The sequence below is a fragment of the Calidris pugnax genome, unplaced genomic scaffold, assembly GCF_001431845.1.
Source record: "Calidris pugnax isolate Ruff unplaced genomic scaffold, ASM143184v1 scaffold44, whole genome shotgun sequence".
Classification (NCBI taxonomy): Eukaryota; Metazoa; Chordata; class Aves; order Charadriiformes; family Scolopacidae; genus Calidris; species Calidris pugnax.
The window spans coordinates 47109350-47181438 of record NW_015094506.1 but is presented as its reverse complement, the minus strand read 5'-3'; positions in this window follow the sequence as shown (position 1 = coordinate 47181438).

Sequence of the window (72089 nt, the reverse complement as noted above, 5' to 3'; positions counted from 1 at the left end):
ATTACTAGCAAAATGTGGGTTTTGGAAAACATCTGGCTCAGTAATCCTCTGCTACAAGTCACAATGTACAAAGGTTCTGACACCTACTGTGCAGGGACCCTGCATTAACTGTATAGTAGCCCCAAGGGCTCATTGTTTAATAGGTTTGTGTATTTGCTTAGATGGGTGTCTTCATTTCAACAGTGTGAATACTCCTCTGTGTCTCCAACTTTGTACATGGAAAAGCTTCACAAAGCAAGAGGTATTCTTGGTTGTTTGAGTAAAATAACATGGACATCTCAAGAGAATTGACATGCTAGTGGTTATAATCACAAGATAATAAATTAATGTAGCCTAAGCATCAAAACTTAGTTGAGGGTGATCTGCAGTCTCTTACAGATTAGAATTATGTGTATTTTTACTGCATGCATTTCCAGAATTGAGTTTAAGATCTTAAAAATACAACGTAGATGACAGCCAGAAGAAAAAAGGAAAAGAAAGCTGTGTGTTGCTGTTTTCCATATCTTCCCATATGCTATACCAATGAACTCCTTAAAACATAAATTGCAACAAAACCTCCTGCTATTCTCATTGTAGCTTGCATACGCAGTAAACTGTATACAAGTCATAAAATAGTTCTTGATTCAATGGTCTAATGTTTTGGTATTTAGAAGGGGACATTTTCTAGGGGTAATGTTGCAGTACTTTGCTACATTAAAATATGAACCACTTTTATGAGGTTACACTACAGATCATTTGGATCTTTTTGTAAAACCTCTCCTGGCAAATACTTCCTATCATATTGATTTTTGAAGAATACTTGAGATTCTCTTGCTCTCATCATGGCTTATTAACATACAGTAATTCAAAAAATACATCTATTTTTGGACATTTTTTCAATCAATATTAATTAACTCCTGGCTCTGTTAGAATGATTGAGACAGAAGACAGTTGTATTTTACCTTTTTCTGGGAATCTTGCTCGCAAATTTTCAACCACATATGTGTGTTTTCATGAAGAGAAAAAAAATAATAAAAATTCTCCTGGGTTTCTGGGCTCAAAAATTCAGAAGAAGAAGGGAGAAGAAGGATGGCAAAAAAATCATTTATGTATGTAAACGCTGTCAGTCATTCTTATGTGCATAAAAAAAAAAAAGAAAAAGAAAAAACAAACCCAGTCAAATAGGCAAGGTGAAAGAAAGATTGGGAAACAGGAGTTTTTGCTGATTGCTTGTGAAGAGGGAACTCGTTCCTCTCTGTGCCCTTAAATACTGCTGCAAGACACTGTAATACCCAGTCCTCATTAGAAATCTACTGTCTGCAACAGCCTGAAGGCTTTTGCCCTTCAAGTTGTTGAAATGGAAAGCACAGAAGACACAATATAGTCAGCCCCCTCATGTCGGGCAGTTTGGAGCACACTGGATGCGCACAACTTTTAACAGCCAAGAAAAAAAGGGAAGTTTCTTAAAGAATTCACTTGTGTACAGTGTATTCACTGATCACAGCTGCTACAGTCATGATGAAGGGAAAACTCTTCTAAGGAATAATCTTGAAATTAAAGTTTAGACAGAAAATATAAAAGAAGCCACTAGAGATTAACTAATCCAATACTTTACGGTGCTCATGAATGAGTCCTTGTTTGATATGTTTTTAAGAGCTTGTAAAGAGATTTTGCAGCCACCTTCTATGACCCCAAATAGATCCCTTTCACAATGACTAGAAAGTGTTTCCTAATATTTAATTTAAATTCTCCTGTGCCAAAAGTTAATTCACTTTCCTACTTTAGGCACGTAGAAAAATAGCTTATTCTTCTCTACTATAACCTTTGACAAATCACAACACCATTATTATGATTTCCCTTTTATATCTCTCTTTCTTAGACCAAACAAAATTAATCCCGTTATGAATTTGGTTTTGACATTCTAATATTACTTTAATTACTGCTCTGGATAAAAGTGAGTCTCCTTATCAAATGCAATCATTAGTAATGGTAAGACTATTGTTTTTGTTTCACTTACATTCCCTTTTATAAAGCTTGGAAGATAAAAGTTTATTTGATGTCTAAATATTGAACAAAGAAGAGTGTTTCCAGATGGCCAGAACAGAACTGTTAAACTACCAAAAAAAAACTTTCTATCATATTGTCATGGATTTTTAAGAAGTTCCTTGGCATCTCCATTGCTGGTCTTAACATCTGAAAATGTTTCCGTTTACAGATGACCTGCAGCACATGTGAAATGTTGGAGTGCTGTGCTTAGAAAAAGATTTTGTTTCTCTTTTGGCATGAAAAGCAGAGAATCTGTTCATCAGTATTCTAAATATTTAATAAAGGCCCTTAAAATTAGACATATCCAACATCAAGCAATTGTTCATTCCAATCCCAAGGTCAAGCCCTTCCAGGGGACAACACACAGATTGAACTACCTCATTCTTCATTAAATCATGACATCGCTTAGAAAAAAATCCCTGGAAAAGCCTCTTGCAAACTACATCCTGTAAGGTAATGGTAATAATAATAAAAAAATAAAAAAGAAGGGGAAAAAAAGACCCAAACCCAACCAAACCGATCAAAATCTTTGCCTATAAGTGATATTTTGTCTTAACAAGCTTATCAACCTATCTTCTGTGGGGGCTGGACTTCATCAGAGGACCAGTTCACCTTGTTATCCATCATTTAGAAATACCATACATCTTGCCAACATGAATTTGTGCTAGAGCACAATTGGCTATTGCTATTGCTTCTTGTCTCTTTAATGTCTTAAAAACAATATGAGGGATTTAAATTCAGAGTGGTTTAGAAAAATCTGCCCATTGGTCACCATTTTAAGTTTCTCATGTCTATTGAGCTTTTACTTAAAAATAAAACCAGAAATTTGATGAAGGAAAGAAGCAGACCAAGTCATAAAGTTTCTGTGGACAATTTCACTCATTAGTTGAGAGTTTTGGCAACAGTTGATTTGTAAATCACTGTTCCCTTGGATTTTTCACAGGGAATGAAAAGTTCTCAAATCACTCTGAGGATAGTGGCTCTTTGTATTTGAATGTACAGTGCCTGATGCTAAAAGGAATATGATTTACTAATTAGAAAATTAAGGGTAAGAGGATGAGAATATTTGCATTCTTAGAGTGAATTAGTTCTGTCCAGAGTAACCTCCAGTGAGAAATGGTCGCCTGATAAGGAAAGGGACAGCTTATTTAGTCTTATTGTCAACCTTGTGTTGAAGGAAGACTTTCCCTCGCATTCCAAGTATTCAAGGCCCAGGGAGAGACCATGTGCAATTATTTACTGCTACTATTCATAGGATTCCCATCTTCTTTAAAAAAAAAAAGAGAGATTCAAGTTCAAAGTGGAGTAGAAACGCCCTCATGTCACCAGTGGATTGAATTGTTATAGTCAGTTCAACATTAAAGAGATTCTCAGAGGTGGACTTAAACTGAACACAAAGCACTCGCCAGTCAGAGGCACTATCTTCCACAAAACTAATATTTACAAGGCAACCAGAGATAGGGGAAGAGAATATGTGAAACCCACCAGCCCACCCATCCCAGTCAAATAAAACCAATTCCATGTCCCGGAGAGAAGTTGGCTTCATCCTTACAATACAGAATTGTTAGCAATAAAATTGCATCTGCATGAAAAGTAACATGATCCTATTGAGAATTTTAGGCTAATTTTCTGTAGTATTCTAAATTTCAAATGGGAGAAAAAAGTATTTTATATTAATTCATACATGTCAGGCAACAGTAGAAGAAACCTTATGATTATGTGAAAAAGATATTTATAAATGTTTCCATTTTGTTATTTTAAATTAGATTTGTGAACGTCTTATGGATTTTTGTATTTAATAGATAACATAGATTTGGCCATTATATTACAAAGTAAAAAAAAAGACTTCTTCCATCAGGGTTTATAACATCACTATTCACTATTTTGGGCTAGTGTTTGCTGTTGCTTTAATCAGACAATGTAATTTAGTCTATTCAGTCTATATAATGGCATTCAAAATCCCAACATTAAGGAAAAAACAATATGCAGCCTCGAGGGAAAATATGTTTACTTTATATGCCTTTAATATATGCTTTTGTATGCCAGCTTCTTTACTACGACTTAGCCTGAAGAAATTTTGCCTGTCATCTCATACACTGGGAGATGGAAGGATGATCTTTTCAAAGACTTAACTGTGTATTAGGGTCAAATTGCCTTTAAACACTTTCTCCAGGGTCCCAAAGAAAATCTATTCTACTGACCAAATCAATTGGTTGACAGACTTATGTATAGTACCTTTCAAGTACAAGTTACTGGGCATCTAGCAAGAATTCCTAGCAGAAATTTTATACATCATGTGCTACAGAAGAAATCAAACTACATGTTCATTATGTGTAATCTGTGCAAAAAATTTAAGAATCTGTGAGTGTACCTCAAAAGTGAAATTGAAATTCAGATAAATAAAAAATAACATGTAGAAAAAAGCAAGGCAAAAATTCATAAATTGAATATGTTTTAGGTTTGGTTTTAGTTTTGGGGGGGAATATACTACTTCTTCCTTTCTACGGAATAATAATTTTAATAGTACTTAATTTAAATAACTGATTTTATTTGTTTAAAATAAATAACACCCTATCTTTCATTGTTTAAACACCAGCATTTCCTGGAAAGAAAGTGGAAAAATTGAACATAAATGATGGACCAAAAGTCAAAAGATCCCTGGAAATTAATTGGCAGTGTGATGACCGTCAAAAATTTAAAAAAATAAAATTAGTGTCATAAAATATAAGTGGGCACGAAGCATTGATGTGGATTTTCACTTTACCTTGAAAACTAACAACAAAATTATTCAAAAATTACTTGAAATAAATTTGAAAAAAATAATCTGGAAATGTATGAAACAGTAGAATTCAGTAGACAAAACTGGTAAGTTTGAAACCATGAAGTATTCGAGTATCAGCCTATGAATCCAACTAAGCTGCAAAAGACTGAATTAATGATGGAACAGAGAGGAACCATTAAATCTAAAGGTCATAATTTTGGATCACAAGAGAGATGGTGTAGAATCTGTTCCAAATCTGAGTGCAAAAATATTTCCTATTAGGTATCTTGTAAAAATACAATACAGAGTTGTTACAGATTAATTCACTGATGGTCATATGGCCAACCCTGACCGAACTGCACAAATCCAGCTGGAGTGATGCAGACAAAGAGTCAGTGAATACCAAATCTTCACATCATCTGAATAAACTGGAAATATTCTACACTGTAAAAATAAAGGGACAAATTGGAAAAAGAAGGGCATTAGACTTAAAAATAACCTTCTATGGAGTGCAGTTGTTTACTGAAGCATAACTATGTAGCTTATTGCATTCAATTGGATGGCTGCAAACAGGAATTTCCTGTAATACATGAAAGGATATGATTCAGGATGGTGCTTTATAAACAAATGTTCCTAAAAATGCTGGATAAAACCCAGAATGCAGACCTGCAGACCATCAAAAGGGGTGCAAAGATCCAGGGACATAAGTACAATGCTTAAACTTGACTTCAGCATCAATAGGTCACTTGAGACATTGGTAGTTCTGCTACTACATTGTGCTTTAAAGCCACAGTAAATTTCCCTGTAAGAAAATTGCTACGTAAGTGAGCCTATCACTTCAATCACTTCAAAACCATCACACAACACAAATGGAAAGAGACTAGAAATAAATGCACAGCTCACAAAAGTCTTTAAAAGAATGATAGTAAAAGAAATTATATTTTCCATTCATCACTAAATTTTCTGGAAATCATCAATGAAGTTAGATAACATAAAAAAAAAAGTAAAGAATCTTCACAGGATGCAGATGACAGCAACTAATTTTTGGAAATACAAACTTGCACACTTATTTAACTTATTTTAACAATATTTAAATACAAAAAGTTTTACAGCTTCTACTGTTGTGTGCTCTCATCTTTATGCTGGTGTTTACCCACTTTTCTGGGGTTCTCTCAGTTATGTCTCTTTGTTTTATTCGAATTATTGGGTCCTGTGAGGCTGTGAAAAAAAGACTCTCGGCGAATTCTGTCAGAGAAGACAGAGTAGAAACATAGGCAATCATAATTCCATTTAAAAAAAGGTTTTGATGTCAAAGTCAAATAAATGAAAAAAAAATAAAATTGAAAAACAAAACAAAACAAAAAAATTGTTGGAAAGAAGGAATTCAGGTCATTCAGCCTGGAACTGCTCAAAGTCAAACGTGTTAAGACTATCCAAGAGAATACCTCTGTAGGAAAGGATTCCACATCTAACAGAACCTACAAAAATAGAAAGATGTTTTATTGAAACAGATGATTGACAAAGTAGTTATCAAAGGTTCATTGTGAAAATGAAAGGGTATATTGCATGGGGTTCTGAAAAAGTCTATTGTGGATTGAAACTAATTGATATTTTCAAGAATGACTTGAATGATGGAATTAGACATATTTTTTACATTTGCTAGTGACTCCACCCTGGATGGAAATGCAAGTACGTTCACCTAAAATTCAAACAGTCTTGATAACTCAGGAGACTGCCCGAAGAAGATAGCATAAGGACAGAATAAGCCTGTACTACAAATTAGGGCAGGAGTAATCAGCTACAAAAATACAAGAAAGGAACAACTGATTAGGGAACAGTCCTTCAGGGGTGTGTGGCTTAGAGAGGACTGAAAACTGAACCTGAATCAATTAAATGTCATTCCTGCAAAAAAATCAAATACCATCTAGGACCTACAAGCAGGAATACAGTTTCCAAAGTACTGGAAGCAATACCCCAGAAGCCTCAGCTGATGGATAAACTTGGCCTCAAGTATGGTAAGAATCAGTCATATAGAGTCTGGAGAAGGGTAATGAGACAAACCTGAAGTCATGCACACAGGTGCACCCTAGGGAAAAAAAAAAAAAAAAGGACTGGCTGGCCAGAGGAAGAAACAGCTGGAGGGCCATCTCAATAATTACTCAAAATTGCAAAAAGTTGCTGCAAAGAGGACAGAAACAACCTATTATTCATGTTATTGGTGAAAAATGCAAGCAGTAAACCATTTAAATTCAAACAAGAAACATTAAAGAGTAAAAAGCAGTTTGATAGAAATTATAATGAAATGCTGGACTTGAGGAAGTAGGATAACCTCTGTGACTGGAGATCTTTAAGCACAGGTTAGACAACCATGTTGCAGTGGTCTTGGTTTGGGGCAGGAAGATGAACTAAATGACCTCTCATGGTCCCTTTCAGCACTGTGCTTCTATATTTAAGGTGTCAGAAATAAAGTGATACTGTGATAAAGAGATACTTGTCTGAAGGAATGGTCAGGGAGATCTTGAAAAGGATTATAGGAAATAAGAACTAATAATAAAACAGAATGGGTTTTATCCATATAAATATAAAGACATAGAGGAAGAAAGAAATAGGGTGTAATATTAGAAAAAGAAATAGATTTTTAAAAAATAATATTGAACTAGAACAGGTATGTCAAATAAATGCTGGAAAGTCATTGAAAATCTAAGAGCAGGATGGCAAGTTTTTCATCTGATGTGAAAGTAAAAAGGTTTAGCATTTTAAAAGGACTGGGCAACCACCACTGCACAATGAATAAATAAATAAATAAAACTGGGCAAAATTCATGATGAAATATAAAATAATTTTGAGAAAATGTAAATGCCAGAAGTGTATCTCTAAGAATGATGAAAATAGAAACCATATGCCACAGAATAAAGAGATATCAATAGCTACAAAATAACTTTTTCTGACCTTAATATTATGCAACAATTTAGAATAAATTTTTGTAATAAAAAATAATTGAAAACACGCAGATAAATTAAAAATGGGATAAAACATAATCTACGTCAACTAAACAACAGATTGTCCAAGGCTTGCCTGAAATTATTTTTATAGGAAAATTTAAATATAGTAGGTCTTTTTCCTATCTGGTCTTCAAATATAGCACTTCAAATATAGAAAACAGATTGTAAAGCCTGACTGCGTGGGAATTAGTAAATGAATTCTGATGGGAAAAGGAAATGACTTTCGGAAAATGACACCTGGTCATACATGTGGGGGAAATACCAATCTGGATAGAGGTTACCATTCTCTACCATTATCTTTTGAAATGTTTTTCAACAACCTAAGCAGCAAGGCTAGGGTTATGCTGCTGAAATGTGACAGGGACAGCACAGAGAAGGATTGGGATGTCATAGGGAAAGCGCAAGAAAGCCATGGCTCATGAATAGTAGAAATGGGATAAAACTCAAGAGTGCAACATACAGCACAACGCATTTAGGGACAATAAACATAAATTTGCGATGCAAATTAGTAGAGAATGAGATAAAGAACAATAGCCTTGTAGATAATAAAAACTGGTTCTCCTCTTCTCTGTTTTTTGTCCCATCAAACAAGAATTTTGTACTCTTAGTTCATAAACTATGCTCAGAACTGCCACATGGTTTTCCTTTTCCTAGGAAGTCCAACAAAATGCCTCACACTGGCACATGGCTGGCCGAGCAGCTGGAAGAACTCAACTCGGAGGCTGTGGAAACAGGACACAAGAGTACTGGCTCCTGTTGAATGCAAGATATCTGATACAGCACAGTATTACACTCCAGCAACTTGGCTATGTAGGTCTCCCATGCTCTTTCCATGCCCTAAGGCTTCTTACATATATCTGTTCTGATTATTACACACATAGTTCAGAAAAACCACGAGCCTCAGCACCCCAGTTTAATTACTGGTAATTCCTCTCAGCACTTCCTCAGGTATGTTAATTTTATGACTATCTGTACAGCTTCCTTTTGTAAAGTGACATAATCATCTGCACAGCCTCACCTCTCCATCTTTAAGTCTTAGTATTTGGCATGGGTGCTCAGTTGTGTCTAATTAAACCCATCTCTACAGTGAAGAGAAGGACCTGGCCAGTCCAACCAATCGTGGGAACACTGTGCATTGTGGACCCAGTCCTGGCACATATGTGTTTTTTCTTGGGGAAAAATAATAAATCCCTGACACCATTGTAAGATAAGACAGGCATCAAGTGAAATTCTATATGATCTCATTGCCTGTATTGAAAGACCAGATGCAGAGATAAATTATTAAGCTTATTTGTTATTATGATGCTACTGTGCCTGCGTTAGCATTTAGTTGGGATCAGGAGTGCACTTTTGTAACTGATCTCATTACCCTCATTTACTGTCTTTGGGCTCACTTGCCAGAGGCTCTCAGAGCACTATTTTAAAACAGAAGTGGGCAATATCCAACTGGTGGGTGCTCAGTCCATGGAAGCAGAGCTGAGGTGGCATGAAGTGAAGCCAGAGGAGCAGACAGGTCGAGCATGCACTGGTGCTCTAACAAGAGTGTTACCAAGTGGAAGTGCCCCACTACACACATTCTATTTTGGCTTTGAAGGGTCGTGTTGGTGCTGCATATGATGAGAAGTTGCACTGCAGCCTGACACACACCGCACAGGTCAAACCCCTTGGATGCCCCGGTGTGTGAAGCCCATGTTGGGGGTATCACGGGAGCCTGCTCAGGCTCAGTGGCACAGAGATGGAGAGGGGCATCTCCTTGGGACATGACCTGCGAGCAGGGGAGCGTTAGGGTCACAGGAGGATGACTGGGATGCTGACTAGGTGCTGGCCTGAGGTTAAACTGAACAGCTGGACAAGCCTGGAAACTGCTGGACAAGGCATGAGAAAAATATTGGGTTTAACAAATAACAATGTGAGAAGTTGACAAAAGTAACAGCACCATGAGGAATAGCTAGATTTTTAGAAAGGTATAAGGAGGAGGTATATGAGAATCAGACTTCATAGATAATTGGTGAGGGAATAAGGGGGAGCTTCAGGAAGCAGAGATTTGCAAGACTTCCAGTGCCCGTTTTGTAACTGATCTCATTACCCTCATTTACAAGATTTGCAAGACTTCCAGTGCCCAAGACACATAGTGATACTATGTAAGGTTGCGACCTCGTTACCTGGGTAACTATCAGAAATGCTAAATATGGGTACAGATACAGTAAAAGTGGGAGCAATGGGGAAAGTGAGCAGAGGCAGGTTACACATGTTGGATGGCATAAGGGTGGTAAATGGGAAGAACAGTGAGGCAAAGAACAGAACAAGAATAGATAGAAAATGCCGACAGAAAATAAAAAGAAATTTTCCTTTTTCTTCTGAAGAAACAGAAGAAGGAGATTTGTTGACTGCTTTCTGAGAAAAGAAGAGGCAAAATTTTGAATTTGCAAAACTTTGATGGTATCCTTTCAAGAGCCCAGGTGAAATCTATCGGTGTAGTTCTGGGGCAACATCCTGACATTAATATTAGGAAAGGGAAAGGCTGACCTGGTGAGAATAAGTGGCAGAAGGAACTATAGAACTGAGAGTAAATAAAAGAAAATTGCTTTCACTTCCCAAAGGATTCCAACAGCCCTGAAGCTATGCAAATCAGCGTCTTCCCAACCTCAAGTAATCTAAAGCTATTCTGCACCTGTCCTTGCTTAAATTGTAAAACCAATACAACCTTGCAAGAAACCACTGCATGCTATAATAAGCAAGATCATTCAACTGCAGCCCAGTAATGGCAGTAATTAAAGACTTAAGTATTCAAAAAAGAGCTGTGTGCCAACTTGATCAAATTTGGGAAGAGTATGATCCAGATGAGCCCCACCTTTATACACATTATGGACAACTTGTCTCAGACTTAGGAACAGCTAATATATTTTTGCTGAACATGACAAGAGCTATATCTCTCTGCAATGGCAGAGATTTACAGTGGCTAATCAGAAAAAGTGTTACTGATACATCTCCTTGCTTTTTCAAAGAACCTGATAAGGAGACAACTCGTATCAGTATCCTAATCCAAATGGATCCATTTCTCACCAAACTGATTCATTCTACTCTAAGAGTCCAAATGGACACTAAAGTAAGAAATTAAGTTGAATTCCAATATTGTTATGGTCACAAAATTGATTAATGCATGTTTTCCAGCACTGGAGAACCTGAAATTCCCAAATGATCTGCAATAACATTTGCATTTTAAATGCCTAAACTGTGGCCACTGAACAATTTCCAGTTATCCTGGAGGCATCTGTTCAAGACAAAACCAAGCTCAACAGTCTAGCAGAGAAAACACTTAGGGAAAAAAAAAAAATTGCTTCTTATTTCAGCATTTGATCATTTCCAGATTAAGGCATTCATGAATGATGATGGTGGGGACAGAGTATAGTAGAGTAGGGCAGGATAGACAGACTAGAATAGAGTAGAACAGAACAGAAAGAATATATGCCCTTGTCAAAATATTCAGGTTGCACAAATGAAGCCAATTAGGAACTCAACTGAAAAGATGTCCTTTCCCAGGCAGGGAAATTCTTTCTACACATATAGCTTTATGTTCTCAACAGCTAGAGAAAATGAATTTACATTTCTAAAGAAAGTAATAGCAATGATTGTAGCAAAGTATGAAAGGTCCCTTGTTTTGTGAATCATCCATATTTTTAAGTGCTCACAATTATATGTTGAAAATTCCCATTTTCTGAAATTGTGCCCTAATTTGCCCTTAACCCGAAGAGAAGTGTTTTTAGACCCTTAAGCAAAATTGGCTGAGTTTACTATAAACATTTTAAATATGTAGGCACAGCTTGCTGATGTAATTTAGTAGAATGGTTTCCACAGCAAGAAAAAAACCTTAAACATAAAGTTTAAGTCTTGGTTTTTCTGTAGCTTTTATTGAGATATATGAAAAAAGGATAGCCACAACTTGAAAAGTTATGAATTTTTAAACACGCAGTTTGATACAGGCTTCTGAGGTTGCTGAAAAGAACATATGGATGACTGATTTATTTTGTCCTTTTATATATAAAAGTAGATATTACACGTTAGAGGTTTGGTTTGCCATGGGTTGTGAAGACTTCAACATTAGTGGCAACTCCCAGTTATCACATATGAAGCATACGGGCTTTGGGAGCAACACCTTTATACTTTTTTGTTTAAAACTAAGTGTGACATTTGAAGCTCAACTGATTCAGCTGCAATGCATAAAAGAAGAGAGATAGAATCACAGAATAGTTAGAGTTGGAAGGGATCTTAAAGATCGTCGAGTTCCAACCCCCCGGCCATGGGCAGGGACACCTCCCACTAGAGCAGGTTGCTCAAAGCCCCGTCCAGCCTGGCCTTGAACACTTCCAGGGATGAGTCAGTTCTGTTAAAAGATGCTAAAAAAATCTAGGAGTGAATTTCTGTATCTACTGAAATCAATGGTAAAACTTGTATTCACTTTAGTGGCACAGGCCTTAAATTTGCCTTATTTTTGCCTGCAATTCTCTCCTCCATCTGCCTCACCTGAAGTCATGCAGGTTTGGAAGAGAATTGTGATTCACTGATATTCTGCAGAAAGAAGGAAATGTTACACCTTCTGGAGTAACACCTCTAGGTGGCTTTGTTTCTAACTAGGTGAGTATAAGAGGAAGAAGAAGAACAGTAAATTGATCTTCTATTGCTCACCAGAAAGGTGGAAATTGCCGTGAATGTGAGAACTCCAGCTGGATGTTCACAATAGTCGTGCAACTGATGATAGGCAGCAAGCAACACTGAATAATGATGTTGCAGATACCTTTATATAAAACCCTCTGTGTTTAACAATGAGGAGATTAGTGCATATTAATTAATGCAGCCTCACTTCCAGGCAGCACTCTGTTCTTCAGCAGCAGAAGGGGTGACAGGTAACACGACAAAGCGTAGGAATGAGCTGTGCACATGCACCAATGTCTGCCTGTCGCTTGTACAATGTGAAAGTGTCTTGTGTCAATTTTTGTAAGTAGATCCTTTTTCTTGCATTGTAGGCCTCCTATTTAACATAACTTTAAGTTGAATATTGTCATTGACACAAACTGGATCTCCAAAATATTCTAGAGTGTGCACAATGCAGTCACAAATTCAAATAGACGTACTGAAGTATAATATTTGCAACAAAACCATGAAATTAAAGAGCAAGGAGGTCTCTCTCATGTGACAGGCATACCACAGAGGAAGGGTCTTGCTCTGGGATTGGCCAGAAAAGACGGCTAATGAATGACAGGAAAAAGGGCAAAACCAGTGGAAACATAGAACTAGGAAATGAGTGCGCCTTTAAAATCAAGAGCTGTAATTTTTAGTAGCTGCTGGATGCTTTCACTCCCTAAAATTTCCACTTGCTTTCACTCCCTAAATTTTCCACTTTGGTAGAAGTTTCAGATGGTTTGCTTTACTGATAGCTAGAAGGTAATAGCTAGAAGATCTCTGAGTAATTTGCACCAGATTCCTGGGTTGTGTGTGAAGTCACTGGCGGTGACTAATGAGGTGGATGATATAGCCTGTATTCCTAGAATAGCATGAGAGCAGCAAGAAGTGGTTTAAATATGCTTGGGTCAGCAAGGTGAATCTCAACTAAAAGAGTGCTGTGATGGATGAGCTCAGATGAAGGTTTCAGCAGAGGAGGTATCAGGAAACAGCAGTCATGGATAATGCCATGGTGCTCGTAGTAGGCTGATCAGCAGACTCAGGGAGGCAATAGGCTTCAACATATAGCTGACAACACTAGAACAAAATTTCCAGCAATCCTCCCCCATCAGAGATACACATCTGGCTCAGGTAAGGACGTCAGAGTGCAGCTGCTTTCTCAGTGGCTGCTAATGCTGCTCAGTGACTCCAGACTAATGCAAGAGCCTCCAGCCACACATTTGTCACCAAAGTTGTTCCCCGAGTCTACACGCCAAAACAGTCTCAACCAGAGTCCCTAAACAGAGGTAGCATCATTTATCAGACAGAACAGAACCTCACCAGTTGCTCATGGAGGAAACTGACGGTCTCTTTTTAGTCTCTGCAGCATAACAAATATTGGTGGGGAATTTCTGGTAGCTGCACACGGAGAACTCCTCTCGAGTTTTCGTGTCTCAGTGTACATCCTAATTTGGTAATTTAAATGGTCAAATTACAAGCTCTTTTAAACACAGCGGATCTCATTTTATTACCACTAGGATTATTTTGTCTCATAGGTAGCTCAGTGGATTTTGACTCTGTTTTCATTACACTGCAAGAAGAATTGGACTTCAGTAGGTAGAAAGCAGGATAAAATCTAACTGCAGTGCTGTTTTCCCCTGCAGAATTACAGACTCGGAGTAAAAGATGTATCCCTGGCAGGGAAAAAGCAGTCTGCAATGAACATCAATTCATAAATTTTGAAGGCCAAGAAAAGATTATTAAGATCATTTATGCCTTCCTGCATAGATCAGGTTACAGAATTTCCCACAAGTGATTCCAGTGTCAATTCCAATGATTCACAGCTGAACTAGAGTACATACCCGGAGAATGATGGGAGTTTTCCCATAATGATGATGCAGTGTAGCCCAGTGTGCTCTGCAACACTATACAGCAGCTCCCTTGCTAGAAAAGCATTGAGAAAATACAAATAACCTCACAATTTAAAAAACTTCGTTTAAAATAATTTTTCAGCATTCTTCCATATCCTGTTTTGAATATAGTTAGACAGAACTTGGTTTTCAAAAGCAAATACCTTGTTACAGTATTCACTGACCCCTGCTACGTGAGATGTTCGTTGACAACTTGTCCAAGTACCACCTCTGACAAGTAGGAGACCTAAGGCATAGCTGGCACACCACAGCTGCATTTCTGAAGTGAGGATAGATTGGTAATGAACAGTGTACGTGGCCTGACCCCTTCTTTGGCTTCTGCTCCGTATTATCCTTTTGTCAGACACAGTAATGCTGTGCTTGCCATGGTTGTGCATCTAGGTGAATGTGAGATGGATCTCGGGCAGTTTGCTGTGGGTGTTCAGTATATCTGCCCTTAGCTGTGTCAGGGTTAGTGTGGCATCCAAGAAACTGTTTGTTTGGTGCAAGGAGCTTCCAGTCATTCAGCTAACACTCTTATTAACAGATCTGCTCAAATGGAGGCTGCAAAAGGGAATTTCATCTTAATGTAATTTCAAGGTAATGAGTCTCAGTTCTCAGCTGATACACAATTGGTTTAATTTACTGAAGTCAAGAAAGCTGCAAGAAAATCCACCTTAAGCAGATGGGGACAAAGTCTTCTTCAAAAACTCCTGAAATGCAATGCTACCTGGAAAGGGACTATTGTCCAGTTTCTGTGACAAAACGTGGTTCTTAGGGACATGGTTTAGTGGTGGTTTTGGCAGTGCTAGGTTGGTGGTTGGACTCAATGATCTTAAAGGTCCCTTTCAAGCTAAATGATTCTATGATTCTAAGAACATTTCTCATCTGAGCTCCAGCAAGCTGCTTCCCTATGACTGGTGCAACCATCAACATGCAACCACCATGAAAAACGTGCAGAGGAATGGAACCAATGGACTCCATAAGTGTCTCATCTGCCCTAGAGTAACCACATAGCTACTGGAAGTCCACTCCTAGTTCAGTGCATAATTACTGTTATATTTCTTTTGGAAATGACTGACTTTTATCAGCATTGATAGCTCCTCCCCTGGAAAAGGTCAGTCTCTCCCCAGGGAGGTACTGCTCACAGCCTGTGAGAGATTGCCTGGGAGTCATACCCTTTTGTCAGCTGACCTTTAAATACAATAATGTCAGTTTGTTAACAAGAAAGTTTCATTTGTTAAAGTCCTTGGTGTTAGTCTGACATGACTTGCCATTTAAAACATTTATCTGATTTTTTTCCTACCCTGTGATCTCATGATAATGCTATAGTGTTAATTCTTGAGGTCACGTACTAGGCAGATGCCCTCTCTAGCCCATATTTGCAAGCTTAATATAAATATTTTCCCCTGTCATTAAACTACTTTTAAGGAATTTCAGACATAAGTTCAAAGAAATATCAAGCAATTCCCAAAAGCTTTTACACTGGGGGCAAGGAATGCTCCTTCTGTTTCTCCCTGTCCCTGATTGCCAATCTTCGGGAAAGTTTTTGATTGATTTCATGGGTTTCATTAAATCAGTGCTCTGATCTGCCAAATGAAAACTGTACTCATCCTCTCTGTACTAAAGGGGCAAATACTGAGCATTTAATTAAAGACAACAGGAGTGCAAAAATGTTTTCCAGATGAGAGTTTAGCTAGAGTAAGGTTGAGTGAATGTGAGTCATCCAACATTGCAGCATAAATTCAGACATCATTTCCTGGACTCCTAGGGATCCTCTGGTGCTGCCTGTATTCAGAATTACAGGCATGATATTAGGCCTTTTGGTGAGCACATATATTAGTGGCAGAAAGTAGAGTTTTCTGTTGGACTTCTTGGGGACATCATTTTACTTGTCACGCTCTTACACAAGCAGGACGTCAGGCTCTTATGGATCCTTTCCTAGGAGTTACTCCTAGGAGGAGTTTACAGAGTACAGGTAGCAGGCTAAATGTAAATCTTCCCTAGAAACTAGCTGAGTCCCTGCTCCACAGCCCTTATTCCCAGATTGTTTGTATAGACAGTCTATCAAAATGCACAGGATACCTTTCTGCCTACCCAACAGGTTTGCTTCCAAAGAAAACTGAGGAAAATGTGTACACTGGTAACGGACACGTGGGGATTAAGGCTGTGGGACATGATGCAGAGCACACCTGCCTCCAGTGTGGACACACTCATGGAGAAAAAATTAGGAAGTTGTCTAGGCTGATTGCCTATTGTCACTTGAAACTCAGCTTTATCCAGACACCTCGTATGGATTGTAAAATCCCAGCCAGTCAGTCCTGCTAGTGAGAACAAGGGGAGGGAAAGAGGGATGTGCTGTCACAGTCTGAGAGACGTTCAGTGTCAGAACACCGAGTAGACCAAATACGACTGAATATCCCTTACCTCACACTGCAAAAGCCAAATTAAAATAAATAAATAAGTAAAAATTTAAGCCACAGTCCAAACTAATCTGTCCAATACAAGAGAAAATGTTCTTCCAAACTCTGATAATCACCTTGATCATGAATGTGTGATTGCTTTACACTTGCAGCATATCTAAAGACATGGATTCCCTGCAACTCACTACAGCACTGACAGATCCGTGCTTATGGTCTGCCTCCAGCTGTGCCCCATAAGCAATGCTTCAGGTGAAGAAGCACACACACCCAAACTTCAGATTATTTTCCTACCTCTGCTTGATATATCTTCCCCTTAATATAATTCTGAAGTTCGCATTATCCTCTTTAGTCACAGCACTGCAGACAGCTCATGTTATGGTAATTATCTGTGATGACCCTGAAGTCCTTCTTGGAGTCTAATGTACCTATCATGCTCATTACCATAATATCTGAGTCTCCATAGTATCAAGGCATCTCAGTCAGTCATGTCAATCTGCAGAGCACAGCCTGGAGAACAGCAGAGAGGGAAAGTAGTTGAAGATTCAAGACCAAAAGCGTAGGATTTTCAAATTTTAGAAGCAGATATTTAGGAGATGAAAAGGGGACTGTAAATTCTCAGTAATAAAACAAAGAAGTATTAGTGACAATGTTTCACTGGAAATACTAATGCAGAAATCACTTGGCAAAACACAGCACAAAACTGCATTGCAGGAACAGACAGGAAATCCTTTTTACTAAGAACAAATAGATTGAACAGAAGCAAATTGCAATAGAAGACTAATGCCCTGTCACGTACACCACCTAAACCAGGAGTAACTTCACTGAAACCCATGCTGTTACATGTGTGTAAGAGTGCTATTAGAGTAGAATAAAGCTCAAAGTAAGAGAAATTTGGGTGTATTAGTAATGCTGTATTGCAGTGGACTGTCATGTGAAAAAATGCACATTACTCAGCATGGATTCTGTCAAATTATATATTCACTATACTCTAACAGATCTTTCCTTGGCTATTTGTTTTTTGCTGGTTAGCCATTAACTGACCTCCTTTTACAAATGACACATGCTTCCTAGCATCTATAGCTTTGCAGCACTAACAGAGGAAGTATCAATCACACATTTTCTCTGTTGAATTACACACCTCCTATTTGTGACTGTATTGTGGGAACAGTCGTGGTGGAACAACAGTATCTCAGGGTGGGAATCGTCTCACCTCACTTTGCATGTCTGCATCTCAGGCAGTCAAACTCAGCTCTTCTTATAGCCAATTACAGGCATTTCTGTATTAGGGCAAAAATGGCATCTACTTTAAGTGTAGATGAGTCATGATCTAAAAGTGCCTATTTCTCTTTATTGGCTGCAAAGGGAGCCAAGAGCGACTAGATCAAATATAGCCTTCTACAATAGACAGCTACAGAAAGTCAGCTGAGTATCACCCCCACGCTTCATAATTTTGACAAATCACACACACATTTTAAACCTAATTTGTTCGGTGAAGCATTCTTTTAACAGAGCTTCTGGCAACCAACATGCACTCTAGAAAATAGGTCTTTCTGTATAAACCTTCCCTGCCAACACACACGTGGGGAAGTCTGTGTCACTGCGTCCAACTATCTCTCACTTAAACAAGCACTTTGCCACCTACCAAAGGACAGCAGTCTTGAAATTGTAACCTCCTAAGTACATATTAGTCCTCTGTGGTCTGGTCTGTAGGAAAGCACTTTAATGAAGAGATGGAAAGTTACAATCAATGGCTCAATGTCTAAGTGATGACTAGCGATGAGTGGTGTTCCCCAGGGGTCAGTACTGGAACCAGTGCTGTTTAACATCTTTGTCAGTGACATGGACAGTGGGATTGAGTGCACCCTCAGCAAGTTTGCCAATGAGACCAAGCTGTGTAAAGCAGTCGACACACTGGAGGGAAGGGATGCCATCCAGAGAAACCTTGACATCATTGACAGGCTTGAGGGGTGGCCCCAGCAAACCTCATGAAGGCCTTCAAGAAGGCCAAGTGCAAAATTCTGCACCTGGGTTGGGCAGTCCCAAGCACAAATACAGGCTGGGCGGAGAATGGATTGAGAGCAGCCCCAAAGAGAAGGACTTGGATGTGTTGGTTAATGAGAAGCTCAATATGAGCCAGCAATGTGTGCTCACAGCCCAGAAAGCCAATGCATCCTGTGCTGCATCCCCAGCAGCATGGCCAGCAGGTTGCAGGAGGTGATCCTGCCCCTCTACTCCACTCTCTTGAGACCCCACCTGGAGTACTGTGTCTAGCTCTGGAGCACCCAAAATAAGAAGGACATGGACCTGTTGGAATAAGGTCCATAAGGAATGGACCAGGAATAAGACGAGGGACACAAAGACGATCAGAACAATGGAACACCTCTCCTATGAGGACAGGCAGAGAGAGTTGGAATTGTTCAGCCTGGAGAAGAGAAGGCTTCAGGGAGACCTTATAGCAGCCTTCCAGTACTTAAAGGAGGGACTACAGGATGGATGGGGAGGGGATCTCTATCAGGAAATGTAGTGATAGGATGAGGGGTAACAGTTTTAAACTGAAAGAGGGTAGATTTAGGCTAGCTATTACTAATAAATTATTTACTCTGAGGGTGGTGAGGCACTGGAACAGGTTGCCCAGGGAAGTGGTGGATGCCTCGGCCCTAGAGATGTTCAAGGCCAGGCTGGATGGGACTTTGAGTAACCTGGTGTAGTGGGAGGTGTCCCTGCCCAGGGCAGGGTGGTTGGAACTGGATGATCTTTAAGGTCCCTTCCAACCTGAACCATTCTATTCTGTGAACCTGTGTACTCTGTTGGGTATGTTATCATATATTGCCTAGTACTCATGCAGTTAAGTGGTATCCTTTTTCACCTTGTACTCTTTTCTTTCAATTGCCACTGCAGGTACTAAACCATCCATGATGAGCTAAAGGCACAGCAGCACAGATGTCCAGAGTTTCATATCTGTTTCAGGTCACCCTAGTACATAGTAGTTCTGGTCTACAAGCCATATAATCAGTGTAGGGCACTTCTCTCTTTCCTTTTCATTCCCATCATAACAATAACATGCTGATATCTCAAGGGCTTTGCTTACAAACAAAAAGAAAAAAACAAATATATCCTAGATGATCAAGGAATGATACTAGACAAAAACTCCAGGTGGAACGGGTCACCTAGAGAGCTTCTGGAGTCTCCCTCCTTGTAGATATTAAAAAGCTGTCTGGACAAGGTTCTGGCAGCTGGCTCTAGGTCGTCCTGCTTGAGTAGGGATTTGGACAAGATGACTCCCAGAGTCCCCTTCCAACCTCAGCCATTTTGTTATTCTGTGAAAATTCCCACAAACCAGCTGTTAGGAAAGTTGGTCAACAGGAAACAGTTGATGTATTTGTACCTGTGCCTGCAAAAGCAACTTGTAGAACAACCTCTAAATATGCAATGAGGTAGGGTATCTCTGCTGCTGCTATTAGAGATTCTTGTTCAGGTACCCAAGTAAAACCAGAGTTGTAGATTTAATTTGGCCATATGAAGTAACTGGAATGTCATATGTCCCTCTCTATTCATGGCTCCCTTCAATAGTTACTTCACAGCAAGGTGCCAATTTCTGCTGTACAGTTTCAAATATAAGAGATCTATCCATGATACTGCATAACAGCAGCTTTTTTTTGGTATTGATTTCAAGATGATTCTTACATAGCAGATGTTAGAGTTACTCTTACTTCAGTCTGCTCATAAACAGTCGTAGGAAATCATGTAGTTGTTTGCAAATTAACCAGTCTAGAGAAAAATCATGTGCAGTAATAAAATTCATAAGATGCCAGCACACAGCACGGCAATATTTTCAAGGTGCTGAAATCACACAAAAAATAAGGACTTTTTTTTTTCCCTCACAAATACTATACATATGAACTAAATTGACACTCTTCACATGAAACATTTAAAAAAACCATGCCTCACCATGTTTTGCATATTTGTTCATATTTCAGATTGGCTTAGGCTTCAAAATGAAGATCTGCCAAATGAAAACCTAGATCTGAATTCCAAGCAAGGCATCTTGATGAACAATTATGTTTTTAAAATTTCAATTATTTTGCAAATAGAGGCTCTGAGTTTCACTCATGATTCACCAGTTCACATGAAATACTGAGTTTCCAAAGAAAAAATAACAGTTCTGGGGTTTAGTCCTCATCTTACATCTTTAGCCTACAGTCCTAGAACCCCACAGCTGGATTGTTTATACCACCTCACACTGACTACATTTTGTACCTTCTAGAGCTGCTGTAATTTCGGTATTGAAAAACACCATCTTGTACCTTTGGTAGTATTTTTGTAATATGCCCATACACCATCTTAGGAAAGACAGTCTGCAGATGCAGAGTTTTAAAGATAGTCTTAGCTTCCTTTGGTATTTTGTTAGTTATTACAAGTTGAGAAAAACACTAAAGGAATTTGTGTTTAAAGTCAATCTCAGAGAATGACATACAAAACAGCTTCATTCTATTTTCTGCATACAGATGCCTAGAATACTTTTAAAATTTTTCTTTTTGGGGGAATACATATGTAAAATTCTTATGTGACACTGGATTTTCTTGGAATTTTAAAAATTTATATGAGAAGAGAAGTTGTCCTTTTAGAAATTTTTGGTTTTCTAGAAATTGATGTTCAGGACACCTTTTAAAATTCAGATGATGTAAGGTTGTAAATTTGTTTACCATCCCAAAAAGAGCTTACATGTCATTCTGTTCATTAAAGAAAAGCAAATAAAGCCAAAGAAATAATTTTCTCAGTTGTTATTTTATAAATATAAACCTCATATATTTACTACAGCAGCTACTGTTACAATATTTGTTAATGCTTTGTAGCTTTTGTATTCAGGAGATACAATAGGAAGTGAGGTGAGTTAGATCAGAACAGTTTTGGAAGTCACCTTTGCATTCATGGGGAGAAGGAATGAAGGGGAAGCTCAGCCAAAAGCGAAACAGTTTCCCAAATTACACTATGACATGTCAAATGATGAGTATTTTCCCCGCGGGAAAGTGGCACACAGCAATAGTATCAGCAACATGAGGGCTTCAGAGAGAGAATTCGAGCCCATGAGACCTAGAATGTTGAATTAGAGGAACTGAGGAAGACAGGAAAATAAATCAACAGTGCTTTCAGGGACATGTTGGAGCCATCTAATCTTCAAACAGGCATAAGTTCTACTCAAAAAGCAAACTGAGAGCTGGAGCTCTTCGTTAAGGAGAGGTTCAGAAGTACCGTAGAAGCTGGGAAAGGTAAAAAAGGATCTCAGTGACAGGTTTTCTCCATTAGATAATATCAAAGTAGCATCCTGCACTAAAAATACTCCTCTGAAATCAGGAACTCAAACTAGAAGGAGGGGAAGGTTGGTAGGAGTAGACATAATCATCAGGAAAAAAAGACAGATGTGTTTGCTACCTCGAAGATGATTGTAAAATGACTTCCTTCTTGCTCCTCATAAACATGGTAGGCATCATAAGGAATCTGAATCACCTGCAACACCAACAGGACAAAGCAAAAGGGAGGGGAACACTTGGTGAGAAGGAAATTACTCCAGCTCTGTTGTGAACAGAGATGGTCTGAACAGGAGAGATGAACTGTAAGGGAATAAACCAGCTGGCATTTAAAATCAAGAAGGTTATGAGGAAGCTTTTAAAATATGTTTGTCGGAGAATTCCAGTGTCTGGGATGATACTTCAAAGAAGAAACCTGCTGGAGCCCAAAGTATAAAGGAGAGCTGCTTCTAACCCCCAACATACATATTCCCTTTCTACCCTATACCATTGCTGTTCCTTTTGTGCCTTTGGCTATGCGTTTTGGTTTCTTTTCCTGACTAGAGTTCTATCCCCCATGACTGTCCACTCTTCCACAAATAAGTAGCTGTCTTGCCCTCCCCTTTAATACAACTGATCTCCTTCCTTGCTTTCTATGCTGAGATTAGGTGCTAGTCCTGCATATTTGTGTTCCATCAGTCATCCTAAATTTTCTCTACAGCAAGGTCCCACATTCCCTTTCAACGGCTTCTGTGGGATAGGGTAAGCTATATAATGTAAAATGAACAACACAGGTTTTCTTTCATCATCTGGCATTCTGGCAAAATTCCTAAAATATTGTCAGCTGATTATGCAAATCCAGTGAAGAGGCTGCTTATTCAAGGAATAAGGTAGCTATTGAACTGAATAATTTTTAAATTGAACTATAAAACCATAAATAACTAGTGATTATTTACTCAGTAACAAACATGCACAGTACTTACCCGTGTTTGTAAATTAGATTACTACAGATAAAGAGCCATTTTATAAGATGTGTATTCTCTAATGTAAATGAAGTATGTTTTACTTTAAAGGAAAATATAATTTAGTTCTGACTCTTTAATACTCCTTAACATCGTTTACATTCAATGAAGCAATACAAATTTTCCCTCACAATTTAAACAAAATCAGGGCATGAAGAGTTAAGATTTATTGGCTAAAAAGCTAAAACCATGGTCTACTGAAGTTGCTAAGCTAATTTTTGACAACAGTTGTGTTTCATGAAGATGCACAAGAGTATTTTTCATCTCAGTTTATTTGACTAATTTAGTTTAATGCCGAGCTGAAGGAAAGCTGTGAGATTCAGAGCGTGTTGAAAAAGGAGGAAAGCTCATTTTCCAGTTTCAGTTTGTAAGTAATGAAGAGGTGTGAAATGATGAGACTTACCCAATTTAAAAACTTGAAGAACACGGTAAGCAAAAATGAACAATTGACTAGTGATGGTTAATACTTTCTCTATTTAATACATTAATTAATTTTGCATTAAATCTTGTTCTGAGATATCTGCAATATCTGTACTTTTGTTTCCCCAATAAACAATATCAAAATACTAGTTTGGTTCATTTTTAAGTGTCCATTAAACTGAATTTCCATTCAAATGCAACTTCACACAGATAATAGTTAAAAAGATAAATTATCCACTAAATAATGAATTCACTATTCATTGATTCCCAGTATAATAAACTGTAAGTACTAAAATACACAATAAATGCATGTAGTTTTATAACAGCTTAGACAAATATGTAGCAGACATGCATCTTTCACTGTGAATAGCTTCATTACATTTATCAAATTATATCAGCTAATTAGAACAGACTTTATTTTGCAGAATATCTCAGGAAAGGGATAAATATTATTTAAATTAATGCACATTGATTTAAATGATACTTAAAATCACTACAATTTAAATCACCCATCCTGATACATGTATTGCATATACATTCTGGTTTTATATGCAGGAAATGACAACTTGTTTGGAAAATGTTGAAATCCACTCCTGTTCCATTGTTAGCTATTGAAGGTTTACATTTGCAAGTCTGATACCATTCTATCATCTATGTTTTGAAGATGTCTGTTTGAAATTAATGTAAATTACAAGCATTGCCTGCTTAATCTGCTGGTGAAAGATCCTTGTTAAGAAATCTGAGTACAAATAGCATTTCCACAGTTGTCATAGATGCAGCTAAGGCATCTAGATAGGAGTGTCACACAGGAGTGAGTACATCTGCATTTTTTAACATTTGCAAGTGACAGTGTGATTTGCAAATAATGTGAAAATAGAAGTTTCATAGTACAGCTACAGGATGCAAAATGGTGGAAAATTATGAACTACTGAACTACAACACTCAGCTGCAGAAACTTAACACTATACATGATTGTGCAGTGTCTCAAAACTCTTCATGATTGTCACCTAGATAAATCAAGATGTATGATGCTTAATTTTAACACATGGGATAAAGCCAAGGTTAATTTCTAGAAGGCATTATGCACAGAAATAGTGCACTTGAAAATTCACAAAATAGAGCAGGAAAGCTCACATACAAACCCCAGAAAAAATGGAGTTGGCATTAGCTTATTAAAAGAATTGTATTTAGAAAATCTCTTTTGATGTAATTTACCTTAGCCTCCCTAGTCAGTACTTGTGGAGTTGGCTACAATAGTGAAATGCAAATTTGTACGGCATAAAGCAGCCAGTTCACGCTGCAGTAGAGGATGCTAGAGTGAGAGACTAATGTAGCAATCAGAAGAGCTGCACTACCTGTGAAACAAATCCAAAGAATATATGCCACTGACAAAGCACAAGCCAAAAAATTTCCCCCTGCATATTCATATTTGTCACAGAGAAAATACTTCTTTCTGAAGTACTTCTTAAGTTCAAATGTAAATATCCACATAGTATTTGGCAGGTAGCATAACTGTAGAACAAACTGACTAATTAGTGGATATAAATACAATAGTTGCATATAAGGTTAGATTGTCAGAGGACATGATTTGAATGAAATGTTCTGAGAGCTACAGGAGAGCAAAAAAAAAAAAGTTGTTGCTTTTAAAGCTAGATCACAAAGGTTACGTATGGCAAATTATATACAAAATTGAACATTACATTGGAATTACACATTAATTTCACTGAATTTCACTGAATTTTTTAGAGTTGGAAGGGACCATAGAGATCATCTAGTCCAACTCCCCTGCTGAAGCAGGATTGCCTAGAGCTAGAGCATGTTACTCAGGACTACATCCAGGCGGGTTTTGAAAATCTCCAAAGAAGGGGACTCCACAACCTCCCTGGGCAGCCTGTTCCAGGGCTCCGTCACCCTCACCGTGAAGAAGTTTCTCCTCATATTTGAGTGGAACCTCTTATGTTCCAACTTGTGCCCGTTGCCCCTCGTCCTCTCGGTGGGAACCACTGAAAAGAGTCTGGCTCCCTCCTCCTTCAACCCTCCCTTGAGATACTTGTAGGCGTTGATAAGGTCTCCCCTCAGCCTTCTCTTCTCCAGACTAAAGAGTCCCAGCTCTCTCAGTCTCTCCTCATAAGGGAGATGCTCCAATCCTAGAATCATCTTTGTAGCCCTACGCTGGACTCTTTCTAGTCCTTTCTAGTTTGGAAGAACGCAGATGATTCAAAGAAGTGTAAAACGTCCATGCTTTCTCTGCTGTGGCCCTTACAAAAAAAACCAACCAAACAAACAAAAACAGCATTTAACAGACATAACTAAAATATTTTTTCAAGGAAATCAGAATACAAACTGGACTAAGAAAAACAAATTGCAGAATATTCAGCTGACATAGATGTATTCAATTAGGCATAGCCAGATGTAATTCATCCTTGGATGATTAAAGCTCTGATTACTATCTTTAAGAAGTCATGACAGGCAGATAATATCTTGAAAACTGAAAAAGGACTACCAAAATCTCTATCTCCAAACTAATCAGGAAAAAAGAGGACTCAGTTAAATACAGATCTAATCAGCCTAGTTTCAAATCTTGAAATACACTGGAAAACTTATTAAGGGTTCAATTTGTGAATATCCAAAAGATAATGAGATGATAAACAACAACCAACATGATTTTGAAAAGAAAATTAATATGAAACCACTCTAGTTTCATTAAATAGCTTATTAGATAAGAGCAAAAGAAAAATATGTGATATAGCATGATTTTAATAAGATTTCTGACATTATCTAACATGACATTCTTTAATGTAATGAAATAAGAATAAGAAGCAATAACTCCAAGATGAGTGAATAATTGGTTAAAAATTGGATTTCAAATTGGCTTTTACCTATGGTCAGCTTTTAAAATATTACGGATTCACGGATTCAACAGTCCTAAACATGTCTGATCTGGGTTTCATTCTGTTCAGAAATATGTGTTTAAATAGGAGACTGGACATGTAATGTGCATCTTAGCTGGCCTAGAAATTTCAAACATTCTACTGAAATCCCAGCAGATGAGATTCACTGTATTTTCTATTTCTAGAAAATTAGGCACCTCTTAGATGAAATATGGCAAATTAGTTTGGACTGATCTGATTTCATAAAACAATGTTGCATTTAATCCCATTTTCCATTTATCTGCATGTCGTAATTATTCTTCTCTTCCAAATTTGTTCAAAAAACTTTTCATTATACTTAGGTCAAACGGGAAGATATCTAGTTTTCAAGATTACATTTTTCCTTCTCAGTTATCATTACTGAAATGCTGTTCTCACTGCTGTACTATGCCTAGTTTGACAGATTTAATAAAATTTCTTGCTGTCAACTTCAAAACTTTATGTACTAGTTCTTTCCAGGAGTATGCAATGCACTTTACTGTTTCCCTCCAGACTGAGCGCAGGATCTTCACTTCCACCTAAAATGGACAGGCACATTCATCACTCATTTTCTAAAAACTGCAGGGGAGATGACAGATGCTGGTGCCAACCTTCCTTTCGAGGCCATGCTTCCTCTACCAGCCTGTGCTCTAACTTCTCCAGACATGAACTCAGCCCACTCTGAGCAGTAACCAGGTTTCCTTTTGTGCGAGCAGTTTGTCAAAAAACATGTCAATGGCTTCCTGCAGGCTGACCAGCAGCTCTCTAGAAAGTGGAAGTTCAGCTGGAAGCTGTGGCCTCCGCTTCCACATAGAACTAAGCATCTATGAGTATGCTCAGACTGTCAATCCTCTGACCACCTTGATTAATCAGGTTTCTCATTACTATCCGTTTCAGTCCAGTTTCCCATATCTTGTCTCTTCATCAGAAATGGTCCTTCTCTGCCTTATGGGTTGCCATAAGTTACTACACTGACAGTCACTTACAGTTAGAGCCAAACCTGCACCTGGTATTTCTCTGCCTTCTACAGAAATTTTATCTTCATGGATCCTATCCTAGAGGCCTGTTGCAGACTCTTAGTATTGCCACCTCCAAAGCAAGCTGAATTAGAGAAATTCTGGTTTACCTGTGTTATCACGTATCCCTCCAGTTTTTTGTATGATTAATATGCAGAACTGCCTACCATGTGTATCTTTATTCCTACACCTCCCGAATAGTTCTTACTCTGTGTACTAGTCAGACTTCTGCCATACTTCTGACACCCCCGTAATATCTTGTTTCACTTCACTCACCAGTAACGTTTTGTTGCATTGCATTAGTGTGTGTCAGTGTCTTTTCTCTGTATGTGTTCAGTCTGGTAGCTAGATAAACAATCTTTCACTGTTTATATTCCTCACACACTCAAGAACAGTGCTTTCATTTTTGTTTTCTGTTGTCCCACTTTCTTTTCCTGGAGGACTACTCCCTTTCTTCCCTTCTTCAGGTCTGTCTGATCCCAATCTCTCCTTCATTTGTGAAAATTCTTCGCTTTTATTTTTTTTCTTTCCTCATCTATTCTGTAATTCTGGGTTTCATTTGTACCCATCCTCCTTCTTGGGTTAGACTTCACCCCAATATGTACCCAGTCAGCACCTATTCATGTGGTGCTAATCTGATCAGCACTCACGGATAATACAGCCTGTGGGTTTTTTCATCTGCTCATCTTTGTTCTTTCTTCTCTCTGCATCATCTTCATTTATAATATACATTACTGCACTCAACTCTTTTAACACTTCCAAAATATTTTGACTTCCCTCACTTAAAATATAACTTATCGAAGATTTCCTGCCAAAACACAGTTCGTATATAATATTGAGAATATTATCCCTTCTAAAACCCCTGTTAGCATCTTGGAAGAATTTTTCTTCAAGAAAAGTCATGCTGATTATGCAATACTTACTGTCCTCTGCTGCTTGAGCCCTGGATTCCTAGAATTCACTTCTATAATTCTCAGCTTCTTGGTTAATCAAGCACAAATTTTACACTACCAAATAAAGCAAAATGAAATTTTCCTAGTTACTGATGTGCCTGATTTACCACAACTTCCCTCTCCATGCATACTAGATCATGGATTGTATTAATTCTAATGCCTAATTGTAATACAGCATATCCCTAGTAATTTTTGCATGCAATTCTACAGCACTGATAGCATACATTTTCCATTGTCGTCAGAGCCAGACAGATTTTTAATCCCCTTGCATAATTTTAACAGGAATTTATTGAAAAGCTGAAATAATATTGCGTTATATGTACAGGTAAAATAATTATGTTATTTTTTGTTTTCAAACAGCAGAAAAGAATAGATCCTGTTTTCAAAGATGCTCTATGCTTTTAGGGCTGGGGACAAAATCCCATTTGACTTATACCAAAGATCCAGTAATTTTCTGTGAGGCTTTAACAGCCAAGGTCTTGGCCCCACAATAGATGTAGGTGCTAAACATGGATTTAGGCAGGATTTAAGAGCACAGCTTCAAATCCATGATTTTGAGAATTCTGTACTTAAGTGCTGCCTAACTCTGCAATTGCCAAAGCTCCATAATGCCTCAGGTTTTAATTTTTAAGTTCCCAAGCACATGAAGCTCTCCCACTGCTCATTTCCAGGATGACACCTTTCTTGACTAATTTGACCTCTTTGCTGCCTAATACATGCCTATACACCAGATGGATCACAAGGTTGGTAGTACTGGTCTCTGCTTGGGATCTCCATACTAAAAGGGAGAAGATTACTTTCTCCAAGGACATACAGATAAAAAGGACAGGTTATCGCAGCCCACAGCATCTCAATCGACAGGTGCACACTCTTGGAATCTCTATTACAGATGACCATTTCCTAATTCAGAGCTTGTTACATCCCTGTATAGAAGAATCCAATGTTGGACTTTATTTTGGCAGAGAGAAATAATTGAACTTCAAGTTAAAAAACTATTGAAACAGGGGATTTTTTTTTTATATTTTGTGCAAACCACTGAAATCTGACCAAGTCATCTGGGCTAACATAAGCATCAAAAAATTATTCTAGTAGGTGAAATAAAAATTTATCAAATTTTAAGGCTTTATTTGCCTTACCAGGCTGCTTACACTACACTGTTCTGCCGAAACTAGAAAGTTGTACAGTCAGGAATAAATCTAGAGAAAGTAGGTTGATAGTGAGGGCTCTCACCTGGAAAGGCAAAAACCTATGAATCCACTTCACAGACCTCCTTTAATTTTTAATCTAGTGAAAGTAGGATGTCAAGTATATGAACAGTCAGGGACTAGAGGCTAGATCAGGCCTGCAATAACTCACACTGGGAAACCCAGGATGATAGCACTAAATGACATGTAATACAACACCACTAGCCAAATGAAGGAGAAAAACTGTCTTCAAACCAGAAAAAGCAAGCCTTCCGCAGCCTCTTCAGTCATATCTGTCTGTCACTTTTATTTCAGAGCCAAGGCCAAGCTCATTAGCAGTGGAAGGCACCATAATCAAACAGCTACTACCTGATCCCAGCAGCTGAAGCAAACTACTCCCAGGAGCCATGGCGTTTGCCATGGCATTGAAAACTGACTTGTCCCTAAAGCAGAAGGGAGTGCCAAAACAATCTGCCAGGATTTCAGCACAGCAGTTTTAGGCCTAGAGAATGGAAATACCAATGGATTTCAGATAATTACAAACTATGTTACTCCTACTCGGCATTCAAGTGTTGAGGTCTATTTATTCCACATTGGGCTGGAAGAGTAGAATGAAATAAATCCTGTTGTTACTCTATGTGAGCCATTTGAGAAGAGTTTGAGAAAATAAATATTTATATTCATCTCTGGTTTTTCGAATAGTGAAAAGAAGTGTAGAAATTAAGTCTATGGATAGTCATGCTTACTGTTGCCCGAATTATATTCATCACCCTGCAGTCTGTGGTGTATAGAGGAATCAAAGGGAAGGTATAAGGACCTGACTGGGGGGGTTCATGAAGTGGCATGTGTAAAACTCTTGTTCAACAGCCTTGATTTCTCTCTTCCTTCCCTCCTCTTTTCTCTATCCTCTCTCCCTCTTTTTAATATCCTTCAAGATATCATGCTTTAAAACAAAGTTTTTGAGATAATAGCACTTGTAAAGTGCATGATGACTCTTAGGGAATTCTCAAGTTTCGATCTGGTTCATGGGATGCTGCTGTGCTCTCAGAGAAGGCAGAAAGCAAGTTGCTGGGGCAGAAAGTGTTGCGTCTTCCTGGCCCTACAAGTAACAGCAAGTTAGGCAGGAGAAATCATTGTTAACCAACTATCTGATTGCCTTCAAGGGTAGATTGGGTGAAAGAAAGAAAGTGATTCTCTGATATATAAGGAGAAAATACTGCATTTGAGTATAGATATTATATCAGTAGTTTAGGAACCGTACTGCTGTTACTAAAATATTATGCCTATTCCTGCCATATAGAATTAAAGAACTGAAGAATGGAGAGGGTTCAGGATGATTGAAGGATTAGAAAATATTGCCTGCAATGAAATCTTCAAAGGTCTGAATCCATTTAGTTTAAAAAAATGGTGATTTGATTATGGACTGTAAATTCTAATTTGGGTAACAATCTGATTGTAGCTGGCTCATCAACCTTGTAGATAAAGATAAAAGAAGATCCAGTGACTGCAAATTGAAGTAAGGAAAGTTCAGATTTAGAAATAAAAGAAGGTGAGAATTTTAAGAAGAGGTATAATTAACCACTGAGATAACCTAACAAGATTTTTGTTAGGTATATTGTTACGTTGTTGGGGTTTGTTTGCTTTTTTATCTTTCTTTTATAAAAGGAATACTTAATTCAAGAAAATTTATTCAGAAAAGCTTTATGGCATGCATTATTCAAGAGTTTAGAATAGATGATGGCGATGATGATAATAATACAGAGCTGACATCTCTTCTGAGTGGAAGCCCTAGCTTATTTAATCCATGAGTATTTTGCCACTGGCTTGATTTCATTGTTGCTCTTGATTATATTAAAAATTCTTTCACCACACCAAATTTACTGATAAAATAAGCATACACAAACCCTACCTGAAGCGAAATATGTTATTTCTGAAATAATTAAAAGGAAAGGAGGAAGAATTTGCTGAATATGATTGAAATCCTGCTATTGCTTACTCCATTTTCAGAGCAGCGTAGCCCAGCTATGCCAGGGCAACTGCCCACGACCCAAGCTCGTGAAAGGGATCCAGTCAAGGACAGCACTCCAGGAATAAAAGGTTTGTTGGGGTTTTTTTTAAGCCAAATTTCCATGCACCTGTCTACAATACACCACCACAAATGTTTAAAGTGGCACAACTGAAAACACAGCTGATTCTTTCAGAATAACATGATAAATAGTCAAATATGGCTTTGAAAGAGGGGAACGGGAACTACCAAAGCCACCTTAACCACCAAAAGCTGCATCTCATGTAACCATCTCCTAAAGCAGGTTACTGGACAGAAGAGGACAGTACTGGTACATTGACCCTTGTTACCAGGGTTGTTAAGACAGTAGATTTTTTTAATGCAGTTTATTTGTCATGTGCTCCTTGGGCTTTTAATGAAAGAGTGAGAACTGAAGTGCTTTTACCACAGAACAGTTTTGATGCGAACCGCAAACCCCCATTACATTTGCTAATAGTTCATTAAGTTCACAGTTCAAGCCAACATACTTCACATTTCCATTCTCTAAATGAAATAACGGACAGTTTAAATTGTATTCTTCTGTTTGAAGTTCAGCCTCTCCCATATCTGTACAAGAGAAATACAAGCCTGCTACAATAGTCGAGACCTTGAGAAGGGGAGAGGCAAGAAGCAGCATAGAAGGGTGTGAGTCTGGGATGATAAGTGATAGGGCACAGGCTGGCACTGGGGTGCCCACCACTATAAACCACTCACCAGCAGGAAAAGTAATGCGGACCTGGAGTGGGACAAAGGTGGTTTTAATGGTAAGAAAGAAAAGAAAAAAGTAGTATCTAACATAAAGAGCACCATGGATAGTAAGTTTGGGTGTAACATGGAGCAATGAACAATACAAAATGTGCAAATGTGTGTTAGTAAATGTATGAAAATAGGTAGAGTAAGGAGAAAGAAAACAGAAACACCAGCATTAGATTTTTCCCAGCAAAGGAGTCTGGAGATTGATGGCTTATGGTCTTATCCTCTCCATCAGCACAAAGCTGCTGACTATAAGTTCAGAGGAGAAACGCAAGGGTGAGCATTCCCCAAGAAAAGCACAGAAAACTAAGAACTGTGTTTTAACATTGTAATTATGTTATTACTATTATTGAGACCTTTTCTGTATAGAAGCACTCTAGTTGCATTATTACACTCTTTGTATTGTAACAAATAGATCCGAAATAATAATGAAACTCGAATTAGACCGTTAAGGTTTCCATTATGCTAACAATAATTTTTTGGATTTACATATATGTAGTGTGCTTCTCCTTTGCCCATAAACAAAATTTTGAGTGTAACACCACCACCTTCTCCTCAGTCACACTTGTTTACGTTTGTGAACAGCGACCACTGTGAACAGGGCAGGGGCCCTAGTGATGGAATGGAGCCACATTCAAAATAACTCTGAAAGAAAACCCAGCAATCATCCAACAAAACCCACTTTTTTGTTCCTGGTTATGAGCTCCTTATCTGGTCATCCACATGCTCCACAAAAGTTATGCGTGTCATAACGAAGGGTGGTACAGAGCAAGTAGAGATGGGCAACACTTAAATCAACTGTCATCAATGGAACCACAGCCAAAGGTGTTGCTCAGGCTTCAGAAGAGAGCTGAGAAAACTGAACAGCCCCAGGTGCTCCAGCAAAAGGCTGAAGATAACATGTATACAATTTAGTTATGTTATTTGTGAAACAATATCTTTGTATCTCTTTTCTTCTCAAATGAGAAACTAACCATAATGTAAACCGAAATCATTAGTTAGATTTTGCATATGTAAAACAACCACAAGTGACAAAGATCAAACCTGGAGGTACAAATATTGGAGACACCTATAAACCCACATAATGAGTTTTCAAATCAACATGCACATATTAAACAGTCAAATGGCTAACAATTACTGATTTGTTTTGTATCGGAGAAAGTTCTCAGTTTGACAGCGTTACCTATGAATCACCAAAGGCCCCATGGATAGTTATGGTCTTCCAGAATGAGGGGAAGCCGCTGTGCCATGAGACAAATCATTTGCATAGCTGAGACAGGGACATGATGTAGAAATATAAGGGTTATTAATGGTTTTACATATCTGGGAGGGTGAAGATACTTAAAATTGCTTTGATATTGAATAACCTCTTGTCACAGGAGAAGCATTTTAAAACATCACCAGAAAAAAAAAAAAGGGGTATTAATGAACTTAATATTTCTACCTTTCTACAAAATACAGTAACAAAATTAGAGATTTTTTCCTTATTTTTTGTTGAACCAGACTTTTTCAATTATCTAGTGAAATAGCTTTTGAAATTTTTTAAGATAAAAAAAATAATTTTGAAGTTGTGTCTCATATTTTTATTACATTTCTACATGAAATATTCTTGACATTTTTCAACACCTTCTCTTTGGTAAATATCCCAGAATCAGCTTTTTCAGGAGAGAAAGAACAGAGCTTTATGAACTGCATGAGTTCTCTGAACAGCTTGATTAAGTCTATTGTGACTGAGACAAGTCAATCATTATTTTACGAATTTATGTTTATTGGTTCTGAAATACCCATGAATTTGTATCAATTAAAAATAAGTAAAAGTCTTTGTTAAGTTCATATAATTCTTTCCAGACTGTAATTTGCACCGTCTTCTCTTTGGATTTCAGGACTTTAAATTGGCTTCTGCATCTGTTGTTCAAGATCCTCCTTGACTTTTAGAAAATATTTCTTATGCTTCTCTTAAAATCTTCACTATACTATTGACTGCAAAATATTCTTGACTCCAGCTAAACTAGGTAATTAAAAATCTCAGTTTATGCATGTGAAATGTGTCATTGAACACATTTCTTCAGTGTTGAACAGTTCTTAAAGTCTTGCATGAATTTGGCCTTAGAGAATGTTTCTTCTCTCAGGGCAGCTCTCTCTTGGCAAAAATGAGTTGTCTTCACTCTTTTATCTGCTTCTGGTCCCCTTCAAAGAGGTGAGTGTTACCTTTTGATTCAGAACTAGATCTCAGTACTTAGACTTCAAAACCAGCTCATTTGAAGAAGTAATTAATGCCTATGTGATGAAACAGGACATTTATTATCAAGTTTAAGATTTTTCATTAGGGGTACAGCGTGTTCCAACGAAAAATAAAATAGTCACTGTAGCACTGAGCGATGTAATGTCCTGAAGTTTATGTTCTTTGGCTCCTTATCCTCAGAGGAATTCTAAGTGGTGCCAATAATAAGAATTGTGTCAGCAAAGAGCCACCTAAACGTATTAGGACCCACAGGAGATAGGGGTATCTCATAAATCCCATCTGACCCCTGAGCACCTTACAAGCTCCTTACTTGCACAGATAACTCAGCTCCAACCAGAGCTACTGTCTCCTTGGTACTAACAGACACGTGCCAGCAGTGCCCCTTCAGTATGGAGTCAATGAAGTACCTGAATCAAAAATTGCTAGACTTGAGAGAGTCCTAGCTGTCCTAGCTCTGATGTGTGTCCAAGAAATTAAGAATTGTTTGCCACTGCAAATACTGCTCTGGGCTATGTGGCACTTAGACCTGAGCTGGTACAGCCATTCCTACCTTCTCTTGGTTATTAAAATGATAAATGAGATATTTACACATGAGTATAATGTCTCAGTACCATATGAATAAGAATACTGATTTCCTTTTTGCACTGAAGACCAATAAACTGTAATCATTCTAAGAAAGTTCCTAAGCATTTTCAATGATCACACGTGAATACTGTTAACTGTAATTTATCTTTCAGTGAAAGGATAATCTTACTTCTACAAGTTTTTAAGATTATGAGCCATGATTAGATATCTATGAATTAGCATTTTAATATCTACCTCCTTTAATCTGCTCAACATAATGAAAATATTCCCATTTCTGCTGAAAACCGTTTCAGCAACTTTTAAACCAGACTCTGGTAGTGGTCATTTTATATCACTACTAAAATATGGGTTTAATATGGTACATTCTTCACAAGCCAAAACCCTTCAAGTATTGCATTCAGCAAGTATTTTCATCACTCCTGTGATTGCTATGGATGGCTACTAATACTTAAAGCTATCAATAAACTGACTAATTTTAATGATACAGCTTATAGGCTATAAATTAGGCTCTTCTTCAAGCATCTAATCAAATTAAATCCTAAAAGAGTAGCTGGATCTGCATTTCCTGAATTCCTTTAATGTTATGATAAAGTAATTTGAAACGATTATGATATTAAATACTATTTTACACTTCTGTACCTCTTTGTATACAAACACTGCAGTGCAATGGAGAAAAAGAACTGTTACACTTGGAAATGACCCATTATTGCCCATCATTACTCATCATAATTGGAGAAATTTCAGTCGTATTTGCCCATCATTACTCATCATAATTGGAGAATTGGAGGTAATAAGATCAATTGTGTCTGTCTAAAATCAGATGTGTGAAGTATAATTTTCAAATATGATTTCTAACTCCATGTAAAGGCGAGGTTTGATTCTCAAGGCTGCAGAACAACCCTAGCTCAAGTTATACTTTTTTCAGTTCCTCTGAGAAATCAAGGTGAAAATTGTGAACATTTTCACCTAAGTGACATGCTGAAGGTCACCAGGGAATATAATGGCATTGATTGTACAAACCAGATCTTCCCGATTCCATTTTTGCCATCAGCTATCATGAACTGTAGCAGGTACGGCATTCATTTTTTTCAATGTTATTTTTTCAGAATGTATTTTCATGCTCTTTAAGGCTTCTTGTCCAAGAATATTTTTGATCTGGAATCATAATAGTTGCTAACTTGTTTTTATGAATTTGTTTTTATCCTTATTTTAAAATAGATTTTCTGATCTTGAACATACATCTTTTCTCAACAAATTGTAAACCTCAGTGTATGCACAAAGCCAGTTTATTTCCTTTGTAACTGCCCTTTTAGCAAAGAAAAGATAATTGATATTAACATTGAATCACTCACTTTGCAGCTTTTAGCAAAGAAAAGATAATTGATATTAAAATTGAATCACTCACTTAACTACTTTAAAAAGCCCTGAGAGCCATAATGGTAACTTTATGTTCTGATCATTAACACCAATTACTGTTCAATTGACCACAGAAAATAAGGATCTTGACACACCTTCATGCAGAAGATAAGAGCATCTCTCAACATATTATTCATAGGTATAGTGTCCTTTTTATTAGGATCCCTGGAATTTGATGCAGTGACAAAGAATGGACCGTTGTCTGCAATAGTAACACTTCCTATATCATGATTCTCTTCACAAATTTGACAACACAGGTAAATAATCTAGACTGGGATAGGTTCATTTGCAACAGTAGCACATGCATTGTGCTTTGACTTTTGAGCGGTTCACAAGCGATGGCATAAGAGCCACATTTTGCTGTTTTCAAGTAGCTTCTGGCTTGTGTGGATGAATTGTTGCTATTTTTTCACCTGATGTTTCTTCTTTGCACAGTACAGAACAAAATCCAAAGCCCATGGGAGTTATTTTTTTCTTCAACTTCCCATTATCAGTAATGAACATTAACAAATCTCTTGTCTGGGTTATTAAAAGAAAGTCGGGAGCTACATAACCATGGAAACACAACTTCCAGCCCCCTCAAGCACATGACTGTTCTAAGCCATGACAGGCGAAGCCCTGGCAGCAGCAGGGCCAGATCCACTGGATCTGCTGACAATCTAGGCTTTAAATTTTGTTCAAACTTATATTCAGTGGAGTTATCATCATGGAATTTGGCTTTTTTAAAGGGAAAACCCCAAACATTTGAAAGGACAAAGCAGTTTTTCCATTAACTTGAATGAGCTTTAAGTATTTTTTGCACTCCTGTTAATTTGTGTCTTATGACAGCACCCTGGGACCTAACCATGGCCTTGTTTTGTTTTAGGCATTTGGAAAAACACACAGTGACACATGGTTCTGGTTCTGAGGAGCTTATACTGCTTACAAATAAAATAGACAATGTAAGTGGACAGAAAAAAGGTCATCATTTGACCATGTCTTTAAACACATACTATCAATCACACCATCAGAAAATCAAGTTACTTTACAGACACAATGCCTAACTGATCCTATGGATACACAGAAAAACTGTGCTGGAGTCAAAAGTTGAATCTACATTTCCCATGTACCACTGTTGCCTCAGCAACAAAACCCTGTCGTCTTCCTAAAAGAGACATGCATCTCCTATTCTGCTGATCAGGTGCTTTTCACGAGAACAGATTTCACTACAAATTTAAAAACTGCCACTATCACACTCTTTTCACTCCTCCATAAAGGGAGACTACAACCAAAGATCTCCAAAATGTCTCACAAACAGCTGTTACCTTTGCATGCCAGGTACTCAGGATGGTGACAGAAAAGGTGTTGAAACAATGTGTTATTTCAACACTTCTGTTGTTAAACCTGCCATTTCAACATTTTGCTCCTTGGAAAGTTCAGCTTTCACCAGGGGTTATTATTCCTGACAGGCCATGCTGCGAAAGGCTGTTTCCAGAATTCAGGCATCTTCGATATACAGAACTAGAGAGAGAATCTTGTTCAGGAATAGCTTCAAAGATGTTTGTTCCTATTGAAGCAATTCCTAATATACCCAACCCAGCAAAATTAGCCTTGCATTCAAAGTGCTCCCTACTCCCAGCACATCCCAAACTTTGGGAGGGACTACACCATGGGGCCCTGCTGCTGGGGACACTGACTGGAGCTGCCCAGTGCATGCCCACTGCTTGGGAAGGCAGGTCCTCCAGAGGCAAGATCAGGCCACAGCACAACCACTCAGCAGCACCATCAGAAACCCCCTTCTTTTTTTTTTTTCCTTCTAAACACACCTTTAACATTGTTTCCAAGAACAGATTGCACAGTATGCTTATTTTTTATTAAATAATCTTCAAAGACACCTGCAAAGTTCCTCCTTGGGGAAAGAAAAGAGCTGCACATGGTGGTAGATAATCACGTTGCTTACAGCATTTTCAAAAGTCTTCAGCAGTACAGTGGTGAGAGCTCTACACAAACCAGAGCAGAATATTGACACTGTTGTTTTAAACAGAAACATCTCAGCAGTATGCAACCACTCCTGCACGAGAGCTCCCAGCAGGCTTCGGCAGAGGAGGTGATTTTGAGGATTGGGAGATAGCATTTCCTGAATCCTATCTCCTTTCTGTGCTTTCAGGAGAGAAATGCTGAGATTCAACTTGGTGGCTGCACGACTATCTCATCATCAGGGTTCTGTAAGGAAATGTCCTCCTTAAAATCTATTTCACTGAATTTCACTGAATTTCACTGAATTTCTAGAGTTGGAAGGGACCATAGAGATCATCTAGTCCAACTCCCCTGCTGAAGCAGGATTGCCTAGAGCTAGAGCATGTTACTCAGGACTGCATCCAGGCGGGTTTTGAAAATCTCCAAAGAAGGGGACTCCACAACCTCCCTGGGCAGCCTGTTCCAGGGTTCCGTCACCCTCACCGTGAAGAAGTTTCTCCTCGTATTTGAGTGGAACCTCTTATGTTCCAACTTGTGCCCGTTGCCCCTCGTCCTCTCACTGGGAACCACTGAAAAGAGTCTGGTTCCCTCCTCCTTCAACCCTTCAAGGCTTTGCTTCCTGGGAGGTACATATATGTATGAGCTTGCTGGTCACATCACTTCTGAGAAGAATCCCACTGGCCCACAGAAGTTCCTAACATAATTATTACCTCACTAATACACTTGGCTCTTAGAGCGGTCCATGATGCCTAAAATATCTGCCTCAGATTTCTGCTGGTGAAAACCCCAGAGGGAAAGTCACCCGTCCTAAGGTGAAGTGCCCACACAGAGTACAAGAAATTGGTAAAAAATGCCAATGTTGTTCATCCACTTGTCATCCACGCTACTCAGCTCTCTCCTAAGGACAAGAACTTAATGGGCCAGAACTGCTGCTCTGTGTCTTTTGCATTTTAGGCCAGCAAGTAAAGTAGTGACAATCCTCAATCCACAGCACTGAATATTATTCCAGGAGCACAGGCAGTGTTTTGCATCAGCTTGCTTTGTCCCCCTCCTCTTCAAGCCAAGCAGGACCTAAGTGTCTAGAAGGAGAAAAGGCAAACAGGAACTTGCTCTTCCTGTTTTAATAGAACTGCTGAAAACAGGAATTCTGTTTATATATATATAAAATTCTGTTTATATAACAGGACCCAACTTCAGCCCCATAAGTATAACGAAATGAAAAGTTTAAATGACAACACTGTGGCAGATATAATCCAGTGTGAGTTGCTCAGCTCCCAGGTACCTGTGAGCTTCCCCACTGCTGCAGAGAGGCTTGCTCCAGCGTCCATACTAGAAGGACGTGCCGTTCCCACAGCAGCCAGCTGAAGAAATGCCCTGGGCACACCAGTTGGAGTGCAAGAACACTTTCCTCTCACAAGACTAAAATGTCAGATTCAAACAAATACAGTCGTAGCATTGCTAGGAGTCCTGTCCAAAATGAGCAGATATAACGACATCCATCTGCAAGAACACTGTGCCAGGTACCGAAAGGTTTCTGCTCACCACTATTACTGAGAGGGTGAGTGCAATGAGAGGGAGGAGAGCAGGAGCATTGTGGTCCCAGGTGTTATGCATCAGGCCCTGGAAACACAGCTTCAGATGTGCAACAGCAATTTCCTAAAGTGCCACCACATCTGTTAACTATAACACATTCCCTGCATATTTTTTTTTTATTTTTTTTTAACCCCACCAGCTGACTCATGCCATTTCAGCTGTTGCTTATTTTTCTACCTTGTCTTAAAATGCCTGCTGGGTCTTCATATACTACATTTGCTGAACTATTTAGAGTCTGATGAAGTTTATCCTTTCTAGTCTACAAATTCTACCTTGCTTTTACTTTATCATGCTCCATAAGACTTTTATTCCTGTTGCCTGTTAATGGTAAGTGAGGTAAATACCCATTCTTTAATTAAGTTCATCCCAGCAAACAGTCACAGAAAGCTGCTGGAGTTATTATAAGAATACTGTATTTTTGCACAACAGAAATGAAACATGAAATACCCTGTAATGTAACTTCAAAGCTCCCTGAAACCGATGCACAAAATCCAACTTCTTGGTGGACAACTCTTAATTATTAACCTGTTTTGCAAAATAACAATAAAAAAGGCGGGATGGGGGGAGCATCACTACTAGTTACAGTGCTGACCATTTTAATGTTGGCACTCTCTCTGGGAATTTTGCCAGAGGTGGGTGGCCATCTGGCTACAAAGAACTCTCAGGCAGGATATGGGATCTCATCTCACTCCTACTACTCCGTGCAACTGAACAGCTACGCTTGGGCACCCAGGGAACACTTAGGCTAAAAAGAAGGGCATGTTATGGTTATAAGCACCTACAGGGGCAATATTCTGTCTATTCTTGGAGAACAGACAGACTAGGTTGCTGTTGATTTGACATGTCCTTAATCTAAATTTAGGCAAGATTTAAGTAGAATAAATTTCATTAAAACTGAGGCTTAAAGGAGAAAAACCCATTACAAAGATTATTTTCTTTATATTCATAGCCCTGTGTCTGGATAGGAACAATAGACATCAGAGAATTTACCTTTGAAAAAAAGAACTGCAGGAAAGCCTGTCTCTCAGTCATGCTCCTTTCTCTCCACAGCCATGTCATGTACGTTTTCAGTTATTTACTTAGTAGACCTCATATTTACTTCACTCAACAACTTTAGTCAGATCATTAGGGTCACAGTGCTGACAGACCTTGACTTGCCCAGTATTGTTATATGTTTGGGATAAATAAAGTCTGAATTCAGAAATCTTACAATCTCAAAAGTAATTTATTTACATGCATGCCAACTCAAATTTCCATCATACTAATTAATAAAGCTAGATATCTCAGAAGACTAATTGATTTCTATTTATAAAAGCAATGTTTATGTGTCTTAATACATATATTAACTTATCTATATATAACAAAATCTTTGTTTCTTCTTGAATCAGCCTGTTGCCACCTGTTTAACTGTTTGCCTCTTCATTCTGAGTGATCATGTTTTTCTACTGTGTGGGAGTTACTAATAAATGGTAATATATCCAGTATCTGACCATCACACAGGCTGAGATTCTAGCCCCAGAGAGGTTCTTCCTTCTCCATTTTTATTTCCTGTGCATCATAGGACTACACAAGAAGTTAAAAGAAAGAGTGCCAAGGAGCAGGACACATATGAGTCCCCAGATGAAAACAGATGCAATCATTGTCATCCTTCTCTGCTTCTGTGCAGGGCAAACAATGTTCCTATTAGTCTCAATGGGAGTGCTGGGTTCTGTTGTTCATTAGGAGTAATTCAGACACAGCAGCTCCCCAGAAGAACCAAGCAAACCTTACCAGGGTCTTGCTGGTCACAGTGAGGTACCCAAACCTCCACCAATCTCATGGTGGGCATGACTATGTTTACAGCATGTTAAAAGCACCTGAACTGGAAGACATTTCCAAGAGGCAGAACTTTAGATTAATTTCTAATGATAAGCAGAAATTAGAAAGGATGTAATACATTCCTTTTATTCAAGTCATTAGTCACATAGGTGTCTGTGTCATTCCCATGGAGACCCTCAGTGTCAATGGGGAGGAAGAAAGCACAATACTGGATCTGGAGGAGCAAACAAAATGCTGGGTGTGAAAAATTATCTCTGTATTGCAGTTCACTGCTTCTCCACTTCTAAATGTAGCTGGGCAGGTGACGTGCTACAGCTATCTCATATAAATTCAGCACAGCTGAAGAGCACTTCATCAGCCAGGAGATGGTTACGAGTACGGGAATAGTGAGAGCTGGCAGCCCAGATCCCACTCCTTTTCCTGTGGCTAGGACCATGGCATCATGCTGCACCAGAAGAGGATAGTGTTATTAGCAGATGCCTTACTTTGTTATCTACAGATGTGGATCAAGGCCCTTATTGTGCTTGGTACATGATGAATACACAAAGATTAAAAACATAAAAATACCCACATTCAGAACATGCTTATGCTTAACAGATATCCAGGCAATCAGACAGAAAAAGTACTTTTCCTCCCTTGAAATATTGGCTATGTGTTAATTTAATTACCATGTAATCATTTTTAATGGGAATTAGAAACTTGGTTCTATTTCTAATCCACTGAAATAATTTGTGCTACCACTGATCTAAGCAAATGGAAGAACCAAACCCCAAACATGTACTGCCAAGTGGTGTCTATTTTTTAGCATTTTTTCTGCTCAAACACAACTGCTTGCTCCATGTACAAAAATTTTATGATCGTGAGATAATTTTTGTCATCTCTGCATCAGGTCTTTACTATGATATATATATTCTTCATAGTTTTTAGTAACAAATATTCAATTATCAGCCTCCAAAGGTTCTTACAGTATATCCTGCCAATAACAATTAAGTTGATATTGACTTCTAAATAAGTGAATATCCAGATTTATTGACCCGAGAGTTAAATATTAACTGAGGAGACGCCAAGGTCAATACTCTCCTAGAGCAACAATAAATCTTGATGTTCTTCACAATAAAAAGATGCACCTAGTCCCACGTGTACTGAAATCTGTTGCCTAGGTCCCCAATCTCTGTGCTAGGCAAATAAAGGATATTCGTGACAGAAGGAAATTTCTGTTCTAGGTGAGAAAAAAGAGAGAAAGTCACAGCCAGCCATCCCAGACCCCATTTTCCATTATGATCTTTAAAGAAATTGCCTTTTGTTCTAACATATGCCAGTAAAGGTTTCCTATCTGTAACCCGAACAACATGGGGAGAACAGCTGGGTGCTTACCCCAGCTCCAGATCCGTATTCTCAGACTATGGCTCTTCATCCAAACTTAGGTGAAGCCACAGAGAGAATTAGATTTCTATTTTATGTCAATGAGCTGGGAAACCTATCATCTCAGCCTCATTTGGGGATCATCTGAAGTGTTTGAAATTTCCTATTATGAACATTTATCAGAATATATGAATGTGTAAGGGAATAGTTGAAAACACAATTAGATAAGAGACAAATTTCTGATGCAAAGATCTCCCACTTCTTTTCAATTAAAAAAAAAGTAACAGTTTCAAGGAATCCACTAATCAATAAAAATTCAATGTTCATACCTGATCCATTATTGCATTTGCTTTGCAGATAGTCAGAAAATGTTGAAGTTGACTGAAGTTAGATGCTAGCATTTATATTTCAATCATCTGAATTATCTGCATGTGTAGCCTCAGTAGGGGTTTATTTTTCCCCAGCTGTAGCTCTTTCAGACTCAATAGGATTTATTCTGTCGTGAAACAGCATTCAAGTTACACGACAAAATGCAATTTAGGGCCTGAGTGATTTACCCAAGTCACTCAGCAGATCAGAAGGCAGGACAGGATCCAAACCAGCTTGATTTCTAGTCTCATGGATGGAATACTTACCCACCATGCTGTTTAAGGTAAGGGTTAAAAAATAATGTGTGAAATTATAAGGTGTCTAGTAAAAGACTTTACTATACATTAAGTTTAACTCTTACCCGAGGTGAGAATTAGAAGGCTGCATTTCATTTTGTTAAGTCAAAACAGCACTAAAGCAGCTGCTGTCTTAGTTACTGTTTTGAGATCAAAGCCATCAACACAACTCCACTGTGAGAAGTCATGAAAGTATCTAAATTTGATTGATTAAGCATGGTAAATAGATACTTCCACAGATAAACTGATTGTACCATGTTAAGCATCAGGCTCAAAGAGAGTGGCAAAACGATTCTACGCATAACTTGTGCTTGAGGAGCAAACGACCTGTGGAAAATCCTGACCCAATTAACTTTAGCGCATAGACCGAAAGCAATGTGTTTTGTATGGATGTAAGGATGAATAATGTAAAGACAGAAGGATAAATAGTGCAAGTTAGAACATCAGGGTGGGAAATAACATTCCGAGAACTGGGAATGTACATTCAAAGAGCTGTGTGTACATATTAGTTACTTGCACAGGCTCAATTAGACACAATGAAAATTATTCTAATTTTTCACACAAATATAGCTTGTACAAGACATTACAGGATTCAACTTAGCATTAATAAGCTTTTTTTTTTTTGGTATGTGTGTGCATTAATCCGTTATTTCTCCATATAGCTGCTTTGGAATAAGGTTTATGGAATAAATTCAGATAAAGTTTTTGACCAGGGGAAGTTTAGAACCTATATGTCAAAGTGCATGATCCAATATCAGTTAAAGGAATTTTCAAATACTTATTTGTACTGCTCCATTTTCTCCTGTGTATGTATGATGTTAAGAACCCATCTTGTCATATATTTTTACACTGTTTGACACTAACCATGGGGAAAAAAAGCAAGTAATTTTTTTTTTTATTTGCTCATTCTAGCTTCTGATATTTAAATGCAAATCATCTACGGTTAGCAAGATTGTTATTCTTATCTCCTGAACCTTGTCTTCCTTGTCTCTCTCATTTGTTCTGCTTTAATACATGTGAACTGTCTTTTTTAATTCCTCCAGGGAAGTTCCCACAGGTCTGTTCCAGAAGGCACAGTGGTAAATGTTCTCTTCTTTCAGCTGGGAGAGCCACTCATTTACACTTCAATTCTCATGCTGCTGAAAATTGTGAAAAATAATCAGAAGATTTGTTTATATATCACTGTTTCTCTAAAGTTCAAACCATTATAATAAGAAAATCCTATCCAGTATTCATAGAGAAAAATGTCAAACAGAAAATACGGATATATCAGGTATGCAGGTGACTGAATCTCAAACAATATTGTACTAGGGGAAGGGGACAAAAGCAAATTTTTAGTTAAATATTTCAGATAATTTAGAAGATGAACAGCAGGCAAAGGTCTCTTATTCACAGCTCTTTTTTCGTGCGTGTGCTAAAATCCAAAATTGCAAGACTGTGACTGAGCAGAAGATAGTGCAGGGAAAATTGTTTGGCTCATTTTTTGACTTAGGAGTGTATTGCTGTAACTGAATTCCAATATTCTAGCTAAGAAGATTTTATTGAAAACTGACATTTCTGAACATTTGCAAGATGGGAAATAAACTAGCAATAACATGCACAAGGGAATAAGCCTGATGATAGATTCTTATGAGTATGCCCAGATGGCTTTACAAAAAGTTTAAGAAAACTGCACGGAAACTGAAAGGATGATTCTTCTTATTGCACAAAACACAAATTTAGGGAATAAATACTGGTCTTTAATTATTTGTTGCTGTTTTTATTCTTTTAATTGAATTTAGTGTTGGGGGGGGAAATGCTGAATCGGCAAACCTTTCTACACCCAGAAAAATGAAAACGGCCATAAAGCAGCTTTCCGTGCACAGCCCCGTAAGCACCTTTCTGCTGTGACCTAAGGGAACAGACCTGCCTGCTCAGGTTTTGGATACTGTGATGTGGCTTTCCATAAGGTGGCCCTGCTTGAACAGGTTGGTTGGACCAGGTGACCTCCAGAGGTCCCTTCCAACCTCAACCATTCTGTGATTCTGTGAAAGGGCTAAATGGTAGCTTTGTGAGAAGGGTACCTGGCCACTGCAAATTTCTCTGAGCCCATTAGCCTTTGTTCTTATGGATCACAAAACTGTCAAGAGGCAGTAACAAATTTAACTCCCTCATGACCTGTCAGGTTCAAACCTCAGGACAGGGAAGACATTTAAGCACATGAGTAGCTTCACTACGTAAGCAGTGCCATTGAATCAAGCCTACAGGGGTTTTACTTATTTCTTTAATAGGGATATCTATATGCTTAAAATAATGCATCTGCATTTGTGTTTTGCCCCAGGCCTCAGTCTTGTCCTGAGATTCTTCCACTCTGACACCCAGCCCCAGCAGAACCTGCTGCAGCTCTGCATGGGCACTGGTCATTTGAGGGGCAGCGAAGACCAGGGCTGAGTGCCCCTCACTTCTACCAATAATATTTTTAGACTGTTTCCTTTCTTTCTATACTTGTCATTGCTTGAACTGCAATACCTTTCTAAAAAGGTGTTGCCTTCACTGTAATGCTCTAAGTCCCCTCTGGACAGCTTCATCCTCCACTGCTACTGCAGTCTTATGGCATGTAAAGCCACAGAAATCCTTGCAGCAAAGCAGAGTGGTGACCCCTGGATTCCGAAACAGGGGTTTTTTTTGTACCATCAGCTTGTGTGGAGTTAGTCTTTGTAAGGCCAACATTTCTGCCTATGGCCAGGATAAATCCTCAAATGCTATTTAAAATCCTTCCATCAGCTTCTTTCTCCTATAGGTTCAGGGATAAACACTTCAGCCTGGTTCTTCTAACAAATACGACATTTTCCTTAACACTAAAAAAGGAATTTTGAGACCACATTACCACTTCATCTTTGTGTAGGGATTAATAACTCAGTACTAGGATTAACTAGAGAGCCAAGGGTGGTATCACCTTCTCCTTGAAGGACAGCAGCCCATCCTTGCTGAGCTTTCCCTGTGACACAGAGATGCCCCATCCACACACAACTTGGCTCAATTCAGCCTAGAAAAAACAGCCCAGAAGCAGACTGTAGGTGTTTATACCTTAATTCTGCCTCTTATGCCAGTAGTAAGACCTGGAAGTTACTTTGTAGTCTGGAAAGGTTGATGTAAACCTGGTCCCCTGGGGCCCCTGTTATCTTTTTTCTGTTTTAAAGCCAGAATATCTTCACTGAATCCTGTAACATTGTATCTGAATTGCAAATGAAATAAATCAGAAAAAAAATTCAGTCTTACTTTACTACACTGGAAGAGTTGCCAGTTAATCCCTTTTTTATAGAATAAAGTTATACTTTAGGTATTAATTTTTCTCTCCGTTGAACAAGTATACTTTGAAAAAATAAATACCAAACAACCCCAAATCTAATATTTTTCCAGTCCTTGACCAATTGCTAATTTATTCTTTACATAATGCAGAGCTGGGTAGCATAGAAACAATTATTTCACTATTTCTCTGAGGAAAAACAGGTTATGAAGCATGCTGGAGCATTCTTTAGCTAGGAAAGAGGTCCTCAACTGGGCTTGGATAAGACTAGAATCTGACAATCAAAAGACAATGCTGCATAAAAATTTTATTATTTTTTTTCCACAGAAAAGTACTTAGAGGGGATTTATAACCTTCCCTTTCCTAAATTTCCCCAAATCTAACTGCATGATTTTTTTTTAATAATGTGAAGGAGGCAAAAAGCCAGAAATTTAATACCTCCACTGCATGTTTTGTTTTAGTATTAATCTATTTTCCCAGGAATTTGTTCAGATGTTGTAGCAATTGGCAACAGTACAGAACACGTAAAAGGATGGGTCAGAGTGCTTATCAGCCATGTTCAGGTTCTAGATGACCTTTTCTCGGTGCCAATGATGTTGACTTTAATCCTATTAGATATTTCTGTTGTGCTGCATTGGTAATAGGTCATTGCTGAACTGTATGGACAGTTCGCATGGAAGAAAGGTTTCCTGTCTGTTTTCATTATATTTATTATAGATAGATGGGCAGTGATTGTCTTCAGATCAGATTTAAGTTTCAGATGAGGCTTCAAAGTTCAGACCTAAGTTATATAGGTTTGGTTTTGATGGTGGCCAAATTCTGCAGGCTTACCTTGTAAGATCTCTGCCATCACAAACTGGTAAAATTTTGCTCTCATGATGTTTTTTTCCTATGTCTGAATTAGAACCAGAAGAATCATGATTTTAGTTTGGAATTGTCTTAAGTGTGACTCCCTAGGAATAGATGAAAATCTGAATATACACATTTCAAGGTTCTGGGAATTAAAATATCACTTTTTGTTTTTCAACCATCTTTAAATCCGAATCATTTGCTCTCCATTCCCAATTTCTTCTTGGGCCCCATAAACATATTTTTTAGAGCCTGTTATCATTCAAGCACTTCACATTTTTTTGTTTTCTTCAGTGATCTAAAACACGGATTACATTTCCATTCATATGTTAATATTGTGCCAGTTTCTTTGAAGATCAGTTCTAATCTTTCATCCTCTTCAGTCCTTGTGTGAGCTTTCCATGAGAAAATAAATGCCTGGCTAGTCAAGTACATATTAAAATACAATGCTAATAAAAGTGAACTATTGAACTGAAATATGCAACTTTCAGATGTCTTATTCTTTTCATTTTTTTTCTCTGCAGTGCCCTTTCCTGGTCACACAATATCAATTTAGCTAGCAGGCTCAAGAATATTAGGGTTCACTGACTACGTATTACAAAACAGCCATTTCTAGGAACACAAATGTATGAGTTGATTTGTTCAAAAAGCAAGGAAGATTAGCACCTCCTTTCTGAAAATTGGCTTAAGAGCATAATTTCATTTAGATAGAAAAAGAATACAGTATATTGCTCTAAAGACAAATGTTTTCACAGCATTTTAATACAAAACAAGCATAAACTATCGTGTCCTTTTTATGGAAGCAATGCTTTTTGAGATCTCCAAAGAGGAGGATGACTTAAATGGATATTTTGCAACCTCTATTCTTTCTATGAATGAAAAGATGAAATATGACAATAATCTAAAGAAATACTACTGAAGAGTTTATTGGGATTAAACCTCTTTATTGGGATCAATACTAGGTCAAGTTACCAGTACTCTTCCCGTTACGTCAGAATGATGCTGTATTCCCGTAGCAGCAGAGCACACATTTTATGGCCACTGTACTTTATAGGGACCTGTCAACAGTTCAAGAATAGAGGACATAACAGCAGCTCATTTCTAAGAGCAAATTCTGTTGGGGAAGGAAAGCCTACATAGGAAATACAGGATGTAATGAACACAAGAAAGAGTGATCAAATTCCTACTTTGTTATGCTTTCAACTTTAACTAGAAGCCCAGACACCCAAAGACATTTTTACTGTATCTCAACTAATTCCTGTCAAGAATATTCACAAACCAGCTATTTCAAAATGAAGGCTTCATTGTTTCAGTGCTTCTCTCTCTTTACTTTGGGCTGCTTCACAGAATCTTGGCTATTATTTCATGATATTCAGAAAATGTTACGCTGTGACCTTGAAATGAAATGGTCAAGTGAAAGGAAAGGCAGAATTTTGTGTTATTAAAACTATAATTTTTAAGTCCCAAATAAAAGCAAAATAATCCATTGTGACAAATCTGGGTTTACTTGCCTTTGATATTTGTCATATTTTCTTCTAGCCTTCTTCCAAAAGGGAATGGAAATCAGAAGGAAATGAAGAATGCTAGTATGTTGAAGTAGTAAGATTACTAAGTTTTGCCAGTCAGAGCTCATTTTTTCTTAACTTTCCATAATGCCATTCATCTGAATTAATAAACTTACATACAAAATGTAGTTCGTATTCTTAAAAGGGCTTTTTTCCTCTCGTGAGATACAGCTAAGAAATTGGCAATTGAAAACAGATACAGAATGTCTTAGGGGGATGAAATCGGCTGCCTCAACAAACAAGTCAGACTGACACAACAATTAGACAAGACTCTCAAAGTAGTTGCTGTATCATATACTTCCCTTATCAATCAAATTGAAACATTTGATTTACATAATTAATGTAATTCTTCTTGCCACCTCCATAACATGACAAACAATTTTTTAAAAGTTTTAAAAATATATTACCTTGAAGTGGTGACTCTCCAGGCTAACACAGGTCAAGGTCCACTGAGCTGAGGTGAAATATAGGTAAGCAGCAATTGGCAGGTGATTCTATTTGGCTTTATATGCATTTCTTCCACTATTTATTGATAAAAACATCACAGGAGTCTGTACAAGGCTTTGTCAGTAGTTTTCTATATTTTTTTTTACAGCTATAGAAAAATACATATTTTTTTTTGCTTGCTACAACACACATCTCTGCCGAGGAATTTAGCTGCAGAACCTAATTGCTATATTGTGTTCTCCATCACTCCTATGATACTTCAGGGAAGTAAGAATGAGAAATTTATAACTGCAAAAGGAATCTTTTCACCCCTTTAGGCAGCTATGTCTTGAAATACTTTTAAATGGAACTTCAAGCATTATTACTTTAGCAGACAGTCATCTTTATTCTAACCACATCTGGTACTCACCCATCACTTGCGAGTCCACCCAAGAACAGTAGCTCTTTTTCACTTTAAAAGAATTCAAAATGAAATAGTTAAGAGTGGTATCATTAGGTCTTTATTACATCTCAGAGTTAATGATTCAAAATGATACTGAGCTAACTGAAAACATTTTAATTCTGTCAGACCCCTGAGACCTGGGCTTGACCTCATACCAAAATACATCAGAATTAATTTGGGTGAACTCAGCAAGTCCATTGACTCCAGTTGTGTTAGCAACTCAGGAATTTGGTGTTGTATTTCTGAAGACAGCTCCAAACTGAGCTTCATTTTCTGTGGACTTCCCTCATGCCACAACTCTTCCTGCAGTGGATCTATTGTGTGCAAATGGTAGAGTCACTCTGGTTCTCAAGCCTTACAGGTAGTTAAAATATCTGTCCTGTTCAGCGTCTGTGAAACCATAACATAGTGACTCAAAAAGAGAATGGGATAAATGCTAATTAATTAGCAGAGAAGAATTCATGGTCTCATGCTACTTTAATTTTTTATGGTTTTTGGTTCAAGTCTCTGCCATAACAAAATCACTTCCTAAATACATATGCATTTTGTTCTTGAACTCATGGCATATTGCTCCTATTCCCTGGACTCCACAGACTCCCAGAGCACATCCGCTCTCCACGATACTGTCCAGCATTCTTCACCAAACCTTCCAAAAAGCCTTCTCAGGCTGCAAAGAGACACTGACACTTATTTCTTTTAGTTCTGACCATTTTTCTACCTCATCCCTCCTGATTATCAGTCTGAGTTGCTCATTTGACTTTTCAGCTCAGATTAATCTCACTTTTTTTAGACACCTGATATAAGTGAGAATAGAATACTTGTCCTCATTTCCTGTAAAATCAACGAAGCAAGACAAGCAACTCCCAAGAGCCATTCATGGCTTGGGTGGGTTGAGTCTCCCCAGAGGTGCCCATCATTCTCCTCTGGCTGAAGAAAGATGCTACAACAATCGTTCTTCTCATGGAGGCTTCTGAGCAAGGCGTGTAAAGTTAGCTACAGCTGCTCCAGACACGCAGTCTCACACCCTTCGCTAACAGCAGTGTGCACGGGGACAATAAAACAGGGCCTGAGTCCTTCAGAGGGTTTTGGAATTATTGTAACACTATTTGTGCTGCTTTTGGCATACTTTTCTGCATACCATTTTTCCATTACCTCCCGTTTGTAGATTAAAAGACAAGTGAGCCCAATATGTAATATTATATAATCAGAGCAGTAACTAGTTTCAGGAAAGCAGATGGGATTCTTTATTTTGTTTTCCTTCACAAGTCTTTTACTTCAATTTTCATGTCACAAAGTTTTAAAATCTGTTTTCTAATGGCTTCTTAGCGGAACAAGAATTATACTCTAATAGACAGAGCTCTTTCCCAAAGCAATTGAAGTGGCCATATTCAAATTTCTCACTTCAGCTCTCTGTGAGGTGAGGAATAGCTTGGACTGAAGGAGCCATGCACTGTGCAGTGCCAGCAGAAATCTTTTTATCTCATCCATTCCAGATGATACAGGATGTTGACAAGGACTGTCTGCATGCAGGTTGTGGCCAACAAACCTACACGTAGAGAATTGTGCTAGTACCTAGCTGAGTCTGGGAAACAAGGATGAGAGAGAATAGGAGGAAGTGCCTGCATCATAGAGCAATACTGGCGCAGTTTTGAAGGCTGAAGGAAAAGAATAACCTACTCCATATCCGCCAGAACCATCCACTCCTCCATTCCCACAGCTGAGCTGAGGTGGAAAACGTAAGGCAGAAATTCATACCAGAAATGGATGTTACTGTAATCTGATCAGTTGGAGACCAAACTCCTGGAACTGATGTCAAACCCACGTGTTCAGATGCTGCAAGTCACAAAAGTCACAATACTGACCCCAGGTAAAAACCAATTCCTCTTTAATCCACATGTTTTTAATTTTCTGGACAGCCTCTCTCTCCCCCTTTCCATTCCTGTAGTCTCTGAGTGTACTTAGCTAAATTTGTCTGTTCTTTCTGCTGTTATCATTAGGAAAGACTCTTTTTTATTATCTATCACTTGACATCATTGTATCCCCAATCAACAATCCCACCTACATACATTCTGTGAAGCCCTGCAATGCCTTCAGACACCAATCATGTTTACATACGCTGCATCTTTTCTCTCCTACTAATAAAGTGCTGTCACCCAACAGGTTTTTGTATCCCATCTGGCATGAATGTAACACACAAACTAATTAACCTGAGTCTGTTGATAACAGCTATTTTTCAGAATAATTTAGAACATGCTTTAACATTGTGCTTTATACTGAATTTGAGTGGTTAAACTCTCGTGGCAATACCTCATGGGGTAATATATACCTCTGGGGTTAGGACTGAGGGGCAAAAGAAGAGGCCAAAGGACCTCAAATATTCGGAAAGTCCTCCTAGTGCATTAGAAACACCCCGCTTAGCATGTCGTATTGTGAGCAGGAAATGAAAGGCAAATAGCAAGATAAAAAGGCTCTGCAATAAAAATGCCAGGGGTATAACCTTTCCAACAACAAAGCAAACATTTTTGCTTAACACTACACTTCCATAATCATAATTGTTGTTAATATTAGCATGTTAATTATCGCTCCACTGTATACATAGGAGGTTGTGGTCAGAATATGATTTAGAAATTGTAATCTATCTGTGAAGGTTTCTCACAGTGGGAACTTCTTAGCCAGTTTTGAATCAGTAACATTTTGATGCTGTAAGGTAGTCTCTTCTCATGCCCTGCTAATGTTTATCATTTCCATAGAGCATCTTCATACAGTGTCCACCAACAGTAAGCTACACAAAGTGATGGATTTACAGAGGTATCTGAGCACCTTACGATGCTGAGAAGTACCTACTCATTGGGATTTACAGAAGCATCTAAGCACAGAGAGTTTATCAAGACAGTAGTCTTTGCCAGCCAAACCCAGCTGTGTTCACAACATTTCTTTGCCACGTGACTGAAACAAGTTGCATCCATACTGTTTGCAAAGGCAAAGTGCTCTTTTGCACATGCCCCTGGGTGTTGCTGGCAGGTCCCTTCTCACCAAGCCTGCAGGTCCCATCCAGAAGAAGGTTAGATGACAGGCAGATTCTTGTTCAAATATCTGCTCAGCATTGTCCTAGCTGAACAGCGTGGCTTTCACCTGGGGCACTGGACATCCAGGGATTTTACTCTGGCCTGAGGAGAGAAATTTCACAAATGATCATCATGGGTAAAGGTGGGATTACAATTCAAGTTTGGGACCCTGAAAGTGTGCCAGGAAAGGCCATTGTTCACTATGCAAAGATTTAAGATAAATACATATAAAGCTCTCATGCTTTGTGTTAAAAAGAATGAGGAGCAGTGATTTCAGAAGTAGTTTTGAAAATTAGAGGCAGGGATTCCATTGTTAACTTCTCACACATATGAACATACATGTGAACATTAATCTAAGTATTTTAGGTTCCATTCCCAAATTTGTCACTGACTCAATGTGTGCCTATGAGAAAATAATTTTCTCCCCTGTGCCTCAACTTCTCTTTTCTATCAGTGGAAACTTCTAGTATAATAATTTTAAAATTCTTACAGAGAAAAATGTTTTCAGGCTTAATATATTAAGATAAATAAATTGTACAAAGATGTTTGAAAAAAACAGACTGCATAAATGCTGAAAGATTTATCATAAAGAACAATTACAGCAAACACTTTGAGTATTAAGTCTAAAATGTTTATAAGTGTATAAATATTCAGAGCAAATCCTTTGAACAAAGCTGTTCCTTTCACAAGAAAGTTCTATGCAAGAAAAAGAATAAGATTAAACACTATTTATGTATATACCGCACCATACTAATATAGCTGCATTGGCTAAAAGCAGTAATAACATCACATTAATTACTCTAAAGCACTAAATTACACTGCAAGTACCAAAGGTCTCTTAGCTCTAGCTGAGCTAAGACAATTCCTTCTCAGTTTAAAATCTGTTGGTTATAATACACTTTTTGCACTCAATATATATTGTGTTCATATGTGTGTCAAATGAAAACCAAGAAAGAAGACATGATAACTATCTCTAAATAGTTGAGGTGCATAAATAGCAAGGATGAAGACATGTCACAGGTAATAACAAGAGGATACAAACAGAAGAGTTCAGGCTGAATATGAGGGAAAAAAGGTCTTAATGATGAGGCCTATTGGATTGTGGAATAGTCTTTAAAAGAGAATAATAGAAACCCTTCTCCAGGGATAGGTATAAGCTCACCGGAAAAAAAATGAAATAAAGTGTTGCAAGAAACTATCCTGATATGATTTAAGATGAAGCAGATTATTGTAATTGTTTTTGTTCCTCTTTAATACCTGTGATCCACAAGGGACAAAGACAAAAAGAAAACTCACCACACAAGTGTTCCAGACTTGCAGTGACAGAACCAGTTCCACAGATTAACATTCGGAAGACAGTTTTGCAGACCTCTTGGTCATTCCACAAAAGCATTTATTATTCAGAATTTATATTGATAATAACTGATTATTCATATTTATGGTTTGAAGTCCCTGTTCCTTCCTTTAATTTCTGATGGGCTACATTTAACAAAAAATACAGTCAACAAAACAATGGAGTCTCTGCTATTTATCTCTATAGATCCTGTTAAGACATGATCACTATGGAAATTATGTTGTCAATGAAATCCAATTTCCCTTGAACTTTTAACTTTATTGCCATGGATACTTTCATCCTTATAATCTCAAATACACAGAATAAATAGAAGAATGTGTTTTATGATATTATGACTTCCGGAAAACAATACTGAAATCATAGTATTCCTCTAAATTGAGGCCTCTGAGATGAAGAAATACAGTAGTATTTTCCATTGGTAGAAGAGGACATTCAACTTTAGGACAATGAAAAAATTACTGCTCAGTCAGTAATAGGCCAGCAGCCATAAATTTAGTCTCCAGAAATGTTAAGGTCACAGATGCTAAAAGAATTTTAGTTCACACAGTCTCTGCTAGTTTGTTTCTCAAATCTGTATTCTAGTTATAAGATGAACACTTCAGAGAGGAACCTCTGAAGATTCCTCCAACTTCCAAGTCTTCTGCACTTCAGGAGACAGGGACTTCAAAGAACAAGTGACTGACCTTGAAAATTTTGAACTTTTGTTCTAGAAAGAAGATGGCAATGTTTAACAGAGCATAGCACACAGGTATCTTCAAGCCACCATCCACGTCACAGACTCTGTGACACCCTGGAGACCACAACAATTCCTGAGAGTTCTCCATCAATGCCTATGGCTCAAGTGTAGAACCAGATGAAATATTTTAGCTAACCTAGATTATGATTATGCATACCATTTTGTCTTATGGTACGCATATGGTCTTATGGTATAGCTGAATATGTATACTGCTGTTCTCCCTAGGAATACAAAATCTGGCCCATACCTGAAGCTGGGGCAAATAAGGTGTCATGGCTTTCAGTGATGAGGATATTTTGATGCAAAACGGACAAGCAGTTCAAACATGAGGTTTGAGAACTCCTAACCTGTCTTGCTAAAAAACTGAGATACATGGCAGAGGCAAGCCAGTCTTGTCTGCTCTCTGCAGCTGAACTCTTGATTGTGCCTGTAGCTTAATTTTATCTGCTTTTATTTATACTCTGCTGCCATAGCAATTTAGTTCTACATTCTGATTCCTTTCAAAATGGTAAGGATAAAGATAACAGAGACTTCTTAAAGTCACCTCACTTCCCTACTTAATCTGGCACATTGCATTTTAGTATGTAATACATATTTTCACCTGTGATTCCTGGTTCTCAGGTGTATGACATTGTGTGCTCACATACACTCTCCATCACAACTTCAAGTACATAACAACCAACAGTTCTGTTACTTCTGGCTGCTTTGTTTCTCATCCCTCATTTTCACTAGCAAAAGAGAAACACTGTGAGCAGTAGAGGGCTAGTTATTGTAGGTAAGTACCTCACATGTCCCTTTTTCTCTGCACAAGTACATTGTATTCCAAGTTCTCACTCAGCATCCCTGGTGAATTTTCAGGGTAGGTGGTGGCCCATGTGTTGCCTGCTTCTGAGTTTGGGACACACTGACTGACAGCCATGCATGCTGATCAACCAACTTGCAGGTATATTTGCCTTTCCTATAGAAGAGGGCAGTAATTTACTCCTTCTCTACTTGGCTGCAAATTTTAATGACCAGCTGGTTCATAATGGGGGTAGAGGGAGACAGACAGATGGGAGAAGAGGCAGAAAATCCACTACCACTGTTGCAGTTGTTACCGACTATATGTGGTGAATTAACTTCCGTTTCTTAATCTATTGAAAATGGCTCACAATGATATCTACAGATTTCTGAAACTATAAAATGAGAAATTATCTCACTTTCTATGGTCAGTTATATTTTCTAAATATCAAATGCTATAGATACCTGGGATAATGATGAGAAACGTTTTTCTATTTGCTGATATTTCCAATTATAATGTAGGATTTAGAATCATTAAACCTTGCTCATATGTAGATGGCAAAAAAAATGAGACAAAACCTGGTAAGATCTTTTTTCAGAGAAATTCTGGGAAGCACCTAAAAGCAGAATTACAAGCCATGTAAATCCACCGCTTTGGTTAAAGCTTTAAAGAATCCAAAGAATATTATAATTTGCACACTCTGAGCTTTATGTCAGCATGTAGCTAAAACCCTAAACTGGAGCTACCTTTAGAAAAAAGTAAAATCATCTAAGAAAAATGAATAATCCTGAAGTATCTGTTTCTCTATAGTTTGAAGTGACTCTTGAGCTGTTATAAATATGATCTTTAAGGAACACGATTCCCAAATAGAGGTGATATTTATGTTACATTTAGCTGTCTAAGTCAGGTATCCAGCCTAAGCTGGTCATCTAGATTCACTTTGTAGGTTGAGGGAGGTCAGCATTCATGTCATCCTCCAATATTCATCGAAGAATGAAATAGACCTTCAAGATGTCTACCATTTTCTGCAGTGATTTTAGAACAAACAGCTAACTTTTAAGCTTCTGAAGTTGACTAGATGACTCCTAACCAGGTTGAGTGTGTTGCTGTGCACAATGAAAGATTTGCAGACAGCTACAATGAGACATATACTTGGAAAATCAGGTGAATTATGGGCACTTTTGTTGCTGAGGGGTCACCATGTGCTATTAGAAGGGAAGAGGAATCAAGGTGCAGAGGCAGTGAAGGGCTTGGCCACCTCAGCATGGCAAAGGCAAAACATGGGCATTCAATGCAAAATGATATAAATTTGAAAGCAACAGAAGAGCTGAATGGAGTCCAGGACCTGCACTTCAGGCTTGCCTTGTTATTGTACCTTACATTTCTGCAAACACTGGGCCTATCTTGAACTATCACCAGTCTGCTGGGCTCCTCAGCACCTGGCTTCCAGTGTGTCACACTGTGACCGAGACAGGAGCTTCTGTTTTATTCCCTGGAAAACTTGAACTCAACGATCTTCTCAGACCACACCAACACACAATAGCAGGTTGTCCTCTTCAAAACAAAAAGACAAAATGTACCAGAGTTGGCAAAATCTTTTTAACTTTCCCCTCCTCCCTGTTTATTTACTATTCTAATAGACAAACCACTCACTTTTGAAAGCAGCAAATGAAAGCTCATTTTCTAACCCTAGATGACAGAAGTCTTGAATGGCAAAGCATATGTTTTGCCAGTCATCTGTACAAGTTCAGATTTTATCAACAGACCATCTATTATTAAGTATCTATTATTTTAAAGTAGCTATTAAACTAACTCCATCTTTAATAGCATCCATACAGTCCTAATGAACGGTATTTTCTCACTGGGTGTGTACCTTGTCCTTTGGCTCTATAACAGAAGTTTCAGGAGTCTCATTCCCACTTGCACTTGGATTTACCATGAAAGTTTCTAAATGGAAATTCAGAATACTTGTAAAATGTTGCTGAATCTCAGCATTAGTGTTATACACCCACTGTATAAGATGACACTGATGCAAAGTACAGGACAATGAAGAATCTTCGGTCCTCAGATCTCTATGTTAATTTTTTAGTCTGTGGATTAATGTTTCCCCCACAGTTTTTAAGTTTTCAGAAGCCAGTAGCATTTTAGATCTGCAGGAGGCTATGAATAATAATATGCATTAATAAGGTAGCAGAAGACACAAGTTCCTGCTGATTGCATATCCAAGATTGTTGTTAATGACTACATTACTTGCTAAAAAAGTAAACACATTCCTGCTTGGAGACATCCAAGATATGCCAGTTGCCTAGTTGCTAAAGAATATTAACATTTCAGCAAAGAAATGCTCAACTGTGCTGTCACTTTCAAGGGATGAATTTCACAAGTAATGTTTTTTTTGAAAGGATACCAAAAACATTTGAAAGTAAGAAACATTTTCAAAGGAAGTGTAAGGATTTTATTCCCTTCATTGTCCACACTATTATAGTTTTTGGTATCAAGTCAAACACTAAAATGCCCAAGTAATGAAGCAAACCTTCAGATATAAAATACAAATTGTATTTATTAAACTAAAATTCACCTTTTAGTGCTACAATTTAAAACACCCGCATTTCTTTAACCAGCATCTTAGTTTGAGAATCTTATGTGCCTGGTTAGAATTAGAATTCATCTCATATCCCTGAGGTGGGTCCTCATACCTCCAACGGATGGCAACAGGCTGAGTCTTTCCCATTGACTTCAGCCTTGCTTTTCCCGTGAGGCTGCATTGTAAAAGGATTAGGCTGCTTCCATGAAGATTCTGCTTTAGGTATATGAGCCCCAAAGGAGTTTATTTTTGGAATATAGGAAATTTAAGTAGGCTATTGCATTAATAAGTTTATAGAAAGTTCTGCAATACACAACAATACATTTCATATTTAGCTTTCTAGATAAATAAAAAGCTATAGAATTCTGGGATCCACCTAACAGAGCCTGACTTACAGTTTTGTCTGGGAAATGACTTATTACTAGTTATACAATATGCGGCTTCCTGAGCTGCAATGAAGTGAAAGTGCAGGCTCCAACTGTAGACACACAAATACAATACAGCATTGTTTGGAGACTACCATAGAGAGCCAAATCAGGGCATCCAAATGAGAGTTAGGTTCCTTTTCCCAAAAGCTTCCAGAAAAAATAAGAAGCAACCAGTTGTGAGCTATTCCAACAAACAGTTTCATAAGGGACTGGCAGAGTGGGGTACCAGTTAAGCACTGTCTGGCTGCTGTATGACTCACTAAGAAAGTTCAGGTAATGGTTGCTCATAGGGTAAGCATTTTCTGACCAGAGATGTCAACTGCCATAGCTACTACCATGAAATAAGCCCTTCTGTGATAACTATTCCAGAGTAGCTTCTCTATGTGAACATCCATTTTCAGACCTTACTCCTCCAGAATAATGTTCATAATGATAAATTACTTCAAAAGAAATTAAACTTTGGCAGTGGCTCAATTTCTCCATCTGATCACTGGTACCTGAGAAAAACACAATACACAATCATTATTTGCTACTCATATTTTATCATGCCTGACAGTTTATAAAGTGCTAATGCAATTTCTACTTACATGTATAAGCAACATTATATAGCATTTGTTTATAATATAGTTAAATTTTACCTTGCACATGGACAATGTTACTCTGCCTATTTGAAAAAAAGAAGGTACAAAGCAAGCAGTGTGTAAAAAACAGCGAGCACAATGCGAATTCGGAAATTTTAGAAATACCAGTGCAGCATTTGAGCATAGTAAAGGCAGGTATTCTTCAAGATATATACCTTGATTTTGTCAGAACAGCAGTGTTTGCAATGCTTGCAGAAAGTTATTCTTGGTCTTGATTTGCTAAGAACCGTGTCTTTATCAAAACTTGACAACCTTTGGGATTTTTCCTAAATCCTCAGGAAATGTTGGGGTTTTTTCCTTCTTTCTTTTTTTTTTAATTTTTTAATTTATTTTAATAGAAATTTCCTACTCCTTACAATGTTACTGGAAAGCTTGGAAATGCATGGGCCCAGAAAAGAAACTCAAAAGAGCCCCCAAAACTATCATTATTTTTAATACCCAGATTTTTGATGTGTATCCTACTCGTAGATTTGTGGTACTGACTTTACTTGTAAACTATAGCAATTTATTATTTAGCTAGTTATATTTTCATATTTGGATACCTGTATTATTGCATAATTTTAATCCTACTTAAGGACCTAAAGAGCCTAAACTTAAAAAAAATACAGAGTAAATCTGGGTAAAAAAACAGGTTTCCAGTTTGCAAACTTATTTTTCTAGAATTGTGATTTTGGTTTGAAATAAATGAAGCAGCAAATCAGTACAAACTTCGTGCCAAAACAGCAGCTCCCTAGACATGGCAGCTGGTCAGTGAAACCAATACCCTTGTTAACTTTGCCTTGAAGAGAAAGAACAGTAATTTTGCTGCTGAGAAATTTCTGGGGGCTCTGTGCCTCCCTGGCACAAGTGCAGGCCTTCCAATGGACTCCTCTGGGGACAGCATCCATGGTCTCCTACACTTTCCCTGGGAATATTTTTATAATTTGACAAAGCACTCAATAACACAAAACTTACAGGTTTTGATAATGGCTGGACCAGACTAGACACAAAGCTCTGGGAAGCCATAAGAATAATGACTTTTATTTTGTTTTTTAATTAATGACATTGTTGTATTCATCTTCAAGTGAATAATGGCAAAAGTCAATATATTTCTAGTATGGTAATAGCCTGTAACTGCAAAGTGATTCTTTGGACGGAAACAGACAAAGCCAAGTGTGTTCTGGAATCTGATAATAGAGCAAAGTTTCAGAGACATCACCTGTACATAGGTCTGAAAATAGTGGTATTTCTTTTCAATATTCTCTCTCAACAGAGCAAATAAATATTAGTGTTGGGTGAGCAGATTGAAAATCCGAGCCTTTCCAAAACCAGCACTGGTTTAATCTTCAGTATCAGTGTCAGACTCTCCATAAAGAGAAGGCACAACAACAGGACAACATCTTCAAACAGAAATATGAGCCATGAGAGAGAGAGAACTGCTCGTTTATCCCAATGATTATCCTATGTGTTTCTTTCCTCATCTGTCGTTTCACACTGCCTTTCTTCTAAATGTTCTCCTCTTGAGGATCTCATCAGGAGTTGTTTTGGGTACAGTTTCCCAGAGCTGACTATGCACATTGCTGGGTGTCCCTGCAGCTCTACTGGGATACTGCCCTTCTCTGGAAACCTGCAGAAAGAAGGATGGAAATAGAACCAGCTGAGAGACCTCCCTCAGGCTGAGAGAGATGGATTTGCTTTACTGGGTGGGCGAAACCTATATGTGACTGGCAGTTAGTATCTGGCATCCTGGAAAGGGTATAATGGGCACGAAGAGCTAGCTGGAGCTGAATGATTCCTATTTGGAAAGGGAAATAAAGTATGTGGAAGCTGGAACATAGAAGCAGTAGTAAAAACTTGTCTGTACTAAATGTTCAATGAATAATGACATGATTAACAAAATAATAGTTTTAGATGCTTACAAAATGCAGCTTCAAGCATTACATCTTCCAGAGTGAGTGATCCCGTTCTGCTCCTACTCCTTGAGCAGTCAATGATTTTAACTAGCAGGACAGGGGGGGCAATGGCAGAGAAAACCCTTCCCAATGCACAGAGCAAGGAAACTGAGAAGCCTTTTCAATCCCTGTCATCTTGATTCATTTGTTCTCACTGTTCCTGCAGCATAGGCATGGAACAAGCAACTCAGAATTTAAGGCTAGACTTCTTAGCATGGATAGTTTCTCACGGTGGGCACTGCAAAGAACTAGCACATGTCTCATGGAAGACATACACATTGGAATGTATAAATATCTGTGATGTGCTTGGATGAACAGGGAAAGCAGTGGTCCGCTGGTCCCATAAGAATAGGAGAAGGCCATCTTTACGAAACCAGGCAAACCCTGTGTTAAGGCACTAGATTAGGAAACAGTAGATGTGGTTTCCACTCTCATCTCTGCCTATGGTCCTTCTGCCTGAATTTGAGCAGATCTCTAAGTCTTTCTCTGCTTCAGTCTGTAATGGAGTAATAATATTTTCCTGACTCACTATGGGACACTCTTATCCAGATATTGTGCTGATGGGTGCAATTGAGCAATCTACCATATATTAAAAAGAAAATATGTTCAGATGGATGGTGACTTTATCACTGGAAAATGTCAAGTGAATGAGGTGCACTCATTTTTTTTATAGGTTCCTTGTAAGTGCTTTGTTATAATAAGAAATAACCTGCCACTGTGGGGACCTGAGTCATCTTTGCCCTTATTCTAATTTTTTGTCAATGTTTGGATGCAATACAGATAAATCAGTATAAAACTGGAGTAATACCATGGTGAATCAGAGCTTTTGTTTTTCTCCCTGGAAGTTGCGCTAGCCCTGCAGTCCAAAACAATTATTACCATGTAATTTATTTTCGCTTTATTATGTTTCTCTGAAATCAGAATTGGAGTTTGCTGGTTATGCAACTGCTCCCCATATTCATTTCCCTTCACAATGAAACCTCAGCTGGGAATACATACAAATTAAGGATTCAAATCTTTCTAAGAAGTTTTGCAAGACTTCCTTTATAGCTTACTTCTATCGAATCCCATTTGGTTTTATAAGCTGCTGAAAACCCTAATCAGAAACGTCTGTGCTTATGGGCTTGAAAGAGAGTATCATCTACATCTTACCTTACTTCCCTGCAAGAATCCCTGAATAACATCAAAATGGCATGCCTTTCCTAATTCAAACATTTGGCAAAACAGTGTTATAATAAATGATGTAACAAGGGAGATCCTAATAAGAAACATGTGTACAGATTGCTGAAGGCAAGCTCAAAATATGTCAGAGTCTAAGAATTTACCACAAGGAAAAATTACTGACAAAAATATGTAAAAAATGTTTATGTTCAATGTTGCCTGAAATGCAACATGAACAAAATGCATAACAATGCCACACAAGTAGACCACAACCCTCTTTTCATATTTACAAAGCTATTGAAGGGTTGGCAGAGGGAAGAAAAAATGCAGTCCTTGACTAGCAGCCGCTTAGAAATGCATTTACTGTCCGTACGCACAGGTCTCTCCATGGTGCCTCAAACTGAGTACAGCTGAGCCTCATTTCACACAAATGAGCACATTCAGCCTTAGACCACTTGTGCAGGGTAGAAAAAGACCATTATCTCTCCTCTTTTCATTGGAAAACCGAGGTACAAAGAGGTCAAGTCAAAATTGCTCCTCTAATCTGAATGTAATAAAACCCGGGCAATCAATTGCATTTACCTGTTACTTCACTGAAAAATGTGATGCGTCTGAATCTTCCATCACTTTCAGCTAAAGAAAACAGCATTTGGCCTCTTTGGACACCATGTCCAAGATTTCTCAAGTCAGAGACCCTCAAAATGAGTATGTGAACTTGAAGGTCATTGGCAGCATAAAGAATTTGCCGAAGAACAACCTGATTCCCTGTGCTTCATCATGATACTTTTTTTCCTTTTTCACAGGACTTTTTCTTCATGCATCTGAACCAGTCTGAAACGAGTAAGGAAACCAAATTAAAACACGCTGCTGAAACACTCTATGTTCTGAAAAGCTTTACTGAGCCCTCACCAGCAGGTAGGGGAGGCGGCCACTGGGACTGTGAACAGGGATATAGAAAAAAAAGTGCTCTCTGAATGTCATGCCTTTAGGCTCCAGGAGGAACAAGCAATGAAAGAAAAATAACAAGGAGATTAGACATATTCTGGCGAATGAATAATAAAGTTGGACAAGCGAACAGCATGCTGTCAGATGCCTACTAACGAAAAGCTGATTTTCTCAGGAACTGATGCCCTATGCCTGGAGTCCAAAGGCAAAGGTGTTGAGAACTTTCAAAATCTACTTTCTTAAGGGCTTGGTCAGGTCTAGAAAAAAAATACTTAAAGCATGATGTAGTTTTGAGTGGGGATATCTCTGCTGTACCAGATACCTGATTATGAGAGCTGAGGGACTACTGACACTGTACGTCACAGATACTCAAACTAACATTTTTCCTCCATGCTTGGCTAGTAACTGGATTTTTATTTTTCGTCATTCCTCAGAGCTTTTCGAAGGGTGTTTTAAAAGCTGGAAAGAAACTGTTTCATGGCTTTAGTTGATGTTAATTGTTTCTCCACACATAAGGCTACATAGTTTGGAGGAGAGATGAGGATGGCTTTTTAATAACAAACTCTGTTACTCTTAACTACGTAAAATATTTTTGTGTTCTATAAAAATAATGCTGATTCTGTTCAAATAAACTCACTGCTGAGACGCTGCAGTGAGCTTCAATATTTTTAGACCGTTTGGGCCCCAGGCAATCTGAAGTAAATATATTTATTTTAGCTTATCCCTGGTGTAAACAGAGAAAACCTGAACATCAGGGTAAAGGTCATAATCCCATGGGCAACATCTACTCTCTTGAATTTTGAGGAATAGTTCTGACTGCATGTGCAATAAAGCTTGACAACCCTGCTCTAGATCTCAATCTTCTCACACCCCTCCACGTCCCCCAGTCCCAAAATGTTGGAAGCTATGGATTTCACCTGGTGCATCAGACAGAAGTGGGTCAGCCACAAGTGCTGGACAAGCTTCAAACCATGAGTCAGTCTCAGATTGTCCCAGCTTCAGTGAAAATCTCCAACAAGCTTTCACTACCTCTTATCATAACTCTTTAAAGCAGGGTGCAAGAAACTCTACATATGAAGCCATCTATTTTCACCTTATTTTTATGTAATCTGTACTTATTTTTCTAAAGAAAAGGTGATGCTCTTCATTAAAAAATGCAGACAGAACAGGTATCTTCTCTATGCTACATTTTGCCACACAGATATTCACATTTAAAAGCTTACACTGTTTCTAATAATTTGTTTTCCTTCTATTGTGCTAGAAAGCAAGGAATGGCATTTATTAATTGTTTTACTCATGACTTCCTGCTTTGGCAGGAATCAGAATCCATTTCAAAATGCCAGACGTCTCAGTTATGCCTGATTATTATTTATGCAAAATTATTTCATATGTTCTGGACAAAGAAGAAAAAATCATGTATCAAAAACATTTATTATTGAAAAGTGACTAAAAAGTGAAAAGTAGCTATCGTTTCATATCAGACAGTTCTTCAAGATTTTAGATCTGAGCAGATCACAGTCTCTCAGATCTCTGGGATATTCAGATGTAAGACATTGCTGCAGGTCCATCTCTGGTTTTCTCAGTGTTTGCACTGCTTGTATACAACAGAGTGCCTACCTTCTGTGTGCCTGAAGTTGTAATTTATAAATAACAGTTCATAACAAACTGTTCCTGTGCTCTTCTGCTCACAAGAACTGAAATACGCATAGAACATAAATTCTTCAGCGATATTATGCACTGGGACTATATCTATTCATCCAACCTAATGAAACAGCTTGGTTAAAACCTCAGTATTTTTAACTTTATTTATAGTAAAGCAGCTGTACTAGTTCAAGGCATTTTATTTTTCCAAGTAAGCTTTTGCATAATGGTCTGTCTTTCTTGTTCAAATTATGAAGAGAAAAAAAAAATTGGCAACGTATTAAAGGAAGAAAGCAGACATAAGAAACACATTCCTAACATGGATCCACAGTGACACAATGAAGACCCTAGTCTGGGAATTTACCAAAGTCTGGACATATTTGGAAGAAAAGGAGGAAGTCACTTGGAGAGGGCTCTCTCAAAGTCAGAGATATTTTTCAGATGAGCTCTAGATCTCCTTGAAATGTCATATATCAAACCAATTTGTTACTGCAGATCCAGGCTCTGGAGCTGAGAGGGAGCAGCCTCCCCTGAGCTATGGTGTTTTATCATTGTAACTGAGCTCCATCACCTTTCGTTATTTAAACAAGCTGAAGTCATGCCTTTACTCCTACAAACCAGTGAAATGACAGAGGCACACTGAACATTGTTCTATGCCAGCATGCATAAGAAATTCCATTTTGCATTAAATCACATACTAACTGATAGCCAGCAACTACCTATAAAGCTACACAGAAAGGCTCTATAGGAAAACCACATGCAATTGTAATTTCAAGCTTAAGTCTGTCTCCTGACTGCTGATTGTTTGATTTCTGAAGCTGTGGGATGCATAAAAATGGGCAATTATTAGGTTATTTCAGATGTAGGCAGATTTAGGCCAACTATGGATCTTTCTTCCATATATTTACATATTATTTATACAGATGACAAAGGGTCACATCCTGAGGATGTTGGCAATTTATGAAAGCTCAGGATCTGGCCTAAAGAATCACATACAGCTTTTGCATTTATCTAAAGTTCCCTGCCAAGAGGCCTTGGACTCCCAGACCATCCAAAGCAAAGGACCATGTCAACAGTCACAACTCTCTGTATTGCCGAGCTTTTTCTATGCCTTGCAGGTGCAAGTGGTTGACACACCACAGCATGGGAGTCACTGTAATAAATTACCTTTCAGTTCCTGAATCATGGAATCACGGAATCACGGAATCACAGAATCACAGAATTGTTGGAGTTGGAAGGGACCTTCTAGAGATCTCTACAAGCATGTAGAGATCATGTTTGGCAACTCCCCTGCCAAAGCAGGATTGCCTATAGCACATTACTCAGGACTGTATCCAGGCGTGTCTTGAAAACCTCCAGAGAAGGGGACTCCACAACCTCCCTAGGGCTCTGGCACCCTCACCCTAAAGAAGTTCTTCCTCATATTTGAGTGGAACTTCCCATGTTCCAGCTTGTGCCCGTTGCCCCTCGTCCTGTTACTGGGAACCACTGAAAAGAGTCCAGCTCTATCCTCCCTCAAACCACCCTTTAGATACTTAGAAGCATTAATAAGGTCATGAAATTATGTGGCAGTTTAACTAACACTGGAAGAGACAACATGGATCACTGAGTCCAGTCCTGCCTAATCTCAGGCAAGTGTGTCATTGTCACGAAGACCAGAAGGGTGCACAAGGATGTCCCCTCTATCCTATGTACCACTATGCACTAAACATCCCACTGACTTAAGACCTCTCACTTTAAGGAACCAAAAACCTAAAAAAATGATCATGGGCAAAGGCAGGAAAAACTGAGACTCTCACTGATGGGGTGGGCCCTTGCAACAGCCAGAAAACTGCTAGCACTAAACCTCATATGACCTATATTTATGCTACCCTAAAGAGTTCTTCCTCATTTCTGCAAAGTAAAAACAAAGGACAGACATTTAAATAATACAGGCAGCCTTATAGAGCTTAAAAACAATAAATGTTCAGTACTGTGAGAGATTTTACTGGTCCCTCCATGTAACTGTTAACATCTTAGCACTAAACCTGTACTATACTACAATTAAGAGACTGAGATAAAATGGAGAAGATAGGCTCAAGGCAGAGAGACTTATAGACCTCAGAAACAGATTTTTTCTGGATTGCAGTGATAACCTTTTATTGGAAACTGCCTTGTGCTGTTTTTATATTTTATCATTGTAGCACCAACACAAGTGCACTTGGGATACGTGGTCATGAATTCAAGCCTAATGTGTGTGTGTGACCCAACTTTTGCAAGAGAAACACGCCTGGTGTCACAAAAGTGCCTGGGTTTCCATTTTTTCCTACCAAGAAGAAAAGGTTGCCCACTTTCCAGGGTGCAAAACTGCAGTGGCACTAGGGCACGCCCCTGTGATGTTGAAACAGGACATCACCATGACACATGCCTGACACTGGCACCACAAGCTGCCTGCCAAGCCAGCATCTGACATTTACACCATATGAATGCACACGGAGAGGTAGAGCATCCCGGTACAGTAGCTGGGACTGAGACACCCTGACCAGGGCCCTGCACTCCAAGAAGTCCTTCTGAACGCAATTTTCTATTTAGGGTCCATGCACAGCAACTCCCTTCTCCGTCCTGTGGCCTCAGAGGAGCCCTATGCATTGTAATATGTAAGCTGTGCCCCTGCTACCTGCCCCACGGCGTGAATCCCCCATGTCGCTGTAATCAGAAAAGCAGATGGTCTGACAGCTCCTCTGCATATTTTCCCAGGGAAATGCCTGTTTAGAGGGTAACCCCCGGCAAAAAAGAGGAGCTCGTTCTGCCCCACAGCCTCTATGTGGATAACATGGAGAGTGTAACAGCAGGCACATTTGTTTCATTAGTAAGTGTTTTTATGCTGAGAGTTTCAAAGCTGCCCAGTGCAAACATCAACCTTGTCAGATCTCTCCACAAATATATCCACAAAGAAGAAGTGAATATGACAGTACTCTAGGGACAATATAATAAATAAGTAAATAAAAATTAAATAATAAATACATAAATAAATAAAACAACGACCAAAACTAGAACAAAACCAAACACACCCCCTTCCCCAAGGGAGATAAGGCATAGATTGCCTCCTACCACATTTTCTTCTTTGGTCATATTACCACAACCCCAACTTCTACCCTCTAGCAATGGATTTGTCAGTATCTCTATGGTGTAAGTTATCCGAAAATGTGAAATGATATATATTTCATATGCTTCAGTAGATGTTTAAATACTTCATTCTTATTTTTCCCTTCAGTTTATTTAGCATGTAAACAGTTGGTTTTTAGTGTTCAGTATATTTTAGCTCCTGAGACAAAATATTGTAAGCTACAGGTCAAAAACCAGATTTTCTATAATATTACTCTGCTTTTAACCTACTGTGGCTGCTAAATTATCAAATATATCTACTATCATAAAATTTAAGTAGCACAGAGAAGAACTGGCCCATGGATTGATTCGATGCAGGATACCAAGAATCATCAAGAACCAAAGCGTCTACTTAACCCATCAGGGAACTGTGCAAATATGACTCAAAAATAATCTGCCCCATGGTGCCAGCTGCAGTGAAATACACAGCCTGCCTCACATGTACACATTTTAGCTCTTTTCACAGTGTTCCCAAGAGCAAAACGCATGTAGCCTCACCAGCTGCTGTCACCAGCTCAGGAAAAGTGAGCACGAAGTCCTCTGAACCAGAGAGAGCTGGAGATGATGAGAATGAGCTGCAAGAAACCTATGGAGGTAGCAGTCACTCCCATGCTATTATACAGCTGTGTGGGATAACCTTCTAACCTCTCTCTGAATGACCCAATAATATAGAAAATCAATTTTAGGGAAGCAATCCCCTTCTGCCTAACTTTTCATGTGGTTACACTCATGAGAAATAGGAAAGTTGTTATGACCAGCCAGCTCTCTGTGCACCATTTCATGATTTCTCCGGAAGTCACAACCGCTCGATATGAGGATCAAACCCATTTGACAACAGCCTCATTTCAGCAGCAGATGTAATAAAGATGGTAAGCCCCAAGAGAAACAACTGCGTTTTTCCGAGGAAGGCACGTAGTATTAAACCAAAGACCAGATTCTCCTACAGTCAGGTGTACATACCAGTGACCGCTCCTGCTTCGGTTCCAGGCCAGCACATAACAGAATGAGCAATCATGAACATCTTTTAATTTTGAAACACATAAAATTATGTATTTTAATGCAAATGGAAAAAAAAAACCCAAACCCAAATGCAGTTCTGATCCTGTACTCTGAAGCTTTTGGAGGAAAACCAAATCTAACTCCATATTCCTAATGAATACAAAAAAGCTGATTCTTCACAGTTGGCAGGTCAGTGTGAGCCATATAATGGAAATTTGTGGCTGTTCTAGCTCCGGAGTTAGAACTAGGGCTATCAAAATAAAATGATGGATGGCAAGAGATGTTTACAATGTCTGCTCTGAACCTGCTTACTTTTTGCATGTAAGTCCCTTTCATTGTAATGTGCTGGGAAAGCAGCAGATCTGAATGTTCTCAATTATAATTGTCAGCTTCAAGTAACTCAGGTGGGATCAACAGCACAATACTGGCTTAAAAACAGCCCACATGAGAAGGGAATCAGGCCCAGCAGTTACAAAACAGCTATATTAGAAGAGGGTTAGCTGTTTCCATAGAAATGGAAAGGAAATATAGATTCAATCCCTTCAAATCAGAGCTCTGAACGAAGCAGGAGAAACCAAACTGTTTGTAAACGTGTCATGTCAACCAGAAATGTCTGGTAAAAGTACAGACTTGCAATGCTTATAATGCTAATGTAACTAATATTTATAATATAAAGCTAGGCAAAACTCAGGCCCCAGTGTCTCCGGTCAGCCTCGCTCACTCTTGCTGCAGTGAGAAGGGGGAGGACTGGAAGGCAATTATGGATGGTGGATTATTGTCATAGCCCAGTCCCTGCCCTTGGGTAGAGCAGTTTACAGGGTCCTGATATTTCCCACATATTGGCACTTACCCCCTGAACATTTCTTGTCACGGGGGGGATCACTCCTCACGTAGAGAGTGAGAAGCTACAGTGCCAGCAGATGGCACTCAGAATACTCAGCAGCATCCCAGCTCTCGCTGCTGGGCAGCAAAGGTACCTCCCTCCCAGGGAACCACAGGTCAGGGCTCCTAAGGAAACTGCTAGAAACCCTTCCCAGGCAGAAATGTGTGTGGGATGGGGGCACTGACATCCCCTCTGCAAGCATAAAGCTCCCCCAGTTGTGCCTGCAGCATAGAAAGTCCTTGCTCTCTGCTCTGCAGGGCACAGCCATAGAATCATAGAATCATAGAACCTCAAAGATCATCCAGTTCCAACCCCCCTGCCATGGGCAGGGACACCTCCCACTAGACCAGGTTGCTCAAAGCCCCATCCAGCCTGGCTTTGAACACTTCCAGGGATGGGGCATCCACAACTTCCCTGGGCAACCTGTTCCAGTGTCTCACCACCCTCATAGTAAAAAATTTCTTCTGGATATCTAATCTGAATCTTTTTTCTTCTAATTTAAAACTGTTTCCCCTTGTCCTATCATTACACTTCCTGTCAAAGAGTCCTTCTCCAGCTCTTCTATAGGCACCCTTCAGGTACTGAAAGGTGCCATCCTTCCCTCGGATGGGTTTTAAATACCAAAGTAATCACCACTGGGCAGGCAAAGCTCCAGCAAGGCACCCAAGCAGAAACTGAAAAGAAAATCAAGGAGTAAGGGAGGAAAACAAGCAGCAAAATTGTGAGTGCAGGAGACACCAGAGCGGCAATCAGGGCAAGGAAGGCTAAGGAGGGTTCTCTGCAGCTGGGAGACGTTAATGGACAGCCTGAGCTGTGCCTGGCCTGTCAGGAGGGACCCACAGCTCTACCTCCGACCCTTCCTGCCCCACACATAACAAAAATCAATCAGCAGACGCTTCTCTTTCACATTTAATCCTGATCTGGGCTTTTTCAGGAGCTTGGGAGAGAGTTGGCGACTCCCACGTCAGCAAGAATTTCCCCTTTGCTTTCAGAGAGGCTGCTGGCCACATTCCTCCCAGAAATGCCTTCCCCTTGGCACAGCGCAAACAAGCACACGCGTGTGCCACATCTCCTGAAAACCCTTTGCAGCAGTGAAAAGCGGGCACTCCTCCACATGCCCTTATTTCTAAGCATGAACTTTGGCTTCTCTGCTTCTATCAGTACTTTTTGAAGAACATTTTTTTGAGGTAAAAAGGAAAGAGGAAAG